The sequence below is a fragment of the Gracilinanus agilis genome, chromosome 5 (genome assembly GCF_016433145.1).
Source record: "Gracilinanus agilis isolate LMUSP501 chromosome 5, AgileGrace, whole genome shotgun sequence".
Taxonomy (NCBI): Eukaryota; Metazoa; Chordata; class Mammalia; order Didelphimorphia; family Didelphidae; genus Gracilinanus; species Gracilinanus agilis.
In genome coordinates this window covers 228959156-229031244 of record NC_058134.1, presented here as the reverse complement: position 1 = coordinate 229031244, position 72089 = coordinate 228959156, and the positions used below count along the sequence as shown (strand labels likewise).

Below are 72089 nucleotides of genomic sequence, written 5' to 3'. Positions count from 1 at the left end.
AAGAAGGCAATGATTGAAAATTTCTACAAAGATAAAGACAAAAGAACAGAACCAAAAGAGGATGACAGGATCTAAAGAACTTCAAGAAAAACCTCAAAAAAAAAAACAACAACTGGGAATTGGACTCATGCTATGAAAGAGCTCAAAAAGGAATTCAAAAATCAAATAAGAAAGGTTGAAGAAAAATGGGAAAAAGAAAACAAAAACTCAAAAAGCAAAATAGGCCAATTAGAAAAGGAGACACATAAATTAAAGGAAGAAAACAGTGTCTAAAAAGCTAAAACTGATCAACTGGAAAAAGAAGCAAAAAAAGTCAAATGAAGAAAAGAATGACTTGAAAAGAAGAATTGACCAAATGGAAAATGAAGATCAAAAGATCACAGAAGAAATTCAGCCTTTAAAAGTTTGAATCAGACAAATAGAAGCTAATGACTTCACAAGACATCAAGAAACAATAAAACAAAATCAAAAGAAGAAAATATGAAATATCTTATTGAAAAAATAATTGACCTGGAAAATAGATCAAGGAAAGACAATTTAAGAATTATTGGACTACCTGAAAGTCATGATCAAAAAAACCCAACCTAGGGGGCAGCTGGGTAGCTCAGTGGATTGAGAGTCAGGCCTGGAGATGGGAGGTCCTGGGTTCAAATCCGGACTCAGACACTTCCCAGCTGTGTGACCCTGGGCAAGTCACTTGACCCCTATTGCCCACCCTTACCACTCTTCCACCAAGGAGCCAATACACAGAAGTTAAAGGTTTAAAAAAAAATAAAAAAGAAAAAAAGAAATCTTTAATAAAAAAAAAAAAAACCCAACCTAGACACCATGCTACAGGAAATTATCTAAGAAAACCGCCCTGATATTCTTGAACAAGAAGGTAAAATAGAGATTGAAAGAATTCATAGATCACCTCCTATAATAAATTCCCAAATGACAACTCCAAGGAATGTTATAGCCAAATTCAAGAGCTCCCAGACCAAGACGAAAATACTTTAAGCAGCTAGAGAGAAAAAATTCAGATATCATGGAGCACCAGGATCTGGCAGCTTCCACGCTGACGTACCAGAAGGCTTGGAATATATAACTAAAAGCAAGAGAACTGGGTTTGCATCCAAAAATCACCTACCCAGCTAAACTGACTATATTATTTCAGGGAGAAAGTATGGTCATTTAATAAAATAGGAGATTCTCAAGCATTCCTGAAGAAAAGGCCAAAGTTAAACAGAAAATAATGATGCCCAAATACAAAACACAAGAGCTTCCAAAAACACCAAGGAAAGAGAAAGAGAGTCAGCCTAACTTACCCACATGACAATTCAAAGGGAAGCAGTCTAAGGTCTGACCTGAGCTCCTTCAATGCCAAGTTCAAAGTTCCAAAAGCCCCACACAGGAAGTTACCATTTTAACTTAAATTTAAAAGATAGCAGCCTTTGTCACTTCCTGCATCCACCTCCAGTTTCATGTGGACAAATGGCAGCCTCAACACTATTTTGGACTGCCCAAGGGGCAGTCACTTGTTTTTGATTTGTCACTTACATGTGGGTCACAGACCTCCACCTTCCACTTAATTCTAAGTTGGGCGGGGTGACATTATTCCTGGTGGCTAAAGTCTAAAGAATGAATGAGGGTGAGCTAATTCCATTTACATAAAAGATCCTGTAGAGAAGTAGGAGAGTAATAAGAAGTGAGGTGGTGAGACGGGGCATAATATAAAGGAGGGGGAAGGGAGGGGACTGGCTAAATGAAGGGAGGTAAAGAGAGAAAGGAGAAATATCAGGATTAGAGGAAGTCAAAATGGAGGAGAATACACAGATAGTAATCATAACTGTGAATAAAAATGAGATGAACTCACCCATAAAACTGAAGCAGATAGCAGAATAGATTAAAAACCAGAATCCTACCATATTGTTACCAAAAACACACTTAATGGCAAGTAGACACAAACAAAGAAAGGTAAGAGGCTGGAGCAGAATCTATTGGCTTTCATCTGAGACAAAGAAGACAGAAATAGCAATCATGATCCCAGACAAAGCTAAAATAAAAATACATCTGATTAAAAGAGATTAGGAAGGTAATAACATCTTAATCAAAGGCAGTATAGTGAAGAAATATCAGTACTCAAAATATATGCACCAAATGGTTTAGCATCCAGATTCTTAAAGAAACTAAAGGAGCCTAAAAAGGAAAAAGATAATAAAACTATTTTAGTGGGGGATGTCAACTTTCCTCAATCAGAACTAGATAAATTGAATAAAAAAATAAGTAAGAAAAAGGGAAGTAAATGAAATTATTTTAAATGAGTTAACAGATACCTGGAGAAAATTAAATAGGGACAAAAAGGAATATACCTTCTTCTCAGAAGCATGTGATATATATACAAAGATTGGCCATGTATTAGGGTTTTATAAAAGCATCACGAACAAATGCAAAAAAGCAGAAATAATAAATGCAACTTCTTCAGAACATAATGTGATAAAAATTATAATTAAGGCTTCATGGAGAGGCAAATTAAAAATTAGTTGGAAACTAAATAATCTACTTCTACAAAACTGGTGAGTCAAAGAACAAATCATAGAAACAATTACTGATTAGGTACCAGTACCATATATGTGTCATGAAAAGAATTTGGTAGGATTCCTTCTTTGCTTATTTTCCCAAATAGTTTATATAACAGTTATTTAGTTAGTTATTCCTGTTGACTCCCTAGGAGCATATAGGGCCGCAACCATCTCACGCCAACGGACTCTGTTCTGGGCAACTTCCCCCAGCTGGGCCCATGTCATTCCAATGGTCTTTGTTTCATTTTCGGCAGATCTTTGCCAGGTCTGTTTTGGCCTTCCGACTTTAGTTTATATAATACTGGGATTAATTGTTCTTTAAATGTCTGAGAGAATTCACTTGTAAATCCTTTTGGCCCTGGGGATTTTCTCTTAGGGAGTTCTTTGATGGTTTGTTCAACTTCTTTCTCTGAGATGGGATTATTTAAGTATTCTATTTCCTCTTTTGTTAATTTGGGCAATTTATATTTTCACAAATATTCATACATTTCACTTAAATTGCCAGATTTATTGTCATTTAATTGGCCAAAAAGCTCCTAATGATTGTTGTAGTTTCTTCTTCATTAGTGATAAGTTCACTCTTTTCATTTTTGATACTGGTAATTTGGTTTACTTCTTTCCTTTTTTAAAACAACTTAACTAATGTTCTATCTTTTTATTTACTTTTTTATAAAATCATTCTATTTTTTAGTCCAATAGTTCTCTCTCCATTTTGTTAATTTTTCCTTTGATTTTTTAGGATTTCCAATTTACTCTTTAGTTGAGGATTCTTAATTTGTTCTTTTCTCATTGAACTGTTTTTTTCTCTATTTTATCAATGTATGTGTTCAGAGATATAAATTTTCCCCTAAGTACTGCTTTGGCTATATCTATAAATTTTTATGTTTTCTCCTCATTGTCATTCTCTTTAATGAAATTATTGTTTCTATAATTTGTACTTTAGCTCACCTCTTTTTTAGAACTAGATTATTTAGTTTCCAATTAATTTTTTATTTGTCTTTCTATGGACACTTTTTGATTATAATTTTTATTGGATTATGATCTGAAAAGGATGCATTTATTATTTTTGCTTTTCTGTATTTGGTTGTAATTATCTATTACATGGTCAATTTTTGTGTAGGTGCCATGTACTACTGAAAAGAAGGTATATTCCTTTTTATTCTCATTCAGTTTTTTCCAGAGAGAAATTAAATTTAACTTTTCTAAAATGTTATTCACTTCCTTTAGTTCACTCTTGTTGATATGATGGCCTCTCGGCTGGGTGCTCTAAAAGCCATCTTCCACTGCTGATTCAATCTCCTCTAGGGACTGCTTGATGGCTTGCAAGGTTCAAAGTTCTGTGAGCTACCTTATGCTGGGGCTCAGGCCCTCACCTCAAGCCTGGGCATGGGCTCTGAGCATTGCTCTGGGCCTATACCAGCCAGGTTAATCGTAAACTGTTTGTACTAGAGCTTAGGACTTCACTGCAGGCTTGCTCTAGAACTTAGAATTTCAAGAGGTGAACATGGGGTTTTCCACTATTGTTGTAGGCAGGGTCTCAGAGTCTCAAAATTGGCTGGGTCTATATTCAGAATCTGGAGCACCAGTATTCCTTTGTGTAACCTTGCTGTAGGGTGAATGACCTTACTGCAGACTGTAAGGCTTTGTTACTGATTGTTCTCCCCTCTCACCTTACTGAAATAGACCCTCTCTCTGCTACCTTCCAAGTTGTTTTCTGCAAGAAAATTGCTTCACTCCATCCACTTTCTGGTTCTGTCACTCTAGTATTCTTTTGGAAGTGGTATTTTAAACTTGGTTGGGAGAATTCTAAGAGCAGGTTTGAGCTTCTACTCTGCCATCCTGATTCCACATCTACTGTGTAGCATCAAAGCCAACTGAGATGTCATAAATCTGGACACATTCCAGGACCCTAAAGTCATGTACACAACTACCCTTGGCAAGGATATGTTGCCAAGGCATGTTAATGGATTTTCCTTGTCATTTTACTCGCAATATTATTGTTGATTACTGATTCTCTTATATAATTGTTCAATCAACATTTTGGATTTTTACTTACTAGTAAATCTATGGTTTTTACATGGATTTATAATTTACCATATTATTGGGTATCTAATAAAATTACATACAGAGCATTTAGTTCTAAAAAGGCATAAAATCACAAATTGATTAAAGTTGCTTAATTAGGTTATCTTTTACAATAAGCATTTAAGACAATAGGTTTTATACTACTATCTGCTTCCTTAGCTGAAATCTCCTTACATCTGGGTTTCTCAACTACTTTTCTCCTTCCTTCATTTTAATTACTCTTTATGGTATCTAGTAGGTTCGGAATACTTGTAAGATATAAGCAATCTTCTTTCTCCCCTATCTTTCTGAGTGAAAAGCTATTGTTTACATTTATAAGACAAATGAAAAAGACATTACCAGCCTGTTAGGTATATTCCATCTCTAGACAGGAATTTAAAGCTGTGGCCCAGGAATCCAAATCCTATTCTCAGATATCCCTTTCTTAGCCAGTTGCTCACTTCCTAGATTAATTTTCCTCTTCTGTATTCTTTGCCTTCAATAAGCAACAATGACAAAAACAATCTGTGCCCCTCCTGTCTTCAATTTCTTGATATGCTATGCACAAACAAACAAACTATATATGTACAACAAATTGGAGATAACCAATACGGGAAAGATGCAAGAATTCATTGAGAATGGGAAGGCTTCCTATAGAAGGTGATATTTTCGCTGGGAATTGAAGGAAGCAAGGAGGGAGAGCATTCTAGGCATGAAAGGTAATATATGCAAATGCTAGAATAGGGAAATTAAATATCTTATTTGTGGAACAATAATGAGACTAGTATCACTGGATCGTAGTGAAGGGGAATAACTTTGGGGAGAGTAAGGCAGAGGTGATTATGAAGAGCTTTGAAAGAGTCCTGGAAGTGACGGGGGCCACATAAGTTTCTTAAGTGTGGCAAGAAAAGGAAGACACTGAAGTTTGTTGAGAAGGGGAATGACATGGTCAGACCTGCCAATTAGGAAAATAATTTTGAAAGCTGAGTAGAAGATGGAATTGTTGGTAATTAAATCCATGGGAGATGATGAAATCATCAAGAGAAGTAGTATAAAGTGAAAAGAGAAGAGGGGCTATGACAGAACCCTGAGGAATACCTACAATTAGAAAATGTAATCTAGATGAAGATAACCCAAAGAAAAATGAGATTCCCCAAGTAGGTAGGAAGAGAACTAGGAAATAGTAGTATTCCCAACAACTGAGAAAGAGAATACATGAAAAGAGAATGATCAACAATGGTAAAAGACAAAGAAAAGTTGAAGAGAATGAGGATTAAGAAAATTACATTCTTATCTGGTTTTTCAAAATAATTTTTCCTCTCTTTAACTCTTCTGGGAATTTTTGTTATACTTGTGTCTAATCTTTATTTTTCTTTGAGGTTTTGCTTGCATATGTTTTCAAGTCATTGTTTTCTTCTGTATTTATATTTCAAATGCCCTTATTACTATAGTAGCTCTTAATTCTCTTTTTTTTCTCCTTTCTCCAGCCTATTTCTTGGCTTTAGACTTTATGTTAGTCTTGGATTCTGCCCACTGCTAATGGAGCAGGAAGGAATGTCTGGCCTGATCTTTTATCTTTTTATGTGGTTCTGCTCTTTTAACAGCTCAGTTTTGGGGCTTGCAAGCTTTCAGTGCTCCCAAAGTAATGTAATCATGAAATTTGTTCATTGCTCTCCAAGTCGAAAGTCTGCAGATTTCCAACCCAGGTTTGCATCTGTTGGATTGTGTGTGGTTGAGTTTCCATAGACTACTGCTGGCCCTAAGTCACTAAACTGCTGGAAGATTCTACAGGTTCAAAGTGAATGAATTGCTGACTAAACCTTTTGTCTTGGTATCCTGGTCTGGTTATCCAATTGTAGGCTTATTATATTTGGGGTTAAAAGTTAAAACTAGTCCCTCACTCTGCCTATGGATTCAGAGACACACAACTAAATTGTTAGAAACTAATTCTGGTTTCTTTGCAGCTTGGGGCTCCCTCTTCAATGTCAACTCCTCCCTCTCTGCCCTGGAATTTTAGATATAGAATTTGTAAGGGGCTGCCACTTGGTTCCTGTTCCCAGCACCAGTTCAATGGTCCCTTCTATACCCTTCTATACCCTGGTGCTTCCTGCTTCATGTTCCCTCTCTTACTCTATAGACACTGGAATGTTCCTGCAACTGTGCTATGCTACTGGTCATCCTCCAGAGACCTTTGTGTCTCTTAAGCTGCCCTAGACTAGAAAAATTACTCCTACTGACTTTTTCTTGGCTTTCCCAGGCAGAATTCAGTCAGACATATTTTCTAGATTGATGTAAAGGATATGTGCTAGATAAACTACAGTAAAAATGCTGACTCTGCCATCTTATTCTGCCCTCACTTATTCTAGGATAGAAGAGCCTAAAAAAGGACATGGTAATTATCTTTAAGTATCCAAAGCACTGATAAATGGAAGAATTAGGTTCTACTTGGATGAAGAGAGAACACAGAGCAACAGATCATGAGTTATAGAGAAACATATTTAGGTTTGCATAATTGTCCAAACTGGCATGACCTTTGGCTGGAAATATTCCAAAAAAGATTCATGTTGAAGTACAGATCCAATTAGAACTTTTAAAACTCTTGAAATTTTGTGGTTAAAACTATTTCTAACACCTAATTCTTAACAGATATTGGGCACTTTACAAGTCTACTTTGAATTGAAATGGAGTTATTTTAACTGAATAGTCATGAGAATTAGATATGACTCAGATACCATTTCTGACCTGGAAGGATAATATAATCAAAAACTCTGAAAACACTTAATAAGCACCTACTATTGCAATAGGTGCTGGGCATACAAAAACTAAAAACAAACAATATATTCAATACTTCAAGTGGAAGAACACAGAGTGTACATGTATAGAAACAGTAATACAACATATGATATAATGGGAACAAAATAAACAAAAAAGTTGTCTAGAAAAATCTAAGAACAGTTTTCTTCCAGAGGGAAAATCAAGGTGGTTTCATGGTTGACAAGTTGATGAAAATGATGGAATATTATTTTAATAAATAAAGAAGAGTATGACTTCAGAAAAACTTTGGAAGATTTATAAGAACTGATGCAGAGTGAAGTAAGCAGAATATCATATATAGTAACAGCAATACTATAACAAAAAATCATGAAAGACATTGCTACTCTGATCAATGCAATGATACACAACAATTTCAAAGGATACAAGTTAAAAAATGCTGTTCTCCAGATAGAATTGATGAATTCTGAATGCAGATTGAAGTATGTTTTTTTCACTTTCTTTTTCTTACCCTTCTTATTTTTTGCAACGTGGCTAACATGAAAAAGTGTTTTGCATGACTTCATATGTATAATGAGTATTGTATTTCTTGCCTTCTCAGTGGGTGGAGGAGTGGGCAATCACGGGAAAAATTTTTTAATTGAAAATTTAAAAAAAATTTTAGGTTCTATCTGAGCTAAGTAGCAGTAAGATTTAAAAGTCAGGAATGAAGAGGGATTCCAACTCAGGGACAGAAGTACATGGAAGAACTATCAAAGACTGGAGCCACTTTATCAAGTCTGGTAAACAATCAAGTAAGGCAGAATGTTAAGTCTATATGAAAGAGCAATGTAAAAAAAAAGTAAGGCTGTTAAGTGCAGTCACTCAGTAGTTTCTATTTTAACCTAACAAGTGATGGGAGAGCTGAGCAATTCTGTGAACATGGGAGAATAAATTTCACAAGTTTTAATAGGCTTAAACTGGGATTTGGGGGAAAGCCTATATAAGTTGGGGTGTCTTTTTCATGGCTTGTGGAAGAAACCTCAAAGGTATTCCTGGAACCTGCATTCCTGGGCCTAACTACTGATTTTCCAACTATGTTTTTTGTGCTCCTGGAACAGTTTCCTAACTTGACTTCATGTGTCCCAAGAAAAGGTAAGGTCCACAAGAGCCAATTGGCTTTAATTTTAGCTTTCAAATCAATAGACCTGGCACATAGTATGCATTTAAACTTTTTCAATTGAAGAGCTGGTATGAAGCCCGAAACAGCCACTGCACTAGTTTTCCTTGCTTTCCATCTCCACTCTTCCCTGGCTCTCTATATGTGGGGTGGGGGTGTTAATAAAGCATATTCCATACCTACAGAGAGATAGACTAGTGAGTGCTACAGTAAATGACCAGGGTTCAGGTCCACTGGCTACATTAGCCACTTCTCAGTAACCTAGAAAATTCCTACAGAGTTAAGCCTATGGAGGCAGCGCTGACAAATCTAAAAGCCAGAAAGACCCCAATGCCTAAGAAATTCTGAGCAAGTAGTTGAGTGTCTCAAGGCAACAAAGACTTTATGTCACAACTGTCATTGGCTGCAAATCGCTTCACTTTTCAATGATCCCAAGAATGCATCAAGACACAGAATAGCCTCAAATCTGCCCTGTCCCAAGGACTTTCATCATCCGGGCTCCCAACATCAGTGAAACCTCTAGAAACTGTGCCAACCCTAAAGGCGGCTGGGGTGGAAATCAGTCAAAAAAACAGTCAAAAAGCATTTATTAAATGCCTACAGAGCTAGGCACAGTGCTTAGCATTGATGATACATAGGAAAGGCAAAAGACAGTCTCTGCTTTCAAGGAGCTCACCATATGTAACGGGGGAGACAAGATACAACTATGTTCAAACGAGGACATAGTCGACATCAGAGTCCCTACCATTAAGAATCAAGAAGGGCTTCTTACATAATGTGAGGTTTACCTGGGACTTAAAAGAAACCATTTTCCCCCCTTTCTTTGTATCTTGTTATCCGCCCACCCTTAGCTCAGCGCCTGGCACATAATCCGAGTTTCAATGGTAGCGGACTTAACTTTAGCCTTCTTTATATTTAGCACCCCTCATATGCCCAGCACTTCCATGCTAGATGAGCTTCTGATTCGGTCGTTCTGTGCATCTTATTCCCCACCCCCACCCCTGCCCTGCCCTGTGCCTGCACGCAGTAGGCTCTTCCAGGCTACATTACCACCCATTCTCCCCTGTCAACCTCATAAGTGCTCCTGATCCCAAGCCGGTAGAAGACGGGCATGTAGATCTCTCCTGTGATGAAAACCGTCGAGGCGTACGAGAAGTTGAAGAGCATGAACCTGGCGCCGAAGCGGTACACCTCAGCGGGAGTGCCCAGCACGGTGATGGCAGACATGAAACTGGCAGCGAGCGACAGGGACACGGGATACGCGGTCATCTGGCGCCCGCCTAGCAGGAAGTGGGTGTCTGTTTTCTTGCGCTCGGTCATCGCGTAGTAGAGGCCAAATAAGGCAGATAAAAGAAGCACGGCTCCGAACACCAGGTAGTCCCACACGCTGAAGTTCGCCATAGCGGCAGTGGTGAATGGGACTCGTCACAGCCTCTCCGCCCCCCTGGCTCTCAGCCATCTCAGTCCCGGAGAGGACGCGCACACACTAAAACCCCTCCCGAAGAGGGCTTAATAATGGTCTTCCGAGCCTCTATTTCGACATAATTCGTTGCCTTGGTAATTCTGGAAGCTTGGTGGCCTGTGCACTTGGAGTCGGGAAAAATCCTGAGATCTCGTCCTATATTCTTCAGTTTTGTTTATTGGCTCTGTTTCCCTGGGTCAGTCACTTCATCAGTCTGTATCATTGCCCTCAAATGGAGATGATAACAGCACCTATGTAGCTCCCAATTACTGTAAGGATCAAACCAGGGCAAATTTGCAAAGCACTTAACCACAGTGCCTGGCACAAAGAAGAGCATTAATAATCTCTTCCTTTCTTTTATCCTTTCTCTCTTCTCTCTTTCCTTCCTTCTTTCCTTCCTTCCTTCTTCCTTCCTCCTTCCCAGGGTCTAAAAAGAGATTTTTCCAGGAATACTTCTTGTAAGATCTAAATGAGATAACCCATGTGAAGAGCTAAGTGCTACATGAATGTAGTTATTATTAACTGTATGCATTTTGGTTTATCCATTTAAAATAACTCAGAAGAGATGCAGAGGCTTCACCAGGCCGCCAAAGGGCTTCATGGCATCAAAAAGGAAAAAAAAAAAAAATTAAGAATCCCTGGTTTGTCCATTAGATTCAATTCCATTAGATTGTGAGCTCCTTGAAGGCTGGGTCTTTTGACTCTCTTTGTATTCCCAGGGCTTAGCACAATACCTGGCACATGGTTTATTGACTGGTTTGGAGGGGAAGCCATAAGGGGCGGGGATCATGGATGGAATCCCAGCTCTACTATTTACTATGGCAGCTAGGTGGTATGTGGAAGAGACCATAATCAGAAAAATTTAAGTTCTGGATCAATTCAATGACAATTTGATAGTCCTGCAGATCTTATGCCACCAACAAACATGAAAAGAGAAGTAATGGCCTTGAAAGGCAGAACAGCCACATTTTTGGACATAGACTATTTAGGACTTTATGTTTACATATTTGTTACAAGGGTCCTATCCTGTCCCTCCTCCCCCACCCCCATCAAGGGGAGGTAAGAGGAGAAAAAAAAACCAAATGTATTGATTTGAAAAATGAAATAAAATTTTAAAGACCTGAATTCAATTTTCAAGTGAACAAGCATTTATTACCTACCTATTACTTGCCTGGCATTGTGCTAAACATTGGAAACAAAGAACAAAAGTCAGTCTCATCCAAACAGATTATAAAGGATGAAAATTGGGGATCAGCTTCAGAAGGAAGGAACTAAAATTGGAAAGACTTGATCAAAGGCAAGTCACTCTTGTGGAATTCCTCACCTCAAAGGTCCTAAGACCTCAGAGAGTAATTCCTTGGTTGACTTGACTGGAGGTCCATAAATCAGGAGGCCAAGCCTGCAAAAAAAAATTTAATAAGCATCAGCTGCTGGGAAGTGGCCATGTAGACAGTAAGGAAAGGAGATACACACACATTTAGGGTTTTACACAATAGGAGGGAGACTTTGGAGAGCAAAATTAAGTCAATCAGTCTATCGAATGAGGTTGTTCCACCACTTTCTCTGTGGGAAGTTGAGGAATGAGCCAGAACTCTGGAGTCTTATAAGTTAAGCAAGTCTGTTCTGGCAGGTTTGTAAAATTCACTCTGTAATTAATTTCATCATTTAAGTTGGCAGAGGTCTCTTTCAAAGGAGTAGGACCACTGGGTAGTATCAGCTCATTCTGTCCTTGCCAACTTTTTCTCTGTGGAGATGTTTCCCCTAAATTCACGTTTTTGTGGGGGAGAGGTTTTCCCCAAACTCAAACTATTTCCGCCTTTTTTATTTCGCTTCAACTTTCAAGCTTCTCTAGGGCTAGAGTTTGCATGGGTCACGTGAGCGAGGATCCCTAAGTTTGTCAGCCTCTAACGGGTCTCCTCGGACTCTTGAAACCTAAATTAGTAGAAGGTGGCCATTTGAGACTACTGGAAGTAGAGAGTAGAGACTAGATGGAGGAGGGAATCCTTGATTTCGAAGGCTTAGAGTCTCCGAGTGTCCGTGCATTCCACTGTACCATGAAGGGTTCCGCTCTCTGAACCTGGGGACAGAACAGTTCCGTCTCTCTGAGGCAGGCAGAGGACTTCCGGGCCACGGCTTTAGTCCTCTAATACCCATAAGTCCAGCGGAAAGGGCGGGGCAGTAGCCCATATTGCGCAAGCGCACTCTTACACCTTTGCTTTTTAGCCCTCTGGCTGGTTGTAAATGCCACTGACTGCACAGGAGCAGTAGGGCAGGAGTGGCATCTTTTCCTTCCGCGAGGGCAACTCTTTGGTGATTGGGAGATCCTGTGAAGGAGCGGGCAAAGAGTGGAGGAGGAGAAAAGGGAGCCAGGCTTCAGAAAGGGGGCCCCTGAAGGACTTCGTGGTATGAGGGCAATGGTTGTTCATGCTCCAACCCTGGGCACGGTGCCTAAAGGTGGCACATTGGCATCATGAACTCCCTCCTCACCCTCACTCCCACCATGGTGGTCAGACTCCCTCAAACGCCGGCAAGCCTATCCTCCAGAGGGCAAAGATCATCAGCAAAGAGAGGGCACTAGTGCTGGCCCCATGGAGGGACTTACCCATGAATGCCCGTGAAGGTTTAAGGGCAGGCCTATTAAAAAGAGAGATGAATGGATGGGTGGATGGATGGATGGATGGATGGATAGAGAGGCAGATAGAGATAAACAGACACATGGGCAGACATATGCAAATAAATGAATGAATAAAATTTTTAAATAAGGTGATTGCCCTGGCAAATAGAGATAAGCAGATAAATTAAATAGATTAAAATTTTCTCTAATTAAGTGAATGTCCTGGCAAACAAATAAAACTTTTCCTGGCAACTGGCAGGGAAGATTATAAGGATTAATTGTCTAGTCAGGACATTCAGGTTGAGATACAAACCAGCTCCAAATGTGACAGGTCCTGTAGCTGAGATTACATTGGCATAAAGCAGCAGTTCTCAAACTTTTTTTTTTTCAAAAAATTATATCCCTTTGCACTCTTAAAAATTACTGAGGACCCCCTGAAGAGTTTATTATATCTCTCAATATTTACTGTAATAGAAATTAAAAATGATAGATTCTAAATATTAATTCATTTAAAAGTAATGCATCTGCTTGAACAGAAATTGCAATCCTATGAAAAATAACTATTTTTAAAAAGTAGTAAGAGTCATTGTCATTTCCTTACTTCACTAAATCATCTATTTATACTATTTATTTGGTATGTGGTTAAAGGTATTCAACATAAACTTTTCTGGAGTGAAATGAAAAAAAAATGCCATTGGTTGATATTTATAAACTAAAAAATAATATAAAAAATAACCTGAAGAGGATTTGAGAAAGTTTAAATAGGAAAAATCAAGTAAGCAGAAACAAAGAAATAATTTATAGTATAGCACAAAACACCCATATATTCATATTAGATGATTGGCCAGATCATAACACATTTAAAGATGCATTGTAAATAACTTAGTAGGCAAATGCAGATTCCTTTAATAGTATTTCATGTTGCTAATAGTTCTGTGGCAACAGAAATGCCATATCATTGTTATGGTTAAAAATGACAGGCCATGAATTTTATTTTATTAATCAGAAAGGAATTGGGGAGAAGGATGAAAGAGAGAGAGGAGGTAGATAACTTTTAAGGAAGATTTACCCAAATCTAGCTTCTCCATTTAACTTGCTGTTCCACAGCAGTCATGTTGGCCACCCAGTCAACACCAACATGGAAATTCAGAGAGCGAAATCTGGTCTTAAGTCTGTTTAGCAAATTTTCTCTCTGCCCACTGACTCTCAAACGCCAGGCTTTGTGACCCAACTGTGGCCTTTTCTCTTTTTCCTGGGTCACCCAGAATGCCTTCTGCCTTCTTGTCCCCCATCTCAATTGCTGGCTTTTCCTGCTATCTTTAGTGGGCACCAGAGCTTCCCTTCTATCCTTGTGATCAAAGTCCCCTCAAATAACTTCCTTTACATATCATCATATAATAATAGAGCTCCAGGATTTCCTCTACTTTGTAATCTGTATCATAAAATGGTAATTCATTCCTTACTTATGGAGTTATATGTTATATTTTCCAGACATAAAAGCAAATTCTGTTGGTGTTTCCTTAGTAGTATCTCAGGGTTCCTTCCCTTCATCCAAATTTGCATCTTGATTGCAGTTTCTGAGAAGATAAATCTAATCAACAAGCATTTATCTGTAAGCACCTCCTTTCTATCAGGCACAGCAAATGGCACTAAGAATACAATTACAAAGAATAAAAACAATCACTTATCTCAAGAAATTGACATTCTTATGATGAGATGGTCCTCAGACCTTAGTTTTTCAGATCATCTGGAATTTTATAATCCTTGTTGCCAGTTATCAAGTTATATATGATAGCTATTCTGTAGAAGAACCCTTTGAAATATTTATTAGTACTCTAATGTAGTGGCTTATTAAATGGGGTGAAAGAGAAAATATTAGAACTTGTATTTTTTCTTCTGTATAAGAAATTAAATTTCATTCATTTTTAACATAAGGATTGGCATCAGTGCTTGCACAGTCTGTATTGCCATGACACCAGCAGGAAGGGAAAAGGAAGAAAGGGAATAAGCATTTATTAACCACTTCCTGTATGCCAGGCACTGTGCTAAGCACTTAACAAAAATATCTCATTTGATTATCACAATTATAATAGGTATTATTATTTTCTTCATTTTAGAGCTGAACTGAGGTAGTCGGAGGTTAAGTGTCTTACTCAGGGCCACACAGCAAGTCATAAATATCTGAGACCAGATCTGAACTCAGATCTTCCTCACTCCAGGCCCGGGGACCCCACTCTGATGAGTAGGTACACAGATTGTTCAAAGTTTATTTCTCCCAGCTGTGCAACTGAAGATGAAGTCACTACCTTTTCAGAGCAAAGTATCCCCCAAAGTGTTTGTGAATGGAATATCAGACTTGTACAGCTACAGACAAGAGGGAACTATGTCGGGCATGAGAAACATGCAATTGTGTGAGGTCAGTGTCAAGGATCTCTGAGAAAACGTCAAGCTGAGTGTCCTGGAGGAGACAGAGATTTGGTACAAAAATATACAGTGCAGCTGCCCAAAGAAGATGAATGCACATACATGTCTTCCTTTGTGGGGAGCAGGTAGGAAAAGCAGTTAGTTACTTGTCCAAATGATGGATGGTCCCATTTCTTAGTAGGCTATTGAAAAACCAGTTTTGCAAGTGTGCAGCTAACAAGAGATTTCTTTATTTTCAACATATAACAGGTCAAATGAAGCCTTATTTCTGACATAAGAAAGCATTTTTCTTCACTCAGGTAGACTATGGTCAGCATATAGACCATGTCAGATGGGGCAGTGGGGTGACAGCCAGTGACGGGCCTTGAGTCAGGAGGACCTAAGTTCAAATCTGACTTCAGACACTTACTAACTCTGTGACCCTTGGTAAGTCACTTAACTCTGTTTGCCTCAGTTTCCTGATCTGTAAAATAAGCTGGAGAAGGAAATGACAAACCACTCTAGTATCTTTGCTAGGAAAACCTCAAATGGGGTCATAAAAAGTTAGACACAACTAATTAATTAACTAAACAACAAATACTTATCAGATAATCACATGCCTCCCGCGGTAGTAAGGGTAGTCAGAGGAACAGCTGGGTGGCTCAGTGAATAGAGAGTCAGACCTAGAGACAGGTGGTCCTGGGTGTGGCCTCAGACACTTCCTAGCTATGTGACTCTGGACAAGTCACTGAACCCCCATTACCTAATCCTTGCCATGCTTTTGCCTGTAACTGCTACTCAGTATCAATTCTTTTTTTTTTTTTTTTTAACCCTTACCTTCTGTCTTGGAGCCAATACTGAGTATTGGCTCCAAGGCAGAAGAGTGGTAAGGGCTAGGTGATGGGCGTCAAGTGACTTGCCCAGGGTCACACAGCTGGGAAGTAAGAGTCTGAGGCCACATTTGAACCTAGGACCTCCCGTCTCTAGGCTTGGCTCTCAATCCACTCAGCTACCCTGCTGCCCCCTTCAGTATTGGTTCTAAGGCAAAAAGTAAGGGTTTAAAAAAAGGGGAGAGGAGGATTTGAAGGAATGAGTGTTGTACCACTACAAGGAAGAGCTGACCCTTCATGTGTTTCCTTTTAGCATACTGCCATGTATTACAATATATAGTTTGGGTTAAGTGAATGTACAGATTTATAACTAAGTGAACCTTCATCAAATGAACAAATGATCTGAAAAAAATCCCACAAAGAAATCATGAATTGAAAATTATACTCATAACAGAAGACCAAGAAACTGTCAGAAGTGGCCACTTGTCTCACTCCTCCAAGGACAGGCTGTTCGCCAGTCATATTAAAAGGTACAGACTAGTAACTGGGATAAGAATGAAAATCTTTTGCACTATATGTGACAAAGCACCTAAAACAATTGAATAGGAAAGTGTTTTGTGTTTTTCTTTGGAAAAAAGTGTTTTAAACTTTCTGTCCTTTTTCATGATGGCAAGTAGCTTTTGGTAACATGCTACTTATGTCCTCTTTTGTATTCAAGGTTAAGATTTTGGTCATGACTTTCAGGTCGTCCAATAATTATTAATTGTCTCTCCTGGGTCTACTTTCCAGGTCAGTTGCTTTTTCAATGAAATATTTTGTGTTTTCTTTCATTTCTTTCATTCTTTTGATTTCATTTTATTGTTTCTTGATGTCTTGTGAAGTCATTAGCTTCTGTTTACCCAATTCCAATTTTTAAAGTCTGAATTTCTTCCATGATCTTTTGATCCTCCTTTTCCTTTTGGTCCATCCTTGTTTTCATGTCACTTCTTTTCTTCATTTGATTTTTTTTTTGCCTCTTTTTTCAGTAGGTCAATTCTGGTTTTATAGACACTGTTTTCTTCATTTGATTTTTGTGCCTCTTTTCCCAGCTTAGTAGGTCAATTCTGGTTTTATAGACACTGTTTTCTTCATTTGATTTTTGTGCCTCTTTTCCCAGCTTTTTAAGCTCTGGTTTTCTTTTTCCCATTTTTCTTCAGCCTGCTTTATTTGATTTTTGAATTCCTTTTTAAGTTTTTACAGAGCATGAGCCCAATGTCCAGGGTTTTTTGAGGTTTTGCTTATAGTTTCTTGTATCCCGTCATCCTCAGTTGGTTCTGCTCTCTTTTTTTTTCTTCATAGAAGCTTTCAATAGTTACCTTCTTTTTCTGTTGTTTACTCATTTTCTCAGACTTTTGTTTTTATTGGGGATTTTTGCCTGTGGGCTGTAAACTCTCTCCTCTGCTAGTTTACTGGATTAGGCCAGTTGAGCTAATCTGTCCTGGGACTAAGTCTTCAATGCAGTCAGCCCTGGAGGCCTGAAGGTGCCCAGCCAGATAGCCCCCTGGTCCTCCCTGCCTGCTGTTGTTGGGCAATGGGACCTCAAGGAGTTTGTCTGAGGTGTTCCTCTGCCAGTGTAGCCCTCCTCTCAAGATCTCAAAGTCAGCCTACACCTAATCACAGTTCCCAGCAAGGTGGCGGTAAGCAAGAATTTCTTTGTGTGCAGTTTTGTTTCCAGTCCCCATCTTATCCTGTGAAAATCAACTCTCTCTGCCCACCTTTCAAGTAGTGTTTGTTCAGTAGAAGAGCCCTGTGACTCCATCTTGTTGCTGGGTTTGAGTTTCTGTCTTTTTGAAGCACTTTTTGAAGATTGGTATGGGAGGATAGTCACAGCAGTTTCAGCTTTTGCTGTCTTTTGCTTTTAAACTGCCATCTTGACTCCCTCCCCAACAAAGTTAAGATCTTGATTCCAGGAGCAAAGCCCCTTTTCAGTGGGGGTGGTAAAGGTATATTCCTAGAAAGAACTCCGAATTAATTCTTTTGGAATATTAACTCAAAATTGTACTTCTTTTACATGCTGTGAATCTTCTTCAGGATTCCTTTTAAATGTTACCTCAAATCATCTTGCAGAAGAAAGGCATTGGAGCATAAAGGGGAGAAGTATTGGATATTTCTTTCAGCTAGAAATGTTTAGATATTATATTAACGACAAATAACAAAGGACAACATTCATCTTTTCGTTGTCAGATGAACAAACTTGAATCAGTCAGTCAACAACCGTTTATTAAGCAGGCACCATCCATAGGCTGTGTACTAGGCACAAGGGGTACAAAAAAAGGCAGAAACCTTTGCTCCTCTCATGGGATTCACAGTCTAATGGAGGAGATGATGTTCAGACAACTACATACAATCAAGTTATATACAGGATAAATTGGAGATAATCAGCAATTGGGAAGGCACCAAACTTAAGAAGAACTGGGAAAGACTTTTTGCAGAGGGTAGGATTTAGCTGGGACTTGAAAGAACTAAGGGAAGCCAGGAAAAGGCAATGAGAAAGTAGACAATTGCAGGTTTGGGGAAGAGCCAATGTCAGTGCTCAGAGAGGAGTAGCAAGAGTATGTGTAGAAGCAGTAAGATATAAGAAGACTTGAAAAGATAATAATGGGCCAGATTATGAAGGGCTTTGAATGCCAAACAGAGGATTTTATATTTCAATCCTGGAAGCAATAAGGAGCCCCAGGAATTTATTGAATAAGGAAATGATGACCAGACCTTCACTTCAGGAAGATTCCCTTTGACAGCTTAGTAAAAAATAAACTGGAGATCATCTAATCTAACTCTCTCAATTGACAGTTCCTATTCTTAAACTCAGAATCTAATGAAATGAAAATGAAAATAACTATGTACAAACAAGATACACACACACACACACACACACACACACACGGAACAAAAGGACCTTCATACAATCTCCAGATGTATTTATTTTCCCAGTTATATTGAGAATTTAAAATACAAGGAGCTTAAAGCTGCACTATGACCTTTGAGATACCCTGTAGTCTTGGGTTAGCTGCATATAATTTTGCATAAATCCTATCACCAAAGAAGAAAGGTATCTAATTTATTCTTTGACTTGTACTCATATTAATCTTGAGTGGCAGTAGTTACGTGTAAAGTATTTTTTTCATTAGCAGTTAGATAAATACACCAAAGTCAGACATTATAGTAACAGCAGATGTAGCTATATAGGCCTTTACTTCTTTTTATACATGAATGCTAGAGAGATGCTACCAGTATTCTTCCCATTTCTCATATTAGTTTCCTCATCTGTAAAGCAAGCTAGAGAAGGAATTGGCAAACCACACCAGTATCTTGGCCAAAAAAAAAAAACCAAATTGGGTCATGAAAATTCAGACCTGACTGAAATGACAGAACAACAAAACCTAGGGATGACATGTCTAGAATAGATATAGTTATCAGTTTGGTTTTGCCTACCAAGGACACCAAAATTAAATAGGAAGGGGGTTGAATTCACAATTTTAATTTTTCTTAGAGTTTGTGTTTAGTTCACTTCCCATTCCAGAAATAGACTATTCTCTGGACTGGTAGAAAAAGTGAGTGATGTGACCCTGAGAAACTCATTTAACCTCTCAACCCCTACTACACTGTCTGTAAAAGGAAGATATGAATGCCTGCCTCACAGGACTTCTGTGAAGACTGAATACACAAATAAACATAAAAATGCTTTAAAAGCCATTAAGAGCTATCTAGTTACTTGCCATAATTATCATCAATGTGGAATCTTCTTTTTCTAGAATTATGTTGTCAAGAATTATAGCCTTACTACTCATAAGCTGTGTGTATACTTCACAATTATTTTTGACTCAGGTCAAATAAAAAAAGGGATAATAAATATAGTTAATTTCTATGTTGAAAGTAGATCATACTTAGCTATATGGTACAAGTATACATCTGAACATGCAATATTACCAAATAAATGGTGCTGTGGGGATTTGGTTGGCCAGATATATAGCTTGGGATGATTTCAATAAAATGATTTGTATAAAAAATGTAAAATTTCATCATCACCTAATTTACTTCAAAAATTGTTTAAAAAATATTGGAATTTTGCTCACTAATAATAATAGCTTGTATTTCTATAGTACATTATGGAATTCAGAGAAAATACACTCCTCAAAATAGCCTTGTAAGATAATTAGTATAATGCTGTTATCTCCATTTTATGGATGAGAAAACTTGGAGGTGAAAGAATAGTTCAATGAATTTTTAAGGATCACATCGATATTAACTGGCAAGTTTGTAGTTAGAACTAAGGCTCTCTAATTCTCAAATCAGTGCTTCTCTCATCACACTATGATAGCTTTTAAGAACTACAGAGTAGGGGGCAGCAAGGCGGCTCAGTGGATTGTTACTCTTCTGTCATAAAATAGATACTAAGGCAGAAGATAAGGGTTTTATTTTATTTTATTTAGGTCGATATGCAGCCTGCTTTGAAATCGAGGCCAGTGGTTAAGAGGAATAGAAAACTTTCCAAATTTAAACAACTATAAGTTAGAATTTCAGAAACTAGGACTCAGTGGAAAGATCTCATCTTTGGTAAGTGATCCACTTCGAATTATAGGAATGTTCTTGGTTTATCAAATTCCATGCTATTGGGGACATGACTTTTTCTTTTATCATAGGAGAATTAATGGAGGTGGGAAGGAGGAAGACAGGGAGGGGGAGGAGCTTTGGTCTGCATCAGGACCAAGGGAGGTTGGTCTGGGAGGACCAGAAGTACAACAGAGGAAAGTATAGGGTGAAGCACAATCATAATCTCAAAAACACAGCTAAACTAGAAGTCAGAGCAAACAAAAGTCCAAAAACCGTCAAGCAAAAGCATATGCAAATACCAGATGTATTTTAAAGCAAAATCTAAATTCAATAATTATAAAAAACTATTTTTAAAAGCATCCCAGCATTCAAGTTCATTCTGCATCAACACGGCTGGCTGATTTTTCTATTCTCATTTGTAGAGTACATTTCAGTATAGCTGAAGGTAGGGTTATCAGTTCCACCATCTTCGATCGTATAAGATTGAGGGTTTAAAATTAGTTTCCCCTGAAAAGAAAGTTAACTGATTATGCCAATATTTTAAAAATTGTTGGTTTTCATCTATGTGAGAATTGCCTAAATTAGTGCATATTGTAACCCCTCTATAGAGTCATGTGCTTTTGTTCAACAACCTGAACTCCCCGCACCAAAAAAAAAGAGTACCATTGAGGGATTTAAGTATAATCTGTATTATTAATGTTTTCTCCAGTGCTTTCTTAAAATAATCAATAATAAAGCCACAATTAATTGTTTCTGTTAGTTTCCAAAATGTAAATTCTCACATCTGAAAACTTAAAGCCAAGGAACTGCTAAGTGGCTCAGGGGATTAAGTCAGGCCTAGATGGGAGGTCCTGGGTCCAAACCTGGCCTCAGATACTTCCTAGCTGTGTGACTCTGGGCAAGTCATTTAATCCCCATTGTCTTGCCATAAAAACATCTCTGTTTTTATGTGGTTTTTTTGTGAGAACAAATTGCTGGTGACCACAAAAAATCATCTCTCCCTTTCTGGTGATAAACCTCTTTGGATTTAGCAAGGTTGGCCTTGGATGACTGAAAAAATAATCTGTCAGCAAACAAACTCAAAGCCATTCCAGAAAGGCAATTTCAATTGTGAAATTAGATAGTTGGGGGAGGGAGGGAGGGCTAACTAAGCATTTTTTTTTTTAACTTTGACACAATTCAGAAAAAAAGTTGATGTCCTATCAAAATAATTAAATTCTCAAACTAAGAATTTAAATGAACTAATTTAATTCCTTAAATGGTTAGGGTTTGTACACCATTGTAATAGTCTTTGAGAGCTCAGGATCCCCTCCAACCTTGAGGAGGTGCTGAAGGTGGATTCTAAGGGAAGAATAGTGAGAGGGAAAGAAGAAGCTGTGTGCATACACAATTGCAAATTATGATATTCTACTTTTTTAAAGATTTCTTAAACTTGTTTCCTATTCTAATAAGGGAATAAAGTTGTTTTATTATTTTTTAAGACCTTAACTACTGTCTTAGAATCAATACTAAGTATAGGTTCCAAAGCGGGAGAGTGGTAAAGGCTAGGCAATGGTAGTTAAGTGACTTGCCCAGGGTCACACAGCTAGGAAGTGTCTGAGGCCAGATTTGAATTCAGTAAAATGGGTCTTTCTGACTCTAGGCTCTATTGAAGAAACTTCCTCTATCAAATCAGATCTTCAGTTGTTCTACAGCTCAAAAGTTTTAGAGACCTGCCTGGGCCACTGAAAGTTTAAGAGACTTTTCTAGGCTCATACTCCCAACATACATCATGAAACCATGTTTCCAAGGCTAGTGCTCTCCACTAGATGTCATGTTTCCATGCCCTTATTATATGACTTCATAAGTTGCTATGACTGAAAAGAATCAGCATCTGAGGGCCAACTTTCTAGTGAAAAACCTTGTAAGCTTGGCAAAACTGGTCTTTCGACACTATTCTATTATCAATAGAACCTGCCCAAACTCCCAACCTGTGGGCATAGTCTTTAACCTTCTACAGTCATCTTCACCTCATTGGAATGAAACTTTGGTGGAGCTGCCCATAGATCAATAATTGTCTCTTTTTTTCCCGTATTTCCAAGGAAGAAAAAGCCATGACATTTTTATTGTAAATTATAGGTGTTTGTGAAAAAATGAAAGGCAACATACCCTCTTTAAAAAGTCAAAGTTGGATAAAAAATCATCCTTGGTTAGTAGAAATCTATCATCTAAACTCTGTTTTCTTCCTCCTGAAAAACAGATGTTATTTGCATTTTTAGAAAATATCATTGCAGTTATTAGCCCATGAAACAAATCTAATTTTGAATTTCTAACCCAAAAATAAATTCATAACTTCTAACTAAATCTAGTGGTTTTGCAGGTATAAATGTGTATACTAGACCACAGAAAATGCTCTTCTAAATAATAGAGGCTATTTGACAAAAGTATAAATCCAAATTTGGGAGATAAGAACTCATCATTTGGTAAAAATTGCTGAAACAATTGGAAAGTAGCCGGGCAGACACAAGGTAAAGGCCAATATCTTACACCATTCACTAAGATAAGATCAAAATGGATACATGACTTAGACATAAAAGGAGGCATCATAAGCAAACTAGAAGAACAGGGAACATATTACCTCTCAGATTTATGGATAGGAGAAAAGTTTATGAATTAACGAGAGAGCATTGTGAGATATGAAATGAATAGTTTTCATTACATTTAATATTAAAAGTTTTAGTCAAACAAAACTAATTTAACCAGGATTAGAAGGAAAGCAAAATATTGGGGAAGTGGAAATTTCATGTATTCTTAAATAGATGTTTCATAACTAAAATATAGAGCTTTGTCAAATTTATATTAATGAGAACCATTAATAGAACTCAATTGATAAATACTCAAAAGATAGGAAGAGACAGTTATTGGATGAAGAAATCAAAGCCATGAAAAAATGTTCTAAATCACTACTGATTAGAGAAATGCAAATTAAAACAATTCAGAGATATTATCTCACACCTATCAGATTGGCTAAAATGATAAAAGAGCAAAATGACAAATGGAGGAAATATGGAAAAATGGGCACAATAATATACTGTTGGTGGAACTGCAAACTGATTCAACCATTTTGGAGAGCAAATTGGAATTGTGCCCAGAGATTTATAAAACTGCAAATAGACTTCATAATAACCCATCAATGCCACCATTAGATCTATTTCTCAGTGAGAGCAGGAGAAAAGGAGAAGAACTTGCATGTTCTAAAATATTTATAGCAGTACTTTTTTTGGTGACAAAGACCTGGAAATTGTGGGGATGTCAATCAAATAAGGAATAACTGAATAAGTTTGTGGTATATGATTGTGATGGAATACTTCTGTGCCATAAGAAACAATGAGTATGTTTTAGAAAAACTTGGAAAGTCTTACATGAAATAATGAAGAGTGAAATAAACAGAACCAAGACAATATTATATCCAGCTACAGAATTAATATTTGAAGAATAACTTGAGAATGTCCACCTCCAGAGATAGAAGTGATAAATGGAAACACAAAAGACATAATTTATATACATATTGTTTTGTTGGTTGACTCCTTCTAGGTGCAGGGAAGAGAGGGAAGAGGTGAGATAGTTGGAAATTAATCTTTACAATACAAATAAAGAAATTTAAAGAAAAAAGTAAAATAAAGAAATAAATACTAGAGAGAGCATGGGTACTTCACAGCAGCAAGTGTTGTCTGAAGGTCTAGGGCTACTTCTTTACCCTATTTCCCTAAACTCATGGGATAGTTAGGACCTCCTGAAGTCTTTATGGATATTTTTTCCTTAGGAACCTGCTTCCTAATTATTTTCCCTTGCAGCAGTTAGAAATGCTATATAATTAAGTATAATTTGCCCAGTAGGAATACTTTATGATTTATCCCTTTTTTCCCCTCATTTTTATAATTCTTGTTTTTACTGGTTACTTCCAACTGTTATAGAATCCTTTAAGAGATCACATAAAATTGAACATGATGCTTTATTTAGATTTTTTTACAAGGATCTCAGATTTAACAAGATTCAGAAGGACAGAATAAGAAGAAATTTAAGTTAGTAAAACAGACAAGACAAGCTAGCATCGTTGAATGTCACAGTTGGGAAAGACCTCAGAAGTCACCTAATCTAAACTTTATGTACAGCATGAAACTTTTCCATAATATTCCCAATAAATCACCTCTCCCAACTCTGATTTCTTCTGACACTTTAGACCTCTCCCTTATATTTACCATATTCTAAAGTGTATTATACTTAATTCTGTACATTTCTTATTTCCTTTATTATTATAGGTCATCAGTTTCTTGAAGTTTGGGCTGTCAGATTTACCCTCTGTATCTTCCAGTACCTCTGTATGTTCTAGTCCAAGTATTCCATAAATTGCATTGAAATGGTTATCAAAACTACAGTCCTGAATTCCTTTCTTTTCAGAGAACTTCACAAGGCATCCCTTTTTTGTGATTTTATTTTTCAGAAAGTTCTTATATGAAAACCAAGCTCTCCTCCTTCCCTGTTTTCTTCCCTCTGGGACCAAGAGGATGAAGCTGATCCCTTTTCCACTGGAAAACCCAAAATATCCCCAAGCCTTTTTCTCAGGATAGATGTAAGCTCTTTCATGTCTTCATATTCCTAGTGTATAGTAAGTTCTTTAAAAATGTTTAATGAGGGCACAAGTAGGTGGCTCAATGGATCAAGAGCCAGGCTTGAACACAGGAGGTCCTAAACTCAAATCTGGTCTGAGATACTTCCTAATTGTGTGACCCTGGGCAAGTCACTTAACCTCTATTGCCTAGCTCTTATCAATCTTCTGCCTTGGAACCCAGTATTAGTTCCAAGACAGAAGTTTATGTTTTTTGTTTTTGTTTTTTTAATGTTTGATAAATTGAAATGAAGCCTTTACTGGGCCCCCCAATTGATAACACTACCAAAATTACCTTGTTTACTTTGTATATAATTCTGTGTGTACATGGTTTTTGTCCAAGTAGAATATAATTTTTTTGAGGGCAAGAGCTGTTTCTATTTTTGTATAAGTATTCCCAATAAAAAGCACAATGCCTCAGACACAATAGACACTAAATAAATGCTTGCTATTGAGTTGTCTTTTCTTGTATTCCCCATTTATAAACCTTCCAACTCCATGTTTTAATCTTTTCCTGCTGCTCAGCAGCCCCCTTGCTATCCTGGTAAAACATCCACCCTGAGGCCCACTCTCCTGATTGCTGACTGAATTCCCATTCCCCCAGTCTAGGAAGACCCAGCAATTCTTCACTATAGTCCTAATTCCAAGCTCTGGACTTCTTTTTTTTTAGGCTTCTTTCCAGTTCCTTTACAACAAACAGTCTTGCTCCTTCTTAGTTGCCCTACCTGGCTCTTCCATACCTCTCTTTCCAGATCCTTTTTCTCTGTCATCTCACCCCTTTGAGTGGTCAGTCGGGTTTATTTATAGCCATTCAATCATTTTCAATCATTTTGTTGCTGTTGTCACTCAGTCATTTTTAGTCATTTGACTCTTCATCATCCCAGTTGGGGGGTTTCTTGACAAAGATACTAAAATGGTTTGCCGTTTCCTTCTCCAGCTCATTTTATATGTGAGGAAATTGAGGCAAACAGGGTAAAGTGAGTCACCCAGAGTTACACAGCTGTTAAATGTCTGAGGCTAGATTTGAACTCAGGAAGATGAGTCTTCCTGACTCCAGACCTGGTACTCTGTCCACTGTGCCACTTAACCATCCTAATTACATTTATAATTTTCCCAATTTTGAACCAGCCCTGCATTCTAGGTATAAACCCAACCTGGTCATAGTGCTTGATTTTTATAATCAAAAAGTCTCTTTGCTTATATTTTATTTTTAAATTTTGTATAAATATCCATTAGGAATATTGGTCTTTACTTCTCTTTCTCTATTTTGACTCTCCCTGATTTAGGTATCAAGACTATAATTACATTATAGAAGAAACTTGGTCACTTAATTAATTGATTGATGTTTGTTTGTTTGTAACATTAAAATTCCCAGATATTTCTCTCCTTCTCCTCCCCACATTAGAGAAAAGATCATTTGAAAAAAAGACATATGTATATATAAAATGATGTCTTGCTTGTTTTTACTTATCAGTTCTTTCTCTGGAAATCAACAAGTTATTCTTCAAATAATATTTCTGTTGCTATATATGATGTTTCCTTGATTCTACTCATTTCACTCTTCATAATTTAATGTAATTCTTTTCACGTGTTTTTTAAATTAGCCTGCTCATTATTTCTTACTGCATGTAGTATTCCATTAAATCATATGCTACAACTTGTTTAGATATTCCTCAAATGATAAATATCCCCTCAATTTCCAATTCTTTGTCATCACAAAGAGTTGCTATAAACATTTTAGAATATATAGGGGTGTTTTTCCTTTTCCCCTGATCACTTTAGGAAATAAACCTAATAGTGGTACTACTTAGTGTTTTCCAATTTTTCAAACAGTTTGCACAATATTAAAATGAATTGTTCTTTTAATGTTGGATAGAATTCAATTGCAAATCCACATATTTCAAAGATTCTCCCCTGCTTTGAGAGTTCATTTATGTATGGCTTATTCAATTTCTTTTTCAGAGATCAGATTCTTTAAATTCTCTATTTCTTGTTCTAGTATTTGAGTATTTTATGATTTTTGTAAATAATCATCCATTTAATTTAACTTGTAAGGGGTTTTTTTTGGTATATAGTTGACAAAATAGTGTCTTATAACATCCTTCATTTCTTCTTTGTTCTTTTTTGATGTTTACCAATTCTTTAAAAAGTCAAATCAGCAAGGGTTTTACCTATTTAATTTTGCTTTTTTAAACAATTCTTAGTCTTATTCATTCAGTTCATAATACTAAAATGTAAGCTTCCTATATTTTAGGGTAGGTACTGGCTTGTTTGTATTTGTATACTTGCTGCTTATACAGTGTCTGGTACATAGTGTAATGGGAAAAGGATAGAGTTAGGATAAGATTTAAGAGAAGTAGAAGGTTGTCTTTAAGGCACAGACTAGGAAATCAAGGGAAAGGATTTTAGCAGCAGAAGGCAGAGAAGGAACAGTTTGGAAGTGACAACTGCTAGAGAGCGACTTGACTTCCTGTAGAAAGTTGGGAGTTTCCTGTCTGGGAATGGTGGAGGAAAGACGGGCTTATCAGAGCTCGTCTATCTCAAACTGACTGTGGAGAAGGAGTAAACCCCTAATTCATCTTTGGAGGTACTCTATTTAACTGGAAAAGATCTAGAAAAGGATCTGACAGTACCTGTTGTGCTTTTCAGAAGGTTTTATCTGAAAAATCCTGTCAGATTGGCTTTGAAGTTTTACCTCAGGGCTCAGAACCCCCTGGGGTGGACTTAGCCATTTGAGATAATTCATAATGGTTTTCAGAAAAAGCTTTTGAGAAAAAAATCTAACCAACTACTGAGGGTCATAGATAGGTAGCTTAATCAGTTTGGGGGGTACTCCTAGATAGAAACAGGGAGGTGGTAAGTTAGCTGGAAGAACAGAAGGCTCCCTCTTGCAAAGGAAGTAGAGAATTTTGGGAAACTAGCTAGATCCCTTAAAGTTAGGGACCTCTTGTTCTGATCCTCAGTTTGTATACCCTCTTTAAATAAAAGAGTTATTTTTTTTATATCAATTGTCTCCAAGGTGTTTGTGCAACTGGCCCAGTGAGAGAAAGTGATTCTGTTTCACTTTCACTAACCAGAGGTAAGAATACCTGGCTAGGTGTTCAGGGGGATCACTAAGTGGATCTACCACTATCCCATCTGGCTCTCTCTCCCTCTATTTCTTTTTTTAATAGTAAATATTTAGCTTATTTTATATATCTATCTCTAAAGAGAAAATTTCCATATTCTGCTAACAAAATTATTATAAAAGATAATTAATACAAGTCACTATAAATTGCTTGTAAAAGTTACCTCAAAAAAATAGCAACTAGAAACAGGTACCTGTTAGAAGACTGACAATGATTCCCACAAGTACAGTAACTAAGGTTCCAACGGTACTGAAGTGCATATATGACAAGGAATACCAATAATCCATTAGATGGGTTCTAGAAAGGAAAAAAACAGAGCTTTGTTTATTAATTTGTCTGTGAGTCCCATAGTAAGAGTCAGACACAAGCAATTAAAGGACAAGTACTTCCCTGGAATCCATGGAAGCTTAAGAGTCTGAGAGGAAAGACCCGACCATTTTAGGTGGATGTCCCTGTGTAGAACTGATTGCATGACATAGACTGAAGTTAAATAGGATGAGAAGGCAGGGCTGCCTGCACAACAGGTCTGCATTGTTGGAGGACATTCCAGCCTGGATAGGATCCCAGATCCACTGAAATATTTAAATGACATCAGCTTAAAGCACATGTTGTAGGATCCCAGATTTAAAGCTAGAAGACCAGGCCCTTAGATGTTATTGAGGCCAAGCTTTTCATTTTACAGGGGAATCCTAGAGACCTTAAGTGACTTTTCCACCATGACACAGCTAGTAAATGGCAGAATGAAGATTTAAACCTAGATCCTCTGACTAGAAATCCAATAAGCTTTCTAGAAGTCTTCTGCCTTCTACTTGACTTCATATAGTTTTTTTAACATAACATTTGGAAACTTATTATAATACCTTTCAGCACTATGCACTTGAAAATTACTTGTAGAAAATGATGCTTCAGTGGTGGGGGTGAAGTTCCCCTGGTAGTGGAAGTCAGTTATGTTACAGCCATCCGTAACAAGACTCAGTGGTAAAGTCCTCTCTGGAAGTGGGGGATAGAGCTGAGCTCCAATTCCAATCCAAAGAGCAATGACAAATCCAGCCGTCAGTCCCACAAATGCTCCCTGCAAAACAGAGGCTGCTTTTCAGAGTCAAGAAATAATTGTCTTTGGAAGGGAAAAGGAATGATGGAGTATGGATCACAAAAAGGCAAACTTCTTCAAAAAAGAGCTTTTCCAAGATATAATGGTCTGGGGCAGTGAGGTGGCTTAGAGGATAGAGAGCCAGGCCTAGAGGAGGTCCTAGGTTCAAATCTAGTCTCAGACATTTCCTGCCTATGTGATTCTGGACAAGTCACTTAACCCCAATTTCCCAGAACTTAAAGCTCTACTGACTTGAAATCAAAACTTATATCAGCTCTAAGACAGAAGGTAGGGACTCTTTAAAAAATGTAATGACCTGCTTTAGGAGGTGGTGGTTTCCCTCTTACTAGAGGTTTGCAAGCAAAAGCTTGATCAGCATTCCTTGGGGAACTTGGATAGGAGATTTCTTTGAGGCATGGATTGGACAAGACAGCCTCTGATTACCCCCTCAGTTCCAACTTGGAAATTCTGGATTCTGGGAAGATGGTGGCTTAGACAGAGCAAAACTTTAAATCTCCATACCCTTCCACACCAAGATAAAAAACAAAGTGCTTTGAGGGGAAAGAAAACCAAATCTAACAACAGGACAGAGCTGGGAGATCCTCCTGCTGGACAGCTCAAGAGGTACACCAAGAAAAAGGCCTGAATTCTTGAACTGCTGCTGGGCTTGAGGGTAAGGAAGCAGGGGAATCCCAGGACTCCTTCCCCATGTGCTGTGCTAAGTCTCCAGCAGCTCCTGGAATCTCTGGGCATGCAAACACACTGGTCCAGAGAGAGAGCCTTGCTGGCACAGCTGAGCCAGGCTCAGGGCATTGAGACTTAGGGAGATGGCTAGAGGAGAAACACAAAGAGGCAACCCAGACACAGATAAAAATGCTCCTTCTTGCCCTACCCCACTGCTCTCATGGTTTTAGCCTCAGGGCACATCAACATCAAGCTATACAGATCAACACCACCACTACCCCCAAACCCCCACCCACTTAATCCCTTCAAGAGGACAGATAAGAAGTCTTTAGAGGGCAGGGAAACTCCAACATCCCTCCCCCATAGACTGCAGAGAAAGAAGCTACAAACTTCTGTCACCACCTGGAGAAGATCTTATAGCAAAGCTCATTAAAACCATCTGCTTAACCTAATCTACCAGCAGAGCAGAGAAGGCACAGGAGGGAAAGAAGGAAAAAATATAAGTAAACAACAGAAAAAGAAGAAAGAAATTACAATTGACAGCTTCTTTCCAGGAAGTGAACTAAGAGCAAATGAAATAGAAGAAGATCAAGGAATTCCAAGCAAAACCAAAGAAATTCCAATGAATTGGACACAGGCTTTGGAAGAACTCAAAATCCAATTAACTCAAGAACTTAAAAAAAAAACGATCAAGAGAGGCTGAGGACAATTGGAAAAAGGAAATACATGAACTAAAACAAGAAAATAGTTTCTTGAAAGCCAAAATTGACCAGCTTGAAAATGAGGCAAAGAAGGTGAAAGATGACCTACAAACAAAATCAGACCAGAAGGAGAAGGATGACCAAAAAGTCAGGGATGAGATTCAATCTTTAAAAATTAGAATTCAACAACTAGAAGCAAATAACTTCACAAGGCAGCAAGAATATATAAAGCAAAACCAAAAGAATGAAAAATTTGAGGAAAATATGAAACACCTCATTACCAAAACCTCAGACCTTGAAAACAGATCTGAGAGAGACAATTTAAGGATTATTGGGCTACTGGAAGATCATGACAAAAGAAAAACCCTGGACATCATCCTACAGGAAATTATACAAGAAAACTGCCCCAACATCCTGGAACAAGAGGGAAAAGTGGAGACTGAAAGAATCCACAGATCACCTGCTACATTTAATCCACAACTGACAACTCCCAGGAATATTATAGCCAAATTCAAGAACTACCAGAACAAGGAAAAAATATTACAAGCTGCTAAGAAGAAGTCATTCAGATACCAGGGAACCACAGTTAGGATAACACAGGATCTGGCTGCATCTACACTGAAGGACTGGAAAGCATGAGATATAATATTCCAGAAAGCAAGGGAACTAGGTCTACAACCAAGAATCAACTACCCAGCAAAACTGACTATATTCTTGCAGGGGAAAGTATGGTCATTTAATAAAGTTGAAGACTTCCAAGCATTCATAAGGAAAAAATTGGACTTAAACAGAGAATTTGCTGTCCTAACACAGAACTCAAGAGAATCACCAAAAGGTAATTAAGGGAGGGGAAAAAAACAACACCATAACCTTTTCTTTAAGGGATCCAATATGTTCAAATGATTTGTATCCCTATAAGAAAAGATGATATTGGTAACTCTTTTTTTTTAAAACCCTTAACTTCTGTGTTTTGGCTCCTAGGTGGAAGAATGGTAAGGGTAGGCAATGGGGGTCAAGTGACTTGCCCAGGGTCACATAGCTGGGATGTGTCTGAGGCCAGATTAGAACCTAGGACCTCCCATCTCTAGGCCTGACTCTCAATCCACTGAGCTGCCTGATATTGGTAACTCTTAAAAATTGTTATTATCATCAAGGTAGCTAGAAGAAGTATACTTAGAGGGAACAGTAACAAATTGTATAGGATGAAATGTTAAGATATATATGTATGTATAAATATATATAAAACTAGAGTGGAAAAAAGAGCATAATATTATGAGAAATGGGAAAAGAGATAAAATGGAGTAAATTTATATTCCATAAAGAAGCTCATGGGGGAGTGGAGAAGAAAACCAATACAACAGAAGGGTGAAAAGAGGTTGGAGACAGGTAATACTTAATTCTTACATGCATTGAAATTAACTCAAGAAGGGAAGAACAATCAGATCCATTGGGGCAGAGAATTGATTCATGCCCAACTTGGAAATTCTGATAATAGGATACTGTGAAATTCAGCTGAAAGTTATACTATGTCCAAAACCAAATTCATCTTTCCTCCCTAATTAGCAACTCCTCACAAATTCCTTATCTCTGTCAATGGCAATATTTGATTAGTCATCCAGGCTCAACACTTTAGTTATGGTTAGGTATAACCAAATGTAAACTCTTTACCAATAGAGATGGATTTATTTTTGTCTTTTTATCACCAGATCTTAGGAGAATTTCTGAAATTTATTAAGCACCAACTATGTGCCAGCCATTGCCTAAGAGACATTTTTAAAATGCTCATTTTGCCAGAATGATACACAGAGATGAGTGGGAAAAGCCTTGAATTTTTTTTAATCTTTGACCACGGATATAGCTGGGAGTTGGAGTGAGACCCCTGCCTGCTAATGGGGAAATTCCTGCATTATAGCTGATAAGGAGCGCCATGATCTCTTCTCATTCTATGAAACTGACATCATTTCCACTGGTCAAGTATAAGGGGACCTTTCAATATCAGTGCCCTATAAATGAGGGTACTCTTTGACTTTACTCTTTATTCACTGATCCTTGAATGTCTTAGGAGGAAAGTAGAATTCTGGTCATGAAATCACAAATTCTATGGCTTTTCTATTCCAGCATTATACAGATATATATATATATATGTAGAATAGGAGTCCTGGGTTTGGAGGGAGAGGACCAGAGCTATATCCTTGACTTTGCTACCTACTTTCTACTTGAACTGAGCCATGGGGTACTTCACCTCTCTTTCCCTTATTATAATAAGAAGGGGCTAAACTGAATAAGCTCTAAGGTCCTCATCAACTTAAATCCTTGATTCAATGAACTGGGTGAAAATCCTTTCTGGAATTAAATATCTCCAGGAACTTCATCTTTTTTTTTTTTAAACCCTTACCTTCCATTCCACAATACAATACTGTGTATTGGCTCCAAGGCAGAAGAGTGGTAAGGGTAGGCAATGGGGGTCAAGTGACTTGCCCAGGGTCACACAGCTGGGAAGTGTTTGAGGTCAGATTTGAACCTAAGACCTCCTGTCTCTAGGCCTGGCTCTCAATCTACTGAGCTACCCAGCTGCCTCCCCCATGGACTTCATCTTATCCCAGAATGAAGCTAGGGAATTTTATCATAGACTGGTAGAAGTACCCACTTAATTCAGGATCAGACTTCACAGTTCTTCCCTATAAAAGAAGACATCACATCTCAGAATTTAGAGCCTGAAACAGCAGTGGTTTGGAGAATACCATTTCAATTGCTAAATGGTGGAACTGGACTCCAGAAAACTTTCATTAAAATCCAACCTTATTTGCTATGTGACCCTGGACAAGTCACTTAACCTCTTGTTTCTTCATCTGTCAAATGGGAATAATTAATAGCATCTACCTACCAGGTGTTGTCAGGATTTTTATATTTTTATTTATATTTATTTATATATATATTATATTTATATTTTTTATTTTTATTTATTTTATTTAAGATATTTGTAGTGTTTTGCATATGTCAAAGCATCATATAAATGCTAGCTGTCATCATTATCAACCTATAAGCAGTTACCAATATGTAAAAGAAAGAAAAAGATGGTACAAAGATATTGTTGCTCTTCAGCATGACAAATATAATTTCTTCTTGCTTTGAACAGTTGAGTTAGGGAGCAATGAAGAGGAGTGTGCTGACCTGAGAGCCAGAGGACATGAATTCTAATTCATACTCTAACACTTAATATGCATGCAAACTTGGAGAGCCTGATTATGCTTTCTAAGTTTGTCTCCCTCATCTGTTATATAAGAGGATTGGTCTGCATCAGTGATATCAAACTCAAATTCAAACAAAGGATTCCTATCACCACAAATTGACTTAATTTTGTGTGATATTGTCTATATTTGTGGTATTGTCTATATTTGTGTAATAGACAATGTGATATTGTCTATATTTGATTGTATTTTTATTTATTTTGTTAAAAATGTTGTACATTGGAGTGGACTTCAGAATTTGACACATCTGGTCTAGATAATATCTAAGGTCTCTTCCAACTCTGAATCTGTTCATCTAAGACAGTTGGGTCAACAAACACATTTTTTAAACACCAAGAAAAGTCACTGACATGAGTTATCATGGGATTTTACCAATGAGAAAAATTGCTAATTTCCATTGCATTTAGGAAAGACATTGTATTCACTTTTTACTTTATACTTACCATTGAGTTGACAAAAGGGGCTAAGATACCTAGAGAAAACAAACCCAAAAGGGGCCCACCAATCACACCAAAGATACTGACTGCTGCCTAAAAACAGAATAAAAAGATATAAATTAGTTGTGCTGTTGTTTACTCATTTTTCAGTCATGTCTGGCACTCCTTTGGGAATTTTTCTTGGAGTGGTTTGCCATTTCCTTTTCCAGCTCATTTCATAGATGAGGAAACTGAGGCAAACAGGATTAAGTGGCTTGCCCAAGGTCACACAGTAATTAATTGTCTGAGATCAGATTTGAATTCAAGAAGATGAGTCTTCCCAACTCTAGGCCCAGCACTCTATACACTCTGGTGCCACCTAGCTGCCCAAATTAGTTGTAAGAGGCCTTTTAAAAAAAAAAAAAAATAGTTGTCTCCCATTATGGAGAGGAAACAGAGGAAGAGATATACTAAAAATCTGGCTTTCCTAAAATGGAAAATGAGGTTTTATGGAGTTGAATAAACACAGACGTGTTGGAAAAGATTTAACAACTGTTTCTCAAAACAAAAAGTATGCAAAACACATTTTAGGTTTACTCTACCTCATTAACGTTTTCTCCATCACTTTCTTAAGTCTAGAAATCAACAAAACAGTAAACCAACCCCTAATTGATAGCTTTTGCTCATTTCTGAGCTGTAAGTATTCATAATGAGACTAACGATCAGCTCTTTTGACAAGTGTTGGCTTCAGCACATCTCTGGAAATGAATGAGTTGGGATAAATATCAAATCTGAGAACAGGTAGAGGAGCCTTAGTGAAGTATTTGGATTAAAAAGACCAGGGACAGCTAGGGGACCCAGCGGATAGAGTGCCATGCCTAGAGATAGGAAGTCCTGGGTTCAAATCTGGCATCGGATACTTCCTAGCTCTGTGACCCTGGGCAAGTCACTTTAATCCAGTTGCCTATCCCTTACCACTCCAATACCTTAGAACTGATATTTTATATTGATTCAAAGATGGAACGGATTTTAAAAAAAAAAAGGAAGAAAACATGGAAAAGGAGGTTTATACTATAAGGAAGAAGAGAACTCATTTTCGAAGATTCTAGTCTGAAAACGTAGATCCTGAAATAGAGGATCATGGTTCTGGACACATAGTAAGTGCTTATTAAATATTTATTGACTAATTGATGTGCCACTAGAATCAAAGAGGAAGAATCTGGATATGATGGAGCTTCAGAAAATTTGACAAATGGTATGGTCTGGGCAACATGGCACAGTGAAAGGGGTATAGGGGTAATGTTGCATTGGCCTATTTGCTATTCTTTAGCAAATCCACCACAATCTTGTGGTGGATAACTAAGAATAACTGAGGAAACAATCTAAGATTTATGATTCATTAGCAAAACAGGAATAATAAATGGGTCAGTGTACTCCCCAGTCAGTTCAATGACCTTGAATACAGAGTGAGACAGCATTTTAGGTATTGAAAACAATTAATCAAACAAGACCAATGAATTAAAAGAAAATAATTAACAGGATGCCAAATCAGGTCATTTGATTTCTCATGGGAGGATAGATGTGGGGCTTTCCAAGTTGGAAGGGGAAAGAAGAGAGTTTCTGTCAACTGAGAAAGGGTAAGTAGGTTTGTGGTCTTTCTTTTCCCAAAACTGAGAGATGCTGATTAATTTCATCCACCTAACTTTATGGAACCATGGATGGTTTTTACTAATTTCCTATGGATGATTTGGGGGGGAAAAAAAAAAGAGAGATGGAGGTTAATACATGTGGCCATACAGGATGGAATGAGCTAGAATCTAATTGGTTCTCTCATTCCAACACCAAACTAACTCCATTTTGTAACTGGTTTTCAGCCTGTCTCATCAATCTCAAAACTTTGTGCCTTTGTACTAACTGCCAGGAATGCTCTCCCACTCACCTCTTCTTCTTGATGTTTCTGGCTTCCTTCAAGCCTCAAGTGAAATCTCACTTTCTTCTGAAAGCTTTTCTCTGGTGCCCCCCTCCCAGCTAGCCCTTTACCTCTAAGATTGCCATTGATCTACTCTCTTGTATGTGTACAAGACTATTTACCTGTTGTCTCCCTGATTAGAATTTGAGGAAAAAATGGAGCTTTCCGTCCTTTTTTTGTATCCCCAACACCTAGCATAGTTCCCAGAATATACACAATTAAGAAATGCTTGTTGCCTGAAAAACTGATTTCACTGTGCGATTCTCAGCTAGGCACTTAATTTCTCTGGCACCCGGTTTGGTATGAGAATATTGTATATTTTATCTAAAAAATGAAGTCATTGTTCTAGATGACCTCACTGGTCCTCAGCTCTAAATCTCTTATCCTTTGATACTATATAGATTTAGTATTGTTTTTAGAGATCCTAAGAATGGAACTGGAAGCTTTAGAATGTAAAGCAAATTTAGATTCAACATAAGGAAAAATTTCCTCCTCATTGTTGTTCAGTCATTTCAATCATATTTGACTCTGTAACCCTGTGGGGCTTTTGGGGGCAAAGCTATTGGAGTAGTTTGCCTTCTCCTTTTCCAGAAGCAAACAGAGGTTAAGTGACTCGCCCAAGGTTATTCAGCTAAGAAGTTTCTGAGGCTAAATTTGGTCTTCCTGACTCCAAGCCCAATGCTCTGTCTCCTATACCACCTAGCTGCCTCTCCTAATCATTAGATTTGTCCAGAAAATGGAATAATAATGAATTTGCCTTCACTCAAGGTGTTCACACAGAGGCTGAATTCAGCATTGAATTAATCAACAATGTTATTGCTAGGCGGGTTGGACTGGAATGACCTCAAAAAACCCTTGCAATTCAGATTCTATTTTATAGAACAGTAGATATTAACTAGAAAGGAAGTTAGTGTAGAAGCTGAGAGTGATGATCGACTAATGGAGAATTACAGTGTCACCACACAGAGGTTTCATAGTGATGGGGAAAGAGGCAAAAGGATATTACATGTCAAGAGAGTAAAATAAATTAACATATGGTTAACATAAATAACATAAATTCACATTAGTTAAATAAATAATAACAGTCATATTTGACAAAATAGTGACTGGTGCTAGTCATAAATATGGGCATCAAGGTATGCTGCCAGAAGATAACTTTTTAAATTTATTATGGATGTACTAGATAATGGGGTGGCCAATAAAATCTGCAACTTCTGAGGCCATCCCAAGGCTTACTTTAGCATTAAGGCCCAAATGTTAATGAATGGTCAGGACTGGCTTTCTAGTTATGAAAATGCATCCCAACAGCCTGGTTATCCAAAAAGGGAATATAGGAACTATAATTTGTCCCAGAGGCACTTCAAATTCAATATTCTATCAACAAATTCAAATTCTATCTTTTCTCCCAAATCTGCTCTTCTCTTCCAAAATTACATAGTTCTGTTGAAGTCATCAACATTCTTCCAATTTCTCAGTTTTGTGATCTCAGTACTATCCTCAACTCCTCACTCTCCCTTATCCTGTGTATCCAATAAGTCTTGTCATTCCTACCTCTAAAACATTTTTTAAATTTAATCTCTTTTCTCCACTAACACACCTACCACCTTAGGTCAGGCTCTCATCGCTTCTCACCTAGATTACTACAAGAGCCTTATAATTGGTCTTCTTGTCCCAAATCTCTCCCTAATCCATTTAATATTTCAACACAAGTAAATTTCCATAAATGTAGTTAGAAGCCTATTACTCCCCAACTCAAGCAATTCTAGTAGCCCCCTAGAGCCTCTAAGGTAAATTATGAACTCTTCTTTTTAACTTTTAAAGTCCTTCACAATTTGACCCCAACCTACCTCTCCAGCTTTATTGAATCTTACTTCTTGCCCCCTCTATAAGTCCAGTTAAATTGGGCTTCTCTTCTCTTAGCTCCCATCTTCATGGATTCTGCACTGCCCTGAAATGTACTTCCTTCTCCTCTCCACCTCATAGAGTTCCTCAGCCATCTCTTTCTGCCCAGTTTTTCCCATAACCTCAGTTCCTCATGTCCTCTTTCCCAAACTAGCTTATATTAACCTATTTTATAATTATCTGCTTTATATTTGACCTATAAGTACTTACACAGGTATTTTTCTTCCCTATAAAAATGTAAGGTATTTTGAAAATGGAATTGTTTCTCAGTATTAGTATTCTTAGCTCCTAGCATAGTGCCTCACACATAGAGAATCTTGCTTGTTGATTGTTTGATAATTAAAGTGAAAAAAAAAAAAGAACACAATGGCGATTGCTCATGACTAATTCTATTAAAGGACTGCAGGAGGTCTATTTTTACCTGTAACAAAAATCCAACAAGTGATGCCAAGGCTGCCATTCCAATGCATAGAACTCCATATAATACACCTGGGAGAAGAGATTGAAAATCAGACTCATATTCCAGTGTGCATAATTAATATTCCTAATGTAATAAATTACTCACAGCTTTTAAATAAGTAGATAATCAAACTGGGTCCAAAAATGGCCAAAGAGATCAAAGCAGGCAAAAGAGTTTAAAATGTACAGGGTCTGCATTTCCTATAGGAAAAGCAATGGGCAAAATTGATAAATAAAACCCTGTGTTGTGCTTAAGGATTAGTTGAAACATTAGATTATATTGAGTAAAGAATCCCTGGAATTAACTGAGGAGATCATAAGCCTACTGACTATTATTAGTCTAATCCTTCACAAACATTTGTGCTGAAGGGAACCTTATATGACTTTTTTTTTTAAGTTTGCCAGTAATAAAGTACTTCAGAACTACTTTGTGTAACTGACTGGCAAGGAGAAAGGAGAAAAATTGTTGGATTTATGATTTAATTTTTACAGAGACTTCCAATCTGGAAACTCTCTCAACCTTTGCATTGCGTGATTTAATAAATATTTAAAATGTGAAATTAAAAAATATTTAAAAATCTAAATTTCTTGATTAAGAGTTTAGTGAAGCAAATATGAATCAACTATAATCTGTATCCCTTTGAGGAATCATTCATACCAATGAGATCACAAGTCCTTTTTCTTTTTTTTTTTAATATAAGGTTTTATTGATAGTTCTATTTCTTACATCACCATAGTATCCCACCCCTTGGCACTCTCAAAGAGCCATCCTATATAAAAAACTTTAGAAATGTTTAATTAAATTTAAAAAATTTTAGAAAGAAAAAAAAAGTCATCACAACTGATTGATTAATACAATGAAAAAGTCTGAAAACATGTTCAATATGTAATACCTGTGGACTCCACACCTCCACCAAAGAATAGGTTGGGGATATATTCTCATATCTCTTCAAGTCCTGCTTGATCTTTATCATTACATTTACTTTGATTTGTTTGGTGTGACATTGTTCTTTCCATTTACATTATTACAATTAATATGAATATTATTTTCTTGGTTCTGCTTACTTCATTCTGAATCTGTTCATATAGATCTTTCTATGCTTCTCTGTATTCATTACATTCATCATTTCTTACAGCACAGTAATAATATTCCATTATATTCATGTACCACAACTTGTTTAGCCATTCCCCAATTTAATGAGTTGCTAGTCAGTTTGCAAATTTTTACTATTACAAAAAGTGCTGCTATAAATATTTTGGAATACATGGGAACCTTTTTCTCATCAATTACTTCCTTGGGACATAAGCCCAATAATTCAAGAGTATGGACATTTTAGTTACTTTATTTGAATAATTCCAAATTGCTTTCCAAAAGTGTTGTTCATTTCACAGCTTCACCAATAATGTATTAATGTATTTATCTTTCCAAATCCACTCCAAAACTGACTTTGCCATTTTTTGTCATTTTTGTCCATTTGCAGGATTTGAGATGAAAACTCAGAGTTATTTTGATTTGCATTTCTCCTATTATTAGTGATTTGAAGCAGTCTTTCATATGGTTGTGAATGTTTTGCACTTCTTCCTTTGAAAATGGTTTCTTCGTATCCTTTGACCACCAAATCCTTTCATAAGTTTGTTTCCAATTTTAATAAGGGTTTAATTCAACAGCAACTGGTTGAAATTAGCCAGTTGTAGTGGAAAGAACAGTAGAGTTAGAGAATCTTATTTCAAATCCCAACTCTGTTGCTTGTATTATACTCTACATATCCAGTCAACATGCCAAAGGGTGCTTCCACCCTTACTTTGATTTGCTTCCATTTCTTTCTCTCTACTCATATGTTCATGAACTCAGTTCAATCTCTCATTACTTTTCTCCTGGATTACTATTCAATCTCTTTTTTTGAGATTGGGCGGTTTAAATTCTTCACTTCTTATTCTGTTAAAATGGATAATTGACATTTTTTTTCAGTATTGACCTATGTCACTTTAGTATTGTCAATTTTATTGATATTATTATTATTATTATTATTATTATTATTATTCCTGTTGACTCCTTAGGAGCATAGGGCCGCAACCATCTCACGCCAACGGACTCTGTTCTGGGCAACTTCCCCCAGCTGGGCCCATGTCATTCCGACCGTTTTTGTTTCATTTTCGGCAGATCTTCACCAGGTCTGTTTTGGTCTTCCAACTTTCCTCCTCCCTAAAGGGTTCCAGCTCAATGCTTGTCTGGCTACGTTGTCTTCCGGTTTTCATAGTGTATGTCCTATCCATCTCCACTTACGTTTCTTTATGTCCTGACTAATGGGATACTGGATCGTTCTTTCCCAGAGACTAGCATTGGAGATCTTTTCAGGCCATCTGATGTTCAAGATGTGACGTAGACATCTATTAACAAAGGCCTGGAGTTTGTTGGTGTCAGCGCTCGTCACTCTCCAGCTTTCTGATCCATATAGGAGGACGGCCTTTACGTTGGTGTTGAAGATTCGGAGCTTAGTGACGAGGGACAGTGCTCTGGAGGTCCAGACAGACCGCAGGGTGTTAAATGCCTGTCTGGCTTTGTTGATTCGGTTTCTGATGTCCTCATCTGCCCACCGTCCTTACTGACGATGCTACCCAAATAGATGAAGTGGTCCGTCTCCTTGATGTTTTCTCCTTGTAGTTGGATTGGCAGGTCCTGTCTGCTGTTGACTGTGATCACCTGGTCTTCTTCTTGTTGATCTTCAGACCCGTCTTCTCCCCTTCTTCAGAGAGTCGATATAGTTTGCATAAAATGATTTCCAAAATTTTCCTTTATTTACTCATCATCTGTTATGGATTTTCCTTTTTAATTTTGGTTCTTTTGGTTCTCTTCTCTTTTTGGATGAGTCATATTAATTAAAGTTTGTCATGACAGTGTTTTCAATTTTGGTTCCCAGTTTTACTTAATGCAATTTAAAAATGTTTTCCATTTTATACCTTTAACTTTCAGAATATCTATTTTTATGTTTATTTGGGACTTGGAGAGAGTATTCCTTATCTGGTTTTTAGGGTATTTTCAATTCATTTGTCTCTTATTTTTCTCTTTAGACGATTAAAGTATTTATATATATATATATATATATATATATATATATATACTGTATATAAACACACATATGTATAAGAAATATACATATAAATGCCCACTAAATTAAAATTTAATTTAAAAATAAAATAAAATTCTGTTCATGTCATTCATTTCTTTCTGGATTTTTTTTTACTAGCTTTAAAAGGGACTCATTGAAATCCTCAATTATTTTTGTTTTGCTCATTTTTCCTTGTAATTTTGTTAGCTTTTCCTTTAATTACTGAGATTCTATGCTCTTTGGTACAGCTATGTTTAGTATTGCTATTATTTCATTATCCATGTGCCTTTAAGTCAGGGATATGCTAGTAAATGTTTAAAAACCAGCTTTTTGAAAAAAAACAACCTATAATACAATATATCTTTAAGTTTAACCTGTATTACTAAAATTTTCTCCATCACTTTCTTCAGAAGAGACAAATAACAAAGTATTTTTGTTTGTTTGTTCTGGTTTGTAGTACTTACTCATTGTCATACTCATACAGACATTTTAATAATTTAATAATAATTTTAATAATAATTCTCATGGAACTGGTTTTATCAATATCCAGCACATTCCTGCTATAATATAATTTCACTGCTACTCTTTTTTTTTAAACCCTTACCTTCTGTCTTAGAATCAACACTAGTTCCAGGACCTCAGGATGGGAAAGGGCTAGGTAATTGGAGGTTAAATGATTTGCCCAAGGTCATATAGCTAGGAAGTGTCTGAAGCTGCATTTGAACCCAGCACCTCCTTACCACAGGCTTGGTTCTCTATCACTAAGCCATCTAGCTGTCCCATGGGACTCTCTCTTAACCATACCTATTTTTACTATTGGCTTGGTTGAAATCATCAATTAATATTAACTGAGCACTCACTGTGTACTAGGTGCTGGGATTACAAAAACAGTAAGTAAAACAATTTCTTCTCAAAAGGAATTCACATTCTAAGTGGAATTTAAGAGCATTATAAATATATAGAGAATAAATATTATATGTGTGTGAATTATGTATGTAATGAACTTAAACCCAAGGTAGTTTTGAAAGGAAGATACAAGCAGCTGGGAGAGAGGCTTCATGCACAACGTGGCATTTGAGCTGCAGCTTCCAGTAAGAGAGAAGATAAAGGGAGTAACTTCCACTGGCATGGGAGATCGCCAGTGCAATGTTATGGAGAGAGAAGAGGAGTCGTGTTTAAGGAACAAAGAGGTCAATTTGACTGGATCACAGTGCAAGGGACAAGAATAATGGCCAAGGAAGCTGGAAAAATACAGCTGAAAATAATGCTGAATCTGGGAGACCCCAGGAATATGGACTGTGTTTGCCAGCCATGCTTTTTTGAGATTCACCCAAGACATAACAGATTCTTCATTTTAATTCTGGTTGAATTCTGGTATTTTGGGGTAAACAACACACTTAATTATTTCAGAGGCTATAACACAGATGATGAATTAGACTTACTCTGGTTACAGGGAGAAAAACCCAGAAAAAAATGACAAGTTCTAAAAAAAAGGCAAATCAAAACCCAAAAAGGATCTGATAAAGAGTTAGACATGACTAAAATTATTGAATAACAACAACATGTGTGTGTGTGAAAAAAGTCAACCACCCTAAATTGAACCAGACCTATAGGAATAAAGTTTTTTAATACTGCAAACATCCAACCTATATTCCTGAAGTTGGATATAAAAAGGTTTTCATATATAAAATGGTAACAATTCAGACCACTTACTTGTTCCTTTTAAAAGCCAAGATAGAGTCTTTTCTGAAAGTGACTGAAAGTGAGGCTTGATGAGATCTTCAATGGTTACTAAAGCTAAAGCATTGATACTGGAAGACACTGTGCTAAAGGAGACAAAGGAAAACATTATTTTAAAGAATTTGAGCAAACATTATGAAGACCTTGTTATTGTTATTTTTCAGTCACGTCTGACTCTTCATGACCATTTTGGGGGTTCTCCTGGCAAGGATCTTTGAGTTATTTGCCATTTCCTTCTCCAGCTTATTTTATAGAAGAAAAACCAAGGCAAGCAAGGTTAAATGACTTAAAGAGCTAGCAAGTGTCTGAGGATGGGTTCGACTTCAGGTCTTCCTAACTCGAAGCTTAGTACTCTCTCCACTATACCTCCTAGATGCCCATTATGAAGACTAAATAATTAGAAAGAAGAAATTAGAAAATAAAAATTGGTAATGACCACTGGTATATAATTCAGTTCATATGTTGCTGAATTTCTTCAATTCTCTACATTTTTCTTTTTTGCCCAAGGCGTTTCTCATGTCATTTGGCCACAAGATGAGACATGGTGATGAGTAATGGGTAATTAATGCCTTCAGTACCTCAGTTCCTCATCTCTCAGAAGAGTCTTACAAATGAGGATCTGAGTCTCATACTAATGACACTACCAAATTTTTTTCCTGATTTGGGCAAAGCCAAACATTTTTATCATCTTTGAAGGAAAAAAAAGCCAAATGCAAGTAATACAAAAAATAAATACAACTTTGGAGGTATACAAATTAGAAAAACACACACAGTTTAGTTAGTGGGACACTAAAACCAAGTAGAAGCTAGAATATTCTGGTAAAGAATCATACATTAACAAGATATGTCTATAGCAAAAAGGACAGATGCATTCCATTTCTCTTCCTAGAGACAGATGTGTTTCTCATAGTAAAGAATTTTCCAATAGTCCTTTAATATAATATCTAGGACTATAAGGTAAACATAGGCTCATGATTCCACCAATAAGAGCATAGATTTAAAGCTGGAAGAGACTATTCCATCCAACTCTTTCATTTTACAGATAAGGAAGCCAAGAATCTATAAAAATTAGATGACTATACCAAGGATTTATGGGAAGTAAACTAATGAACAAGGATTTGAATAGGAATCCTTATTACAAAGCTTTATTTCCACAATACTGCAATACCTGACTGAATTCAATCCAATTCCACAAACATTCACTGAGTTTCTTCCACAGTCTAGGTACCACGTAAGACATTAGAGATACAAAGGCAAAAAATGGAAAATAGTCTTTCCCCTCGAAGAGTTTACATTATTTTTTTTTTAACCCTTACCTTCCGTCTTAGAATCATACTGTGTATTGGTTCCAAGGCAGAAGGATGGTAAGGGTAGGCAATGGGGATTAAATGACTTGCCCAGGGTCACCAGCTAGGAAGTGTCTGAGGCCAGATTTGAACCCAGGACCTCCCATCTCTAGGCCTGGCTCTCAGTCCACTGAGCCACCCAACTGCCCAGGAGTTTACATTCTACTATGGCTTGGCTAATTCTACCCATGTACTCCCTGAAGGCTATATGGTCATAAATTTCACGTTACAGAAAAAAAGGAAGCAACTCGACCATGGAACAAGTGGCAACTTTAAGACTTTTCAAACCCATGTTGTTTAATTTCAAATCTTGCTACTAAACCCAACTCCCTCCTTTCTCTCAGAAAAATGCAACCAACAAGGATGAAAGCAAACAGGTTGATTTTTCTTCACTTCTATAATAAAAGGGCTATTGATGTCCTTGTTCCTAAAAATATACTATAATTTTATTGAGGAACAGTGGCTGGAGGGATCCCAATAGATGATCTTATTGGGGAAGAAAGCTTCTAATGCACACTACAAGATAGGCTACTACTTAGCAACTTGTTCCCCAAAATTGTTGCTTGGGCCAGAGAGAGATTGAGTAAATGAACAGAGTAGGATATCCAGTTTATTTCAGAGGCAGGAACTGAACCTTGAAGTTTCAATCATGTCACTCAGTAAATTCCCCTGATACCCCATCACATCCAGGATCAAACAGAAAATGTTCTGCTTGACATTCAAAGCTTTTTATACCCTAACCCCTGCTTACCAGTCCTCGAACCCCTTACACCCAACCAAATGCTCTTTCAGCCGGTGCCCCTGGCTTCCTGGCTGTTCAAGCACCAAAACACTCCATCTCTGCTTTAAGCATTCTCTCCCTCATGCCTAGAAACTCTCATTTCTCATCTCTGCCTCCTGGTCTCCCTGGATTCATTCAAATCCCAACTAAAATCCAGTCTTCCACAGAAAGCTTTTTCCAACTCTTCTTAATTTGAGTGCCTTCCCTGTCTTCATTATTTCCTACTTATTCTGTATTTCATCTATTTGTACATAATTGTTTGCTTGCTCTCCCTTTCCTTTCCCATCTTGTAGTCACACCTGTACATCAATGCATTGGCAACCCGGGATTTCACTGGAAGAGGAAGGAAGTCTTTCCTATACAAACAACAAAACTTCTATATCTTAAAGTTCTAGAGTATTGCCCAAGGTAGAAAGAGGTTATGACTTACCCAAGGAAGCAGATCAAGAAAGTATAAAAAGTGGCAGCTGGGTAGCTCAGTGGATTGAGAGTCAGGGCTAGAGATGGGGAGGTCCTGGGTTCAAATCTGGCCTCAGACCCTTCCCAGCTGTGTGACCCTGGGCAAGTCACTTGACCCCCATTGCCCACCCTTACCACTCTTCCACCTATGAGCCAATACACAGAAGTTAAGGATTTAAAAAAAAAAAAAAAGGAAGTATAAAAAGCCAAGTTTGAAACCAGATGTTCTTGACTCAAAGACAAATACAATCTACCATGCTAGGCTGCCTCTCCATTTATATGTATTTAGACAAATTATTAGGCTATGTATTTTTTGGTAAATAGTGAAACATTTTGAAGTGAAAATTGTTGACATTTAGGTATTATTATTATTGAAACCTCAAAGAGAATATGGTAACATGCTACATATAATAATGGTGATGATAATGATGATGATGATAAAAAGAAGAAGAATTAACATTTATTAAACACCTACTATGTGCCAGGCACTGTATTAAGCATTTTAAAAATATAATTTTGTTTATTCTATAGACACTTGATGAAATCCTGGTTCTTTGAAGTATTCTATAAGATACATACATGAGTAGTATGGCTATCATCCTTATATCTAAAATCCAGCCTTAGCTCATGAAAATATCCAACTTTAGCTCATTATAAAGCATTCCAAAAATCACACTTCATGAATTACATAAAGTCCATACCTCAATGTTCCACCATATACACATGCCACAAAGAGTCCTGGAAGACCTGGATAATCTCGAAGGATGTCCAACACCAAATAGGGCATGAGCTGAAAAAGTTCAAGATTTTTCATTTATTTTTCATTCATTTATTTATTTTCATTTTTTAAAAAATAACTATTTCTAAGTTGTTTTACATATAAACATGCCTTTTAACTCAGGACCTCTTTGGAGTATCCAAATCTAAATCCTGTTCTGTACTACCATGATGGCTCTCAGAGCTATGTGAAAACAATGCTTAGCACAGTGTCTGGCACATAGTAGGGGCTTAATAAATATTTGTCCATTGACTAAAACACTTCAAAACTGCTCTGTGGTGGTGTGGTTTCTCTATTGCTTTCTTCCAGTATTTACATTTGTAATTAAGCTAATTTTAAAACATGACTGAGATCCATCAAGTCTAATAATTATCATTTAGAAATATCATTATTAATGCAAACTCTTAAAATGTCTTTACATTTTAATTTTGGGCCCAGGATTCCTCATTCAGCCATCATTTTTTTTCAATCCTTACCTTCCGTCTTGGAGTCAATACTGTGTATTGGCTCCAAGGCAGAAGAGTGGTAAGGGCTAGGCAATGGGGGTCAAGTGACTTGTCCAGGGTCACCCAGCTGGGAAGTGTCTGAGGTCAGATTTGAACCTAGGACCTCCCGTCTCTAGGTCTGGCTCTCAATCCACTGAGCTACCCAGATGCCCCCTCAGCCATCATTTTAAAAGTACAAATTTGCTAAATCTTTAATACTAGCTTATGATAATGAGTGTTCCTTCATTTCTTTTTTTGCTTAACATGTAAATTTTTTCTGAATAAGCATGGCCATTTCATAATATGTTTGATTAATTTGGCTAATGAATTCATAAAAGAGCAGCAAAAATACTGAACCTGGTCTGGTGCTGATATTTTCTTTGAAGTCCAAGGATCACAGTCATGGTACCTTGAATAAATTGCCAGCCCACAAAACACTGTACAGGCAAGAATTGTCCATTGTCCTACAAGATTTATATAAAGAGACCTAAAACAAAAATAAAATGTCATCATTTGAATGTAAAAGGAAGCATTGAGATAAAAGGAGGACTAGAACCTCCGTGTGAGAGCCCCTTTTCAGGGCTGTTCACCCACCTTTGGTGCCCACCTGGCACTCAACTGGAACTTGTGGTTCCAGTAAAACCATCTTGGCAGATGGGTTAAACCAGGCTGAGGGTAAATGATGGGCCAAAGTCTCACCAATGAGTTAAGGGAATGTCTACAAGCATGTCAAGACTTCCCCCAGCAGAATGGGGGAAAATTCGTCCCAGTGGCCATAAAGGCAACTGAAAGATGTACTATGTGGCACCAGAGATGGCCAAACATCTACTGCATCCTTGGCCATCACCAGTCATCCTGACTTTTGTCCTGCCACTGGACTTCGGTGACTGGAAGAGAAAGTGAGGCAGATGACTTTGTGCAACTTCCTCACTTAAATCCACTTCACAAATAAGTCAAGACATCACCCTGATCCTTTTTGAAAATTAAGGACAAAGAGCTAAAGGAAGCAACACACTAGGGACAAGTGTGGGGGAGAGGGAAGAAAGTAAAAATGTCTTTGCTTCCATATTACATCAAGTTAAAAATATTATCATAAACTAGACCCAGAAAAAAAAGAGTTTTGCTCTGATTTAACAATCTTTCTACAATCAGAAATGTGGGTTGCAATATGGCATGGAGGTAATGCCATTACACTTGGAGCTGACGATTGGATTCAAGTTCCTTCTTTCACTCTCCACTAGCTGCTTTCTTTAGAAATCCTACAACAAAACTGATCTAATCATTCTGGAGGGCAATTTGGAACTATGCCCAAAGGGCTATAAAACTGAGCAAACCCTTTGACCCGGCAATACAACTACTAGGTCTGTATCCCAAAGAGATTTTTTTTTTTTTGCAAGAAGGAAAAGGAAAAGGACCTATATATACAAAAATTACTGAGAGCAGTTCTTTTTGTGGTGCCAAAGAATTGGAAATTGAGGTAGAATGGCTAAACAGGATGTGCTATATGATTGTAATGGAATACTATTGTTCTGTAAGAAATGAATAAGGGGGTTAGGGGACAGCTGGGTGGTTCAGTGGATTGAGAGCCAGGCCCAGAGATGGAAGGTCCTGGGTTCAAATCTGACTTCAGATTCTTCCTATCTGTATGACCCTGGGCAAGTCACTTAACCCCCATTGCCTATCCCTTACCACTCTTCTGCCTTGGAACCAGAACCCAGTATTGGTTCTAAGACAGAAGGTAAGGGTTTAAAAAAAAAAAGAAATTAATAAGGAGATGGTTTCAGAAAAACCTGAAAACTCAGAGGAAATGAGGCAAAGTGAATGGAACAGAACCAGGAGAACATTATACACAGTCACAGCAATATTGTATAAAGATGGACTGTGAATGACTTAACTATTCTCAACAATACAATGATCCAAGGCAATTCTAAAAAACTTTTGATGAAAATGCTATCCACCTCCAGAGAAAGAATTGATGGAGTCTGAATGCAGATCAAAGTATATGTTTCTACTTTATTTTTCTTGTTTTGTTTGTTTGGAGATGGAACTCTTGTGTTTTATTTTATAATATGATTGATATGGAAATATGTTTTGATTACTCCATATGTATAATGTATACCAATTTGCTTACCTTCCCAAAGAAGGGGAATGGGCAGGAGGGAGAGAATTTGGAACTCAAAATTTTCAAAATGAATATTAAAAATTGTTATTCCATATATATGTACAACCCAGTGGAATTGCTTTTTTCCCATAAAATTGGCGGGGGGGGGGGGAAATTTGCCCAGTTTTACAGCCCTTTGGGCATAGTTCCAAATTGCCCTCCAGAATGATTAGATCAGTTTTGTTGTAGGATTTCTAAAGAAAACAGCTAGTGGAGAATGAAAGTGGAGGGGGGAAGGATGAGGAGAGGGAAAAAACATGAATCATGTAACCATGGAAAATATTTAAAATTTAAAAAAATAATAATAAATCATTATTCCATATACTTGAAAACATATATATATGTATATATATTTATATAAATTTTAGTAGAAATCCTACAACATTACAAAAAGTGTGGTCATGCCACATCATGATGAAACAACCAGGTAAGTAAACTATTTAGTTATTCTGAAGATAATATTTTTATACATAGTTCCAAATAATCATCTCCTCTAACTTTTTTCACTTGGTTAAGTAGGTACCTGAATGCTTTGGAATACTAAAGACACAGTGTAAAATAGGTAGGGCATCCACTTCTGTTTTATTAGGAATTAAATGCAGGTATTTATGCTGCTCTACTATTTAGATCTACACACCTATAGCTACCACAATCACATTCACCTGTTGCTACCTGTAATTAAGCATTGTGCCATTCAACTAGACCCACCTGCACATATGTTTGTTAAGTTGCCATGGCAATCAATTTTAGTTCTGAGGTGGATCCTTTTGACTAACATGATTTATTTTCCCCAAGCCATCAATGTTAGAAAACAAGGAAACATGTCAATCAGTTCTGCCTCTTTCAAATGACTTACTGGGGGCCTCTCAAAGAAAATCATTCACTTCCATAAAGTGTCCATTAAGTGTCTGTGGAAGGATTTGAACTCAGATCTTCCTAATTCCAAATCTGGTACTCTATCCACTGTGACACCAAGCTAAAAATAGTGAAGTCTTCCCCTTCCTCCTCCTTAAGAATTAGGACCTGAAAAATCATCTAGTTTAAACTCTTTATGTTACAGATGAGGAAACAGGTTCAGAGCAGTAAATTGTCCAACAAAGATTGTGTCAGAATTAAATTCTGAATCCAAGTCCATTGCCTCCAAATCTGTGGTTCTGACCAGTGGCCTCCCTAAAGTGCTAGACTTGATGTAAAGGCCTGGGTTTGAATTTCACCTCCAGTTCCTATTAGCTGTGTAACCCTGAGCAAGTCATTTAATCCTTCTCAGTCTCATTTTTTTTTCATCTGTAAAACAGAGACAATGCAGAGGCATCTTCTGCTCTGTGTTTTCTATGGAGATGAGAATCCATAGAATTGCACTGAGCATTTATTTGTGATTTAGGGTTCTGGAAATGTACAAGGTGAATAGTTTTGCAGAAAGTCTTGAATTTTTTTATGCAAAATTTTTCTAAGAGACAATGGAGCCACATGTCTTTCTTTGAATGAACATATGCCCTGCTGAGATTTTTCTAACCATGGTATGTGCTTAGGGAAACAAATTACTTCTTTTTTTTTTGCAAGTTTTAAGATCTTACAAGTAAAGAGAACTATAAGAATCATTTATTTTCACCTTTTTAAGAGAAATAAAAAGTTTCTCAAGTCTTTTAAAAAAAAAAAAAGGAACAATGCCTATAATACCTACTTCTCAATGTTGTTTTGCTCCCAAAATGAGATGATTTGTGTAAAGCACTTTGTTAAAAATCGGGTGATTTTATAAAAGTCAGCTGCCAACATCAACATCATTTTTGTCCAGACCTGTGATCTTATTATTACTGAGTGAAATGCCAGTGATACAGATGAACAATTTGTCTGTAAATGTTGATTGTGAATATAAATGAATAGAATTGTCTGATCCACTGAACAGTAAAGACTTAACCATGATCTCATAGCTGGTATATAGTAGAGCAAAGAAATAAATTCAGGTCTGACTTTATCCCCAACATTTTATCCACCCCATCATGATCTCATTATTGGGAGGAATTATCATCATCATCATCACCACCACCACCACCACCACCACCATCATCATCATCATTTACCATTATGTTGTTCAATTATTTTCAGTTTGACAAAGATCCTGGACTAGTTTGCCACTTCCTTCTTTAGCTCATTTTACAGATGAGGAAAAACTAAGACAAACAGGATTAAGTGACTTGCCCATGGTCACACAGCTACTAAGTGTCTGAGGTCCCAAGATAATGAGTCTTCCTGACTCCAGGCCTGACACTCCATACAATATGCTACCTGGCTGCCATATTTACCATTATATAAAGAGTTAAAATAAACCTTTTTAAAAACTGAAGGACATTTAAAACTGTTGATACCAGAGTCTTACATTTTTGCTTGGAATCTGCTTTTACAGGCGATGTACCTCTGGACCTGGGATTGATTGATGCCATAGATACTGGCTGATGTGAAGGTCCCTCCAATGATGATAGTCCAGAAGCTATACCTTTGCAAAGGGTTTGGATTGAAGCTAAATGAAAAGAAAGGTGGGGGGGGGGGGGAGGGAGAAGGAAACATTACATTACATCAAAAACATTTCACATTTAAACCCAGACAAATGAAAATTTTGAACCATAAGGACCTAAAAAAAATGAAACAAACAAAATAGAAATATAAAGCCCTGTATGTAGGCAGCTAGATGACAAAGTAGATAGAATGCTGAATCTTGAGTCAAGAAGACCTGAGTTTAAATCCAGAATCATACACTTACTAGCTGTGTGACTCCAAGCAAGTCACTTAACCTCTGTCTGCCAGAGTTTCCTCAAATGTAAGATGGATAGGGTTTTGTGAGGATTAAAAAAGATAAGACAGTTGTCCTTTAAGTATTAATGCAGTCATAAGATTTAATAACTCAGGAATATAAATGCTACAAGCTTTTTTAAAATTGTATTAATTATTTAAAATGTTAAAATATTGTCATTTCTTATTGAAATTCAACACAAACAGCTTCTTGTGCTATCTACTACCCTAGTTGATTTTTGAATTTTATAAACACTTATGAAGACAGGATTAACTCTCCCCTTGCCTATTTTTAGCTAATCAAATCAAGAACTTAAAGTACCCTTACTTATCATTAAGTAAGAGAGTTCAAGAATCAATTACTAGAGTAAGCTCACACCTCCAAAGGACCCCACCCTGCCCTTGGGCAGTGCTAGGCAAATTGAAAGACTAGATTGGTTCCCATAAAGTGAGGGAGCAACAGGAAGTGACATTGAGAAAACTGCTTTTAAAAGGTCAGCTCAAGGATTTAGTCATTCACTCTATATTGGTGAGCTGGACTGGAGGAGGAGACTCTTTCCCTGGATCCTTCATTGGCTTGCTTAGTGAGTGGCTGAGATTCTTGCCTTGGCTTTGGAGGAGGCTGTGTTGGTGGAACCCTGGCTGAAGACACCACTGGGACTTCTGGCTGAGGATTACCAGGAAATCCACATGGAGACAGAGTCTTGGGGAAACCCTGCCAGGGCTGAGCCTGGCTTCTCAGGAGAAGGGCTGGTAGGCTTATTAAAATCTGTCCCTTTAACTACATTTTTCCACTTTTACTCTTTCTACCTCTTTGTAAGTAAAGCTACTAAAAGTCATTTTAACCTAAGCTACAATATTTTTAAATAGGAAACCACAATATCACTTTAGAATTCTCATATTTAGCATAAAACCTAAATTTAAACTCTTACATTAATTGGCAAACCACAAAGGTTTGAAGAGCATCCTCAATCTTCTGATAATTCCCTTCACCTTCTACTGTCTCTAAACTATCCCTCAGTCAGCTTTTAGTAACTAATTCTGGAATTAAAACTTACAGCTACTGATCTATTTGCTGCATGGAAGGATAAGTCCTAAATCTTTTTTTTTTTCTTTTCCCCCTTAAACTAAAAATAGCTGAATAACCACTTGCTTGCTGCTTCCGAGTAAGCTGGCTGTTTTTTGCTTAGTTAACAATTAGCGGGCCCTCAGGGCTCCACCTGGGGAGATACTTCCACCCCACCCCCCTGGGGGGGCGGGGAGGGGAGCAACCCTGCCCCAACAAGCTTCCATCTCAAAGCCCAGAATTCTTTAAGGCCTTTCCAAACCTCACATTTCTCTGCTCCAAACCTCTGGAGGAGCAGTCAGTGGAAGCAGGAGCAACTAAAACTGCTCCTTTAATCCTGAAAAGCTTTCAAATCCATTAAGAATAAACAAACTAGCAAACCCTTTTTTGCCCCTAGGGAAGCTTAGATAAGGGGCTTCCTGCCCACATGGCCTATACCCCCAGAGCTTTACCTACAAGAAAGTATGTTTTATTTTGCCTAAAATAGAAAACATTTGCTTTTTCCTGTTGTCCCTCCTAAATTTAATCTCTGGCTAAGGCTTTTCTGCCCTCCACTCAAAGGCTAATTGATTAGGGTATGCCTGTACTTACTTACAACAATTTCTTTTCTGAAGTCTCTGGAAGACCCTGCCCACTAGCTTTGTGAAACCCTAACCCCTAGGCAGTAGTGCCACCTACTGACAAAAGGTAGATTTGCAAGCAATTTAATAGTTCAATTTAAAAATAAACAGACAAGGGGAGAGTTAGTCCTATCTTCACACTTTCTTTGGCTGCTTTCAGGAACTGAAAAAAAATTACATTTATAATCCTACTCTTAATAGTATTCCAAACTCAAGACTTTTATATATACATATTTTTTCATGTGATCTCACAGGAAAAGTCTAATGGAAATAAATCAGAAAACTGATGTGACCAAGCAAAAACACTTCCTCTATCCACTAATCAGAGAAAGTGTCATACAGAAACTACATAATGGTGGGTATCCCTTCCTATTAAAATTAAAAATTTTAATGTATTATTTAAAATTCAGAAAATGAAATAACTATAACCAAAATTTAATTAAATTTTTAAGTACTACTGTTTCCACTGAAAATTTATACCAATAATACACACACACACACACACAAATGCATATATGCATATATGCATAAAGGACAAATATAAACTTACTCCCAGAAGTTTAATCTTCCTCCATGATAGGAATCATTTAGAATATTGCTTATTCCACCTTGAATCTCAGCACCTTGTATGATTACGGACAAAAGTCCTGCCACCATGATTCCAACTTGGAAAACATCTGTCCAGATGACGGCTTTGAAACCACCCTTGTTAGGAAAAGCACATTAAAATATTACCAGTCTGATCATTGTCTCATAGGAGCTAGAAGGGATCTTAGAGGTCACCCAATGCTATACCTTAATTTTACAGATGAGGAACTTAGGCCAGAGGGATTAAAAAAACTTATCTAAATTAATACATAGGTAGTAAGGGGCATGGCCAAAGTGGGAAGTCCAATTTTCTGACCCCAGATTCCACAGGAGTTTTCCCCCTATACCTCATTACCAATTAGATTAATGCACTGTATCAAGATCCTAACTCCCTCCAAATTTACCTAAATATTCCCACCCCACTACAAAAAAATCATCAAATATGATGAGGAAATATAAACTATTTACCTCTGAATACTCTCTAATATCCTATAATTAAAGAAATATGAGCAATCTATTTCCTGACAGTAAGAGGGACAGTACCTAACTCCTAGAATTCTTAATTATGTAGACTTCATGAGAAGTGTTCCAATGGAATTAAATGGCAAGCATACCATTGTGCAGTAGAAAGTGCAGACCACTCCTGTGACAATGATTGCACCCCATAGGTCGAATCCTGTGACTGAAGAAGAAAGGGAGGAAAAATTAAACCCCATGAAGTGTGGAAATTTTAATTAATTCTCAAGAACCACACCCCAAATGTCAGCAAGATTTCACAAAACAAAAGCACCTGTGGTTGAAACAGGATTAGATTTGGAGGAAGAGGGCTTAGTTTCAAAACCTGACTTGCAACAGAGGCTTTGTGTGATCTCAGGAAACTCCTCCCAGAGCCTCCATTTAAGGAGAAGACCCCGGGTAGCCATCTCATCATTTCACACCTGATTGCTCCTCTAGACTTCACCTTGTCTATAGAAACACTTCTTCCTGCACAATCATGTGAACTGAAAAGCACACTTCCTCAATACCCCCTGGCCCTGGGGACCTTCCTTCCCTCTGATTGGAGAGACTTAGTTAAAATTAACCATGTGTAGCACTTTTAAATGTGCAAAATTTACCTTGATTCAGAGCAAGAGCTGGAGCATAAATAACAATCCCAGTATAAAGAATCTAGAAAAGAAAAGCCAGAAAATAAAATGTGTATATAAAATTCTCAAATGCATAAGAACTTTTTAAAAATTATAACCTTCTTAGTATTCAAGTTTATGATTCCCCCTCTTTCTCTGGTTTCACTTATATTTTGGGTATAAACAGAAGAGCTTCTCATGCTTACCCTGGTTCTAGGGGTCATCTAGTGTCATCTTTCCAAAACAAATGAGTTCATTGTAGGAACCTACTCATTAATTTGTATGTTTGTTGATTTGATGTTTAATTAAAACCCAAGGTAAACATATACACACAATCATCTCCAAGGCACACTACCTATACCTTCTCTCATAAGAACTCAATCTTCCACTCCAACATGCTGGGCTCTAATTTCATTTTATCTTGCTTGATCCAGGACGTTCATACTATTTCCAAGCTACTTTCAAACAACTGGAGTGCAACTTCCACATTCTCCTGCTCTTCCACCTCTAGCCCCTTTAGGCAGATTATCTTCACTTATTAGAATATAAGTTTCTTGAAGGCAGGGACTATTTTATTTCCTTAGGGCATGCAGTTGTCAAAGGTAAAACTTCCATCAATTGGAGCTGTCCAGAAGTCAAAGAAACTACCTTGTATCCCTAGCACTTAGCACAGTGCCTGGAACATAGTAAATGTTTAGTAAATGCATATTTTTATTTACTCATCAATGACAATAAATTAACAAACTACGATATAACCTCTTCTAATTCTAATAACAATAGCTAGCATTTGTTTACTGTTTTAAGTTTTGCAAAGAGTTTTACAAATATTTCATTTAGTCCCCCTAATGCTTATATGTTTTCCTCTGGGCTGACCCACTCCCTTCCCAATTACTGATTTGATTCCCTTAGAACTAATGCACTCCTCTCCCCTTCCTGGTGATATTATCCATCACATTCTGTTGTTGCTTGGTTTCAGTCAGATCTAACTTTTCGTGATTCCATTTGGGGTTTTCTTAACAAAAATACTAGAATAGTTTGATTTTCCTTCTCCAGCTCATTTTGCAGATGAGGAACTAAGGCAAACAGGGCTAAATAACTTGCCCAAGGACTCACAGCAACTAAGAGTCTAAGGCTAAATTTGAACTAAAGAAGAGGAGTCTTCCTAATTCCAGACCTGGCACTCTTTCTACCATATCACCTAGCTGCCCCAACAGAGGAAGAGACCATCTAAAAAGAAGTAAGATTCCTTTTACTGGAGCTCTCTATGGGGTGGCTAGATGACCACTTATTAAGCAATGTCTCAGAGTGGATACCTACTGAGTTAAGGGATGAACTCCATGGTCATTAAGGTCCCTTTGAACTCTGACATTCTATGCTCCTATGTTCCTATCACTCCTTTTTTTTTCTTTTCATTTAGCAGGACTTCATACTGTAGGCATTCTTTATTTTTGTCTTTATGATAGCATGAGATATTTACTGATACAGCATTATCTGTTTAGACATTTTCCACCCAGTCATTGAAAGCCTTTATTTTCTCTTTATTTAAAACTTCTACCTTCTATCTCAGAATCTATATGGTTCCAAGGCAGAAGAACAGTCAGGGCTAGCAATGGAGACTAAGTGATTTGCCCAGGGTCATACCACTAGGAAGTATTTGAGGTCAAATTTGAACCCAGGACCTCCTGTCTTCTGGTCTGACTTTCAGTCCACAGAGCCACCTAGCTGTCGCCTTTATTTTCTCTTAATGGAACTTCATTTCCACATCTAATGTAATGACGGCCTCTGCTCCACAGAGGGTGCCATGGGCATGTCCAATAAGTTCCTTTGAAGGAAATGATCTATCACTTCTCTGAGTACTTCTGACATGGGGAAGTTCCAACTGGTGATGGAGAGAGATACCACCAGTGACATACATACAAACGTGTTTTCTCCTCTCCTGTATTTTTATACTCCCTCCTGGAAAACTGGAATACAAATTTGGACCAGGCATCATTGAGTCAACATGGCAAAGGTCTACATGGCTTTCAGTTGCCAAAAGGAATAAGTAACAGTTTAAAGGGGAAAAAATTCTCCACTCTTCTCCATTGTTTCACACCTCAGAGACTCTAACATACCTTGCTACAATCCTCATTCACATTGGAAGAAATGTTGAAATGGATAAGTCAGTGGGGGGTGTTTTGTGATAGTATTTGGCCACATCAGTAACCCCAAGCATTTCAGGGGATTATTAGCATCCTTGGCTTCACAGTGATCTACTTTCCCATACTTTTTATTCCAGTTTGAATCGACTTCCCATGTATATCTCTGTATTATTACTTGTGGAGAACTTGGAACTGGATCTGCAGTGGTAGAAACAACTGCCACACACATGCTCTCTCCCACATAGTACCCACAGATCCTTCATATGCCAGCTCCACTACTCCTATAGATGAGGAAAGTACATTTCAAACTTCAAGTCTCTATAGATCTCAGAGTTACTAGTAATTCCAGAAAATTTTCCATGAAAATACTTTTATTCTTTAAATTAGATTCATATTGCGACCTCTTGGTTCTAATTATCTTCTTGGCTTAGGAAACAAGAATATTTTCTGAAGGTTGTTTAGACCTCTATGGACAATGTTCTGCAGCATCAGACTCCTGTTTCCAGCTCTTTTCTTTTTTCTTTTTTCATTTAAACATATCATATTCTGCTTAGCAGCTCCTTAAAACAGATGCCCAGATGACATAAACATTACACTAAACAAAAAACCAAAGTGCTTTGTTTCCCAAAATATCTTATTTTTTAAAAGACACTGGAGATATATGGAAAACTGATATTTGTAACTCTTAAAAATTGTTTTCATTGTCATAGTAAATAGAAGAATTATTCATAGGTCAATGAATAGAAATTCTTTCTTTTCCCTTTTCCCTTTTAAATAGTGTTACAGTGAATATTTATCATTCTCTTTTGGTTAATAGTTAAGCAATTTGCCTAAGAATGCCTTAGACACTACAGTTCTAAGACAATGTTAAATATATTATTTACCTATATAACAATTTAGTGTATTAATTTTTGACTACACTTCATATCATGTACCTCTAGTGAAAGTGGTATAAATATTCAGTGATGATGAATCAGTGTTAATTAGAAATCTTTTGCAATGGGCTTGAGAACGTGACTCATATTTTGGGTTTAAAGCTTTAACATCAATTATGCAGGTCTTGTCATGTGGCTCGCTTGTTTCATCCCATCCCCTTTCTGAATCATACTGGCTGCTGACCACCAGGCACTTGACTGCAAACATCTTTTCTTGTATCCCCATTTTTCTAGACACTGATTTTTGTAAGACAATAAATTTATTATAGATATTTATGCCTTCTCTGTTTACTTGAAGGAAAAAAAAACATCACTGAGAATAAATAAACCCCAATAAACAAGAATGATCATATGAACATAAAAAAAAAAGACACTGGAGAATTACTAACCGTTTGAAAGATGAAGAGGATTGTTCCACAGAGGCGAATATGTTTATTGAAACGAAGCTCTAAATACTTAAAAAATAATTTAAAAGGTAAAATGATTAGTATACATGATGAATACTTTCACATAACAGTGTCTCCTGGTTTCACAGACTTAGAGCTAGGCAGGACTTCAAAGGTCATGTCTGATCTTCTTAAAGTTATACTGAGAGTAAGTGACAGAAACAGGATTTGAACGCAAATCCTCAGATCCCAACTCCACTGCCTTCTCCATTGGCATAAGTGTCTCCCTAGCTGATCAGTCATATTCAATTTGTGTATATGCGTGTGTATGTGCATATCAAAATGTTCTATGAGAATATATCTATTTTTTAAGAGTGCAATATTTGGAGTTAGGGACCTAAATTTGAATCTCAGATCAGCTACTTTGTGTAGCACACATTCCATGTGTAATTTGGGTCAAATCACTCAGTTAGCTACTCTGTAAAAGGTCAGGGGTCAGATGAATAACCCAAATGGCCACTTCTATAGGTCTAAGTCTATATTTATCTTTTTTTCACCTGTGTGGAGAAACATTAATGAAAGTAAAAGTTGATTTTTGATCATTACAGTGAGAAGCAAAAGGTAGGTTCTGTTGGAGAGAGCTTAGTGAGTACCTAGCCTAAAGGCACTTAGGTGGTAATTTGGGTGGAGTGATAGACTTGGAGTCAGAAATACCTGAATTCAGACCCTATGTCATACACTTATTAGCTGTGTGACTCTGGGCAAGTCACTTAACCCCCATTGCCTAGCCCTTACCACACTTCTACCTTGGAATTAACACACAGTTTTGATTCTAAGACAAGAAGATGAGGGTTAAAAAAAAATAGATCTTAAATAATTTAAGAATTTAGGATGGAAAATGCCGTCCACCTCCAGAAAAAGAACTGCTGGAGTCCAAATGCAGATCAAAGTAAACTTTTTTACTTTATTTTTCTTGGTTTATTGTTGTTGTTATTTCAGTGTGTTCTCTTTCACAACATGTCTAATATGAAAATATGTTTTGCATGATTGCACATGTATAACACATATCAAATTGCTTGCCTTCTCAGTGAGAGGAGAGAGGAGAGAGGGTGAGAGAGAACTGGGAAGAATTCACGTTTTTGAAAAAAATTTATGATGAGTGGCAGCTAGGTAGCAAAGTGTATAAAGCATCAGACCTAGAGTCAGGAAGACTTGGGTTCAAATTTGAGCTCATATACTTCCCATCTGTGTGACTCTGGACAAGTCATTTAATCCCATTTGCTTAGCCCTTTATGTGTATATATATATATAAACTTTAAGACAGTAGGTAAAGCTTTATTTGTTGTTGTTGTTTTTATTTTATTTTTAAAAATCTTCTGTGATTCCATGATTCATGTTCTCTCCGTCCCCTTTTCCCTCCCCCTTCCCAGAGCTGACAAGCAATTCCACTGGGTTATACATATATTAACACTGAAAACCTATTTCCTTATTATTCATTTTTGTAATAGAGTAATCCTTTAAAACCAAAACCCCAAATCATATACCCATATAAACCAGTGACAAATTATATGTTTTCTTCTGGATTTCTACTCCCACAGTTCTTTCTCTGGATGTGTATAACATTCTTTCTCATAAGTTCCTCAGAATTGTCCTGGATCATTGCATTGCTACTAGTAACAAAGGTGATTACATTTAATGGTCCCACAATGTTTCAGTTACTGTGTACAATGTTCTCCTGGTTCTGCCCAGTTCTTATAGAAATCAATCAATTTACCATTCCTTATAGCACAATAATATTCCATCACCATCATATACCACAATTTGTTTAGCCATTCCCCAATCGAGGGACATCCCTTCATTTTCCAATTTTTTGCCACCACAAAAAGTACAGCTATAAATATTTCGTACAAACAGATCCTTTCCCATTTTTTTTATCTCTTTGGGATACAAACCTAATAGTGGTATTGCTGGATCAAAAGGATCATTCTTTTAAAGTCCTCTGGGCATAATTCCAAGTTGCCTTCCAGAATGGTTGAATCAATTCACAACTCCACCAGCAATGCCTTACTGTCCAAACTTTGCTACCTCCCTTCAGCCTTTATTATTTTCCTTTACTGTCATATTGGCCAATCTGCTAGGTGTGAGATGGTACTTCAGAGTTGTTTTGATTGATATTTCTCTAATCAGGAGGGATCTAAACACTTTTTCATGTGATTATTGATCATCTGAAAACTGTCTATTCATATCCCTTGACCATTTGTCATTTGGGGAGTGATTTGATTGCTTATAAAGTTGACTTAGTTCTTTGTATATTTGAGAAATTAGATCTTTATCAGAGAAATCTGTTATAAATTTTTCCCCCAGTTAGTTGCTTTCTTTCTAATTTTGGTTGCATTGGTTTTGTTTGTTCAAAAACTTTTTAATGTAATATAATCAAAATTATTCATTTTACATCTTGTAATGTTCTCTATCTCTTGCTTAGTCTTAAATACTTCCCTTATCCATAGATCTGACAAGTATGCTATTCCACGTTCAAGTAGGTAAAGCTTTTTAAAATGTTAAAAATTGTATTTCAGATAATTGGGAGAAAAATAAAATATTTCGATATTAAAGAGTTCTTATAAGGCAGACATAGCAGATGGGTTTCCTCCATATTTGTTGAAGATCATTAATACCACAGGGTTTTGTTTTGTTTTTTTCAAAAGAGAAAAAGTGAATGGACAACTAAATAGTTGTCCACTAAATAGGACAACTAAATAGCAGGAAAGTGGATTTGGAATTAGAGTATCTGATTTCAAATTCTGACTCTGGCTCTTAACTAGTTGTGGAACCTTGGGCAAGCATCTAGAAACAACATCATCCCCACTTCCCTTTTACATTTGCTGTGAGGATTAACTGAGATCCTTCATAGGAAAGCAGTTTGAATAGTAAAGAACTCTAGACCAAAGGTTTTTATTTGTGTGTGTGTGTGTGTGTGTGTGTGTGTGTGTGTGTGTGTGTGTGTGTGTGTGTGGTGAAGCCTATGGACCTGCTTTTCAGAGAGAATACTATTTTTTAATGCAGAAAATAAAATATATAAGCTTTAAAAGGAAACCAATTGTATTGAAGTACTTGTCAAAATCTCTTTTTAAAAAAATACAAGTTCACAGGCTCTGCATTATGAACTCCTACTCTATTCAAAGACAAGATTTACACAATACAATGCTCTTACTAAGACTCACACACCCTGGAGAATGTGAAACTCACCAGGAAAAACTATTAATTCTCCTTACTTCCCTGTTTCTACTGAACTCAGTTACTCTAGCTCAAAATCTCCTCTGACTTCTCTTTCCAACTTCTCAACTTAATTCCAATTCAGTGCTTTCATTTCTGATTCCATATTACCTCAAATGTCCATAACCTCTTTCTAGCTCTACTTTTACTGCCACTGCCATTATTACCTTTACCTATATTGCTTTCTAATTTCTTTCTGCCTTGAATCCCTTCTCCCATCTCTTTCCACTTAATATTTCACATATGTACAAAAAAAAAAACTTCCTAAAGCTAGGGTCCAATAATACCAACCCTACTTTACCTATTCCAATCCTTATTGCCAACCAGAATTAAATATTGATTCCATATTTGGACATTCAAAGATTTCTTCCATATGACTAAGCTATTTTTCCAGCATTATTTCCCACTACTTCTGGGATTACTTCCTGTTCCCTGATCTCTTTTCTTCTCATGCCTCCATGTATTTGCAAATGCTGTACCGACCCACCAACACTCCCATGGCTCAAATGGTCTGAAATGTCCAATCATCAGTTAAAGATGTGATACTGGGAGTGCGTACAGAGATCAGAATTAGATAAGTACATTTGAGAATCTTCAACATAGTAATAACAATTGAATTCATGAATTGATAAGATCACAAGGTGAAATAGTATAGAGAAAAAAGAAGAGGAGAGGAGAGGAGAAAGAGGAATGGTCAGAAGGTAGAAGGAGAACTGGGAGAGAACAGTGTCATGAAAACCTAGAAAGAGAAGTATCAAGAAGAGAGTGATTAGCAAAGTTGAAAAATGCAGAAAGGTCAAGAAGGGCAAGCATTGAAAAAATACCATTAGACTTGGCAATTATGCAATTATTAATAACTTTAAAGAAAGAAGTTTTGGTTGAACGATGAGGTTGGAAGCTAGACTGTAGATGATTAAGACATTAAAGGAAAGGAAGTAGAAGCATCTACTTTATATGGTCTTCTCAAGAAGGCTAGCCATAAAGGAAAGGAGAGATATAGGATGATAGCAGGGATTACTGCATCAAGTGAAGGTTTTTGAGAATAGGGGAGACATGGGCATGTTTGTAGGCAGTGGAGAATCAGCCAGCAGACAGGGGGAGTCTGAAGATAAATGAGAAAGAGGGGATAACAGAGGATATAATCTACTGAAGAAGAAATGGTAGAACGCGATCACTTATTCTCCCTGCCTTAGCACTTCTTCATATGAGACATGAGAAGAAGGTGGTAGAATTTATCTGGGTGATGTGAGATGAAGAGGGAGTTTTGGGCAATTACCTAAAATTTTTTTCAATAAAATATGAGGCAAAGTTCTCAGATGAGAGAATAAAAGGAGGGAGAGCTTTGAAAGACATAAAGAGGGACAAAAAGGGATGAAAAAGTTTGAGATAACTGCTGTGGTAAGTAATCAGGCATGCAATTATCCAACTTTGTGGACCAGGTCTTCTCTCCAGAATCAACTGTTATTCCAAATATCCTCCCACCTTCCCACAAAAGTTTTCTCCTTTGAAAAGGGTAACCATTCCAAGGGAAGAAGTAACATCATAGAAATCCTGATCCATTCAGCATCTGTGTGAAAAATCATACAGTTACTAAACATAGTCCTAGCCATTCTGAAAATGATAAGGAAATATATTACTTCATATATATGACTTGGGTTCACAGTATTTAGTCTACAAAGAATGGCTTACTAGATCCCTTCTTCCTCTCTGCTCCCACATACACTAATTACACTGTCTCAATGCTTCCATTTTATAAAAAAGGACATTGAAGTCCAAAGAAAGGAAGTGGAAGTGACTTGGTCATAAACACATGAAAATTAAGCTACTGAGGAGCATAGTTTGAACTCAGGCTTTCTGACTCCAAATCCAGTGCATTTTCCATGACATTATGATGCTTTCTTGCCATGCCTAATCCAACAGGAGTAGTAAGGAGTTTTCTACTTTAGCCTCCCTAGTTCTTTCCGCCCTGACCCTAAGCATCAGCTAAGAGTGTAGGTACATACTCCAGGAACTGAACCAGATTCCAGTAGATTCAAATCCAGGACTCTTTCCAATGAATCACACTGCTTCCCGAGGCACCTGAATCAAACTCATAATTGAACTGTCCATCAATTCTCTCATCTAAAGGAAACACTTAGAGTACCTTTGAGTTGCTAACACCTTAACTGACACGTGGCATGAAGCAGAACACACTCAGTTGAGTTTCAAAGTATTCACTAAGAGATGAAGAAGGTAGAAATGAGCTACTACAGTAGTCTAGTGTTTCATATATCCAAAGATCCCAGCTACTAGGTCAACAGCTCACTATTTGACAAAAACTGTTGGGAAAACTGGAAAGCAATCTGGCATAAACTAGGGAGAAAGTAGTATCGCACATGGAATGCCAAGTCAAGCTTCAGATGGGCATATGATTTAAACATAAAAGGTAATATCATCATCACATCAGACGTTTGCTTGTTTTTTTTTTATTTTAAGGGATGAGTAAGATCTAGGGAGGGCCTTATAAGAAATGTTTTCAGTTTAATCTTTATATCCCTAGTACAGGATCTTGAATAAAGGAAATGCTTAATAAAAACATGATTGTCTAATAGGTGATGCTCCCTAAGGACATCAAACTATGGTTTACCTCATCATTGGGGAAGTATGAGCTTCCTGAAATCGCTTTCAGAAGCCCTTGTTTCCTTTTTCTCTACCCAATTCCTATGTTTTATCTAAATCCAACAAGCAAGTGATTGAGTATCAGCTATATGCTAGAAATCAGTGAGCTCATAAATGTGTAATTCTTAAGTTGCTGGGATTTCTTTCAGCACAAAAATTCTTTGATGCTATATGTAAAGAACTATAGAAGGCACTGGGGAAGATTTTTTAAAAAGTAGAAAAAACAAAGACCCAATCTTGCAAACTTAACTTCCAGCAAAATAATATAGCACAGACAAAAATTACCAAAAAGGAAATTTGCAAAAACATTCCTCTAAAGTCTTTTCTCCAATTGAGGCATTTATGTGTATTCAGATCTGTAATTTCATCAAAGGAGGAAACCAGAAGTCCAATCACTTCCTTCACTGATGAAATTAGATATCTCTGAAACTTCATGTCTTAGAGATGCTTGGAAACACTGAGATACTAAATGACTTGCTCAGATTCACACGGTTAATATTTTTGTCATACATTGTATGAGCAAGTCATTTAGTATCTCAGTGTTTCCAAGCATCTCTAAGACATGAAGTTTCAGAGATATCTAATTTCATCAGTGAAGGACCTCTTAATAAATGTCCATCAATTGGGGAATGGTTGAACAAATTATGGTGTATGCTGGTGATGGAATGGTATTGTGCCATAAGAAATGGTAAGCAGGATGATTTCAGAAAAAGCTGGGAAGATCAGAGAGAACAGATGAAGAGCAAAATCAGCAGAACTAGAAGAACATTATACATAATAAGAGCAATATTGGACAATGATAATTTGTAAAAACTTGGCTACTCTTAGCAATGCAATGATCTGGGACAATCCTGAAGGACTTATGATGGGGAATACTATCCACCTCCAGAGAAAGGATTGTTGGGAATATCTTTCACATCAGTGTATTTTGGGTTTTATTTTGGGGTTTTGCTTATGTATGACTTTGCTCTTACAATGATGACCAATATAGAAGTGTGTTTTGCAAAACATTTAAAAAATGGAGAGAGGGGACAGCTGGGTAGCTCAGTGGATTGAGAGCCAGGCCTAGAGATGGGAGGTCCTAGGTTCTAATCTGGCCTCAAACACTTCCCAGCTGTGTGACCCTGGGCAAGTCACTCGACCCCCATTGCCTACCCTTACCACTCCTCTGCCTTAGAGCCAATACACCGTATTGACTCTAAGACGGAAGGTAAGGGTTAAAAAAATGGATAGAAAAAAAGACCTCTATGTACCAGACTGTGCTAAGTTCTCCTAATGGAAAAAAAAAGGCAAAAGACAGCCTCCACTCTCAAATAGCTCACAGTCTAATGGAAGAGCTCACAGTCAGAGACTAAGTTTGAACCCCCATCTTCCTGAATGTGCCTATCCACTGAGCCATACGACATTTATGTAGGTATAAGATAAAAGCAGGGAAATTTCTCTCACTCCTCTTTTCACACAAGGTGTTTTATGTAGGAACTAGCTTCACAGGGGAGGCACAGATTGGCATTGTTGAGATTAGCACTAGTGACTCAGTGCTTCATTTTCTTGCGGATGCCAGAATGAGGAAGTTTAGGCCAAAGACCACCTCTCTGCGCTCTCAGGCCAGTTCTCTTTTCCTCAGAAAAACAGTATAGGTATTGTATTTACACAGTCCACTCTCACTCCGATGTGGGTGGGGTATGATGTCCCCAGAATAAAAGTTCAAGTTTCAAAGGATAGGAGATTTACATAGCTCATTAAAGCAATCACAACTTACTTCCCATTGAGCCAACAAGAATGATGACAACTAACTAACCAAGGTCCTTCTGCCTTTTTTATTGCCTTCCTCCCCAATAGATAGTTAAGAAGGAAAGGAAATGGCTTCTGATATATGGGAAGGCAGCAGAGGGGGCATAAGAAAGGTCCAAACTGGAGGTAAGAACACTTATGCCACTTGCCACTTGTATGACCTTGGGCAAGTCACTCTTTTAGACCACAATTTGCTCTGGTTTTCTCATGGTTAGAGAAGGGTTGGGCCAGATCACCTCTAACGCCTTTTCCAGGTATGAAATGGAAAATTCAATGCAATTAGCTTTTTTCTACACTTTCCTTCAACCCAAAAAGAAGCGCAGGGTGCAGAGATGTCTCCTTACCTCGTGAGTACTGGTAATTTCCAATTTGTAAAAGACTGGGAGGAAAACCTCGGCAGTGATAATGACCACTAANTTTTTTTTGTCACTTTCACTTTTTCGGTCATCATTTTTCCCTCAGTTTTTCCACTGAAACCTTCCTTAACCACTTCCTTCCCTATCATAATTCCTTGGTAATTTATCAATGCTTGCTCATACCCACATTGTGCCTTCCCATTGTCCTTTAGGCAATATACAACCTCATTTCTATGAAGATTGTGGTAAGCCTTCATTTACCCAACATTTTGGTGACTCCATAAAAAGACATGAGTTTTCTCTCATTAAGGGCACAATTCTCCTTCAGTCAAAATAACATAGTATTTATTTTTTGTGTGGTTGAAGCCTGGTGAATCACTGGTTCTCCAAGGGAAGTAGCAAAAAAAAAATCCCCAGGGAAGGGGAGTAAGAAAAAAAAATTCAAATGAAGCATTTAATTCTAAAGAGAGCAGAATAAGAAAGATGTAATGTTTTAAAGGGTTTTTTCCCATATTTTCTACTGCATTGTGTTCATTTCTAGAGATATACTCCATTTTGGTTTCCTTATTTTAGGACTGATAGATCAACAAGCATTTCTTAGACATTTGAAGTGTCACATAAAGTGTGAATATATCCTAGCCTTGATTCCATTCTAGCCCTAACACTCTTGGGTCTTTTTCTTCTTGACTTTGTTCTTATATGAAAGTGGCATTCCAGGAAAATCCTCCATAATAGGAGAAACTCAGTCATTTCTATTAGGAGGGCAAGGTTGAGTATTGTCTTACACCAAGGATAATGGTGAACAGCCATATTATCTCTTCCATTTCTATGCCTCTGCACTGGCTGTGCCCCATGACCAGAATTTGCTTCCTCTTCATCTCTTATATTTTGAATTTCCATCAGAATTCATCTCAAATGCTCCCTCCTACATGACATCTTTTCTGATCTAATATCAATCTAGTATTAACTTTGTAGACAGTTTGCATATGAGAGGCAAATGGACAAAACTGGCCTCAGAGTCAAGACCTATGTTTGAGTCATCTTTGACACACACTGGCTGTCCTATGCCAGTCATGTTGTTTAACATCTCAGTACTCTAGAACGTCTTAATACTATAAGTTGTCCAGTTGGTAATAACTTAACTATTCTTGGCAATTCAATGATCCAAGACAATCCCGAAGGACTCATGATGAAAAATGCCACCCCCCTCCAGAGAAAGAACTGATGGAATCTGAATGCAGATTGAAATATACTGATTCACTTTCTTTCATCGTGTCTTTTATTCAGGTTCTCTTCTACAATGCAACTACTATGGTAAAATGTTTTACTTTGCTGCACATGGCTATATAAGATCAACTGTTGTCTCATAGACAGTGGAAGGAGAGAAGGGGAGAGAATTGGGCCCAAAATTTAAAAAAAATTTTTAAGTTGTTTTTACATGTAATTGAGGGGAAAAATTAATTACATTTTGATGCCAAGAAGGCATCAACCTGCCACAAAATAATTTCCTTGTCCACAAATTCATCTGTAAGTGCCATTGAAATCAGAAGGCCAGACCCTCTCCTTCTGCCTATATTTTTCACATCCACTTATAGTATATAAGTATTTCCCTTCTACACTGAAAAAACCTTTACTTATTTACTTTACTTTTACTTCTTGTCTTTGAATATATTCTGTCTTTGCACCTGGAATAGAAACCTGGTATTCAATAATCTCTCAAATAAGTATTTATTAATTGTTGGTTATGTGCCCTACCACTGGACAAAAGTTTCTTGCTAAAAAACAAGTCATGCTATTCTGTTGCCATATTAAGCAAAAATTTAAGCTTGCTCATGTCCCAGAAGGAATGTGGGCATACTTTGCTCAAATCAACTCTGAAATATTGAAACACAATTCATGAAGTCAATTAGCAAATGGATATTTACTTTTTTGGTATAACTCTTTATCTTAGAAAAGGCATTTATCAAATCTTTTTAAAGTGCAAGTTCTCCCCAAGTCATGAAAAATACTGAGATGACAAAAAAATTTTTTAAATAGTGTTGCAGGGTGAAGTTCAGTACACCTTTTAAAGAGCTAAATGCTGATCATAACTGGTAACTAAGAAATAGATGTTTGTTTTTTCTTTGTTATTCATTGTTTATGCATTTTATTATTAATTTTATTTATTTATATCATATATCATATATATTATATATCACATAACATTACATTATTTATATAATTTATATCATTTGTTGTTATTATATGTATTATTTATCATTTATTTTGTTCTGAACAAAATAAAAGCATTGTGTAAAATAGAGCATATAAAGGTTCTATATGTAACTGCATATACATTTCATATTACTTTGTTTTTCCCAATAGTAATGTGACAATTTCTACAAGATACTTTCAAAACTGTCCTTATCTGTGGTTCCTTCTCTTTTCCCCTGTGGATTTTTAAAAAAACTATTAAAATCGTCCCTTTTTATGGTATTACTACTGCTAACACTATCCTTTCTGACCTCTCCCTACCACCTCCCATAACTTTTATGTCATAAGTAGAGCAAAATGAGTCTACATGGTGGCCATATCCACAAATGTCTATCTCTAGACCTAATTCTGTCAAGAGATGAGTAACATGCCTCATGATACGTTAGGTCAGAATTCTCACGTCTTTTCAAAGGTGCTTTTCTTTATATCGTCATATTTCATGGCTAATGTGAAAATTTATTGCATGACTATTAATGTACTTGCTTTTTCAATGGGCAAGGAAGGGAAGAGGGGAAGAATTTGGAACTGGAAATATAAGGGTTGTTTTTTTTTTTATCAACATTCTTGTGTTTGTACAAATTGTTCTTCTGAATGGTTCGCTTTACTCTGCATTACTTCATACTACCCAGGATGCTCTGAAATTGCCTTTTCATCTTATATTATGAAATTATATTCTTACATTTATATACTGCAATTTGTTTAGCCATTTCTAGTTGTCTAAGAGAAATCAGGTTTTTTTGTCTTCTCCATTTTGACTCTTTCCTTAAAGTTGAGTAAGTTTGCTTTGCGACTTTGAATTTAAACATATATGTATATCAAAAATGTTAAGTTCATAATCTTGTTATCTTCCTATTCCCCACCTTGGAGAGACCTAAACATGAGCTGAAACCTAAACATAATATAAAGTAATTTTTTTCCCATGAGAGTAGGGGTACACTGGTCAAAGAGTGAGAAAAAGGCAAATCTCTCATTAGAGGCTAGGCTCCCCCAGGACTAAACTAAGTCCCAAAATATGTGCATCTTCAAGACATATGGGTCTCTTATGGGAGGGTTCAGTGCCTCTCTCCATCAGTTCCCAAAAGCAAATTTATTAATTGTAAACAGTTTCTACATCCAAAATGGTACCAATCATAATGAAATATTAAAATGATTTCAAGTTAGATATAAAAATATAACAATTCATTATGCTATTAATTTATTTTGTTTTATGGTGATAATAACAGTTCACATTTCTATTATGCTTCAAGATTTACAAAGAAAGCACAACAGCTCAATAAGGTAGGTATTATATCTTCAATTTGAAATTGGGTGGCCAAGTGTAATAAAGAATTGTTGTGGTCGCCATTTATAAAATTAACACAAGGTGTTAGTAGCTTTAGTAGCTTTATTTTAACAGGGTAGAGAAAGTAATGAGGGAAATGTAGGAAAGAGGTAGAAAATATTGCCTAGATAAATTAGCTAAGTCCAGATCCAAGTGCCTCACCCAAAGAGTGCTCCCACCAAAGACAGAAGAGTCGAAAGGCCAGCGTCTCCAGCCAGGGTCTCCTCAACCCAAGAGAGTCACCTAAGATGTACTCCTCAAGCCAACAGAATCTCAGAAATCCTCGAACAGAAGCAGTGCCACAGAGAAGAATTCCTCTTTCAGCACTAGGAACTAAGACTCAAACCCAAGTCTTGTAACTTCTTTCTTTCTTTCTTTCTTTTTAAACCCTTGTACTTTGGTGTATTTTCTCATAGATGGAAGATTGGTAAGGGTGGGTAATGGGGGTCAAGTGACCTGCCCAGGGTCACACAGCTGGGAAGTGGCTGAGGTCGGGTTTGAACCTAGGACCTCCTGTCTCTAGGCCTGGCTCTCAATACAATGAGCTACCCACCTGCCCCTCTTGTAACTTCAAAACCAGTTTCTCCTTCATCCTATCTTGCCTTTTTAAAAGCATTAATTACCCAAATTACTTAAGATACATAAAAAATCCATACATTGCATAATCCAGTTAAATGATGAAAATCCACATATGGTTATTATTATTTCCACCCCACCCCCAAAAATTAAATTCCTAGAGGGCAAGAACTGTTTTGTTTTTGCCTTTAAAAAGCACTGTAGGGGGCAGCTGGGTGGCTTAGTAGATTGAGAGCCAGGCCTAGAGACGGGAGGGGTCCTAGGTTCAAATCTGCCCTGAGACACTTCCCAGCTGTGTGACCCTGGGCAAGTCACTTGACCCCCATTGCTCACCCTTACCACTCTTCTGCCTTGGAGCCAATACACAGTATTGATTTTACACAGAATTAATTTTTTAAAAATGGGGCAGCTGGGTAGCTCAGTGGATTGAGAGCCAGGCCTAGAGACAGGAGGTCCTGGGTTCAAATCTGGCCTCAGACACTTCCCAGCTTGGGTGACCCTGGGCAAGTCACTTGACCCCCATTGCCTAGCCCTTACCACTCTTCTGTCCTTGGAGCCAAATTGGCTCCAAGACAGAAGGTAAGGGTTTTTATTTTAAAAACCAAAATTAAAAAGCACTGTATACAGTGCCTAGCACATGATAGGAATTTTTTTTTTATTTTT

At 37.1% G+C, this 72089-nt stretch overlaps 2 protein-coding genes across 2 annotated transcripts in view; both read right to left on the bottom strand.

The window, feature by feature from the left end:
• Positions 1-9957, bottom strand: part of LOC123250116 (sodium-coupled monocarboxylate transporter 1-like) — a 238114-nt gene extending 228157 nt beyond the window's left edge. Inside the window, exon 1 of the mRNA XM_044679153.1 lies at positions 9628-9957. Within this exon, the coding sequence (XP_044535088.1) occupies positions 9628-9957 (330 nt within the window). The remainder of the gene's footprint in view (positions 1-9627) is intronic.
• A 10882-nt stretch (positions 9958-20839) lies between these two features.
• Positions 20840-68814, bottom strand: LOC123250115 (sodium-coupled monocarboxylate transporter 1-like). The gene is made up of 16 exons (XM_044679152.1): positions 68742-68814; positions 67265-67332; positions 59202-59267; positions 55728-55779; positions 55227-55294; positions 54575-54729; positions 51929-52069; positions 47751-47880; positions 46832-46920; positions 43518-43630; positions 38660-38727; positions 34395-34481; positions 29089-29300; positions 28422-28525; positions 22604-22683; positions 20840-20962 (listed from the first exon to the last, which is right to left on the bottom strand). The coding sequence occupies exons 1-16, from the start codon at positions 68812-68814 to the stop codon at positions 20840-20842; spliced, it is 1629 nt and encodes a 542-aa protein (XP_044535087.1).
• Positions 68815-72089: the final 3275 nt, after the last annotated feature.

Bases quoted from the DNA above. Each gene is read 5' to 3' on its own strand.
- LOC123250115 (XM_044679152.1), bottom strand. From the start codon at position 68,814: ATGGCACTTACAGATGAATTTGTGGACAAGGAAATTATTTTGTGGCAG. The intron at 59,268-67,264 runs GTAAGGAGACAT...TTATTTTTTAAG, and splicing joins AAATTACCAGTACTCACGAG to TATTTAGAGCTTCGTTTCAA. The intron at 55,780-59,201 runs GTTAGTAATTCT...TTTCTTTTCTAG, and splicing joins TCCTCTTCATCTTTCAAACG to ATTCTTTATACTGGGATTGT.